Genomic DNA, 72,089 nt, shown 5'->3' with positions numbered 1-72,089 from the left:
TTGCATAAAAGGAAACGAGGTGTTCAGTCTTGATAACATCGTCAAAGGTCCAGATCACAGGGAAAGGTTCATGCGTCAAGATCGCATTGCAAGATCAACGTAACAGTTTTGAGTCAAAACAATGTGATGGAAGTGTTCGAGGTAAGGCAAAAATAATGGGATTAGATCTAGAGAACAATCCATTTAAGAACAAGGTTGCAGAGTAAGTTTAAATGTTCGACACTGCAACTTGAACAGTTTGGGGTCAGACTTAGTGGAATGATTATTGGTCAGCCTAGGGCGAAGTGTTACGATTTTGGGAATAATATACACTAGGTAAAGACAATGGTTTTCAACCTGGGGGGCGTAGGCAGTTTCCAAGGGGGGCGCGAGAATTAGAGCAAGAACAGAGTGGCATGAACAAGTGTGTGTGTGTGTGTGTGTGTGTGTGAGTGCGTGTGTGTGTGTGTGTGTGTGTGTGTGTGTGTGTGTGTGTGTGTGTGTGTGTGTGTGTGTGTGTGTGTGTGTGTGTGTGTGTGTGTGTGTGTGTGTGTGTGTGTGTGTGTGTGTGTCACGATGAACCAGTGGTTTACGGGTATACTCAGCATTTACATTCTGCCTCTGTTCTGTACTTCAAAGCACATTTTTCTTTGTCCTCATGTTATACTGTCTTTCGCCTGGTCACCTTCCTCTCTCTTTCTCTCTCTCTCTCTCTCTCTCTCTCTCTCTCTCTCTCATTTGGTCATTTCGAGAGAAAGTGAGCCATGAAGTCATATACTGTAAGGTGATCTGCACCAGCCAAAATATGAACGTCCCTCAACTTCCGTACCTCAACTCCCGTAAAGGAGGATTGTGGTTTCCAGGAGAAGGGATAATTCAGCTTGTGTTCACCTGGGTTAACGTGCACCTCATCTGGAGGTAAACAATAACAACAGTTATTTGCGAATTAGTTTTTAGAGACACATGTCCACGGGTAGAGAGGCACGTGGACATGTGGACCAAGGTTAAGGTGGGCTGACCCGAAAAAGGCTGAGAACTGCCTGGTAAAGATTACAGGGCAAGATTAACCCCAAGGATACGCAATTCGATTGGCCGAATCTTACTGAAACCTGTACAGTACATGGAGCCAATTTTTCAACTCTTGCAGAAGTAAAACGTTTTATGCCCAAGTAATATTACATTTTAAACAAGTTGTATACATATTTGAATAAATGCAATGGTTGTTGTATGACATTTTGTAAGACGTGTTTGTATAACAGACATACACATATAATTGTGCAATGGTAATACTACTAGGTTATTACATTACATATTGAGTTATCCCTTTAGTAATGTCTAATATTTCACCTAACTTGTATGATGATTCTGATAATACAGAATTGTGGTAAAATTGTATGATTTTACATAATATTGTAGTAACATTGCGGTAATACATAATTGTAACATTGTGAATTGTTACATAATTGTATTGTAATTGTTACATTGTAGTAACATTGTAGTAATACATAATTGTAACATTTTATGAATTGTTACATAATATTGTGGTAATGCATAATTGTGTTGACCTTATAATTGTAGTTACATTTTGTTAATGCAACTGTTACATAATTGTGTTGGCTTTATAATTGTAGTTAAAGTTACATAAAAGTTACATCTTGTTAATGCAACTGTTACATAATTGTTACATATTGTTTGTAGTTACATAATTGTAGCAAGTGTACATTAATGCAATCACATATTGTTTGTAGTTACATAATTGAAGCAAGTGTAACATAATGCAATCGTTTGTCGTTACATAATTGTTACATATTGTTTGTAGTTACATATTTGTAGCAAGTGTAACATAATGCAATCGTTTGTCGTAACATAACTGTTACATATCCCACCGCTGCCACCATATCTCACAATAACTTTTTAAGTTCTTGTAGTGAAGTTTTGTAGATCAGTTATACATATATTAGACTTGTGGACGAGCGGTTTTTATACTTGAGTAGTTTTGTAAGTAGATAATCTTCGTTCCCTTTTGCCATGCAATGACAGGAGAGGTAAAGATGATTATGGGGCTATTTTTATTTGTCTTGGAAATATTAACAAAGTCTCTCACACACGAGTGAAGTATAGAGTCCCGCGAGCTAACCTCCCTGTCTCGCTGTCTCTCTGTCTCTCTCTCTCTCTCTCTCTCTCTCTTCCTTCCACCCTCTCGCCCATGTTGCTAGGCTCCTTCTCCTTACTACCTGTCGGTTCTATAGCTTGTCTCCTTCTGAGCTCTGCTTCCTAAATTCTGGTGTAGCAGGGATCGTGTCACGTGTGTTACACTGTTGTTGGAATGTTTTAGAAACCTGTGTGTGACTATGTGTGTATGTGTGTGTATGGTCACTAGGCGCTGTCGTGTGCCTGTAAAGCATTCATTGAGTTAGAGTGTGTAAGCACGTTTAGCATTGCTCGATTCTCGCAGACACAATAACTCTGACTAGCTGCTTCTATCTGTCTGTCTATCTATCTAGCTATCTATTATGATTTGTAATTATAATATGGAGTCCTAACACGATTCCGGGCAGAATTGTATTAAAGATGTGATTCATGGGTGGGTTGGCTCCGGTACCTTTTATGGGCCCTTTCCATGTTGTTGAAGTAACTGCTGAGATGGGCGTTGCTGGAACCGAATGGAAAGGTGAACGGTGGAGTCACCAGCGTATGAGTGGATAGGGTTAGATGTACAACTTAGAAGGTCACTAATGAATAAAAGGAAGAGAGTGGTGATAGGACAGAGCCCTGAGGAACACCACTGTTAATAGATCTAGGAGAAGAATTATGGCCGTCTACAACAGCGTCTATAGAACGACCAGAAAGGAAGCTAGAGATGAAGGCACAGATAGAAGGATAGAAACCGTAAGAGGGCAGTTTGGAAATTAGAGATTTATGCCAGACTCGATCGAAAGCATTTGAGATGTCAAGTGGAATGGCAAATCTTTCGCCAAAGTCCCGAAAGGAGGATGACCAGATGTCTATAATGTAGGTAGGAAGATCGCCAGTGGAGCGTCCCTGATGGAACCCATACTGACGATCAGAAAGAAGGTTTTGATAGGAAAGATGATTTTAATTTTTCTATTAAGAATTGCCTCAGAAACTTTTGAGATACAGGATTTTAAAGCAATTGGATGATTGTTAGAGGGTTGGGAATGGTCACCCTTTTTTGGGACTGGCTGAATTAGAGAAATTTCCAGCAAGAAGGAAAGGTACAAGTTGACAGACAAAGGCAAAAGAGTTTGCCCAGGCAGGGTGTACTGTAAGCACAGAAGCACAGTTCTTGAGAACAACAGGAGGGAATCCATCAGGCCCATATGCCTTGTTAGTATATTTATATATACCGGTATATATATATATATATATATATATATATATGGATGGGTGTGCTGTGGAATGCCTGAAGGGTGGTGGAGTGACTATTGTTGACTGGTTAGTAAGATTATTGAATGTGTGCTTTGAGAAAGGTATGGTGCCAATTGACTGGGCAAGTGCTTGTGTGGTCCCGTTGTATAAAGGCAAGGGTGATAAGTATGAATGTACTAGCTTTAGGGGTATAAGTCTGTTGAGTGTTGTAGGTAAAGTGTATGGTAGAGTGTTAATTATGAGAGTTAGAGAGGGTACAGAGGGAGTGATTAGTGATGAGCAGTGTGGCTTTAGGAGAGGGAGGGGATGCGTTGATCAGGTGTTTGCTGTGAGACAAGTGTGTGAAAAGTATTTAGCGAAAGGCAAGGATGTGTTTTGGGCATTTATGGATTTAGAGAAAGCGTATGATAGAATTGATAGGGAGGCTTTGTGGACTGTTTTAAGATTGTATGGACTTGATGGTAGGTTACTAAAAGGGGTGAAAAGTTTTTATGTAAATAGTAGAGCGTGTGTAAGAGTGGGAAATGCTGTGAGTGATTGGTTTCCCGTGAGAGTGGGGCTGCGACAGGGATGTGTGATGTCGCCTTGGTTGTTTAATATTTACATGGATGGTGTTGTAAGGGAGGTGAATGCAAGAGTTTTAGGTGGTCTGAGTCTGGTAAATGTTGATGGAGGAGAGTGGAATCTGAAGCAGCTGCTGTTTGCAGATGATACTGCACTGGTGACTGATTCAGAGGAGAAATTGAGACAGTTGGTAGAGGAGTTTGGAAGGGTGTGTGAAAGGAGGAAATTGAAAGTAAATGAGAATAAGAGTAAAGTGATGAAGTGTACGAGGTTGATAGATGGCAGGGGGATGAATATAGTTTTGAATGGTGAGTTGCTTGAGGAGGTAGATTGTTTTAAATATCTAGGGTCACATGTTGCTGTGGATGGAAGAATAGATGCAGAAGTGAAGTTTAGAATAAATGAAGTAGGAAAGGTGCTGGGAGGAATGAAAAAAGTGTTTAAATGTCGTTCGCTTAGAATGGATGTAAAGAGAAGGCTGTATGAGGGTGTTGTGGTACCGACTGCGTTATATGGGGCTGAAACATGGAATATGGGTGTAGCAGAGAGGAAAAGTTTGAATGTAATGGAGATGAGATGTCTGAGGAGTATGTGTAGAGTGACGCGTATGGATCGAGTGCGAAATGATGAAGTGCGAAGGAGAACTGGAGTTGTTCGGGAGATGGCTGGTAGAGTTGAGCAGAGGGTGTTGCAATGGTTTGGGCATATGGAGAGAATGGATAATGAGCGATTGGTGAAAAAGATAACTAGATCTGATGTGAGAGGTGTAAGACTGAGAGGAAGACCACGAATAGGATGGATGGACAGTGTGAAGAGAGCGCTGGATGCGAGAGGGATGTCTGTTGAGCAAGGAAGAGTGGCTGTGCGTGACAGAAATAAATGGAGAGAAATTGTGAATGAATAAGTGATGATGCAGCCCTGAGGGGATATTCTCCCGCATTTGGTCTGATCAGCTAGTCAGGTCAGGTGCGGGTAAGGGGATGGGTCTGTTATGATGTGGCAGGGGTAAACCAGTTCTGCTGTCGGGCCCTGCTGTGGATGTCACTGCTTGCATTGCGCAGTTGACCCTTGTGCGGTGTGATGAGGTGAAGATCTGTCCGTTCTCCCCTTTGGGGCTAAGATGCGAATGAATGTGTTTGAATGGATGAGTAAATGGAGAGTGAGTCGTCCTGTCTCGGCTACCTCCCTTTCCTTGGGGGAAGCAGCCTAGGTATATATATATATATATATATATATATATATATATATATATATATATATATATATATATATATACAGTATAGATACATAGGTGGGCAGTACCGAGGTACAAACGTACCGAGCTACATTACCGAGTTACCGGTAGCAGTAGTGACACTACAGTGAACTCTCACATTTGGCGAGTAATAGGTGCGAAAAAAAACTCGCCAAACTGGAATTCGCCAAATCTGAACTGAATAACTAATGGGAAAAAATAGATTGGTTCTGAGCATGCATGACTGGACTGATTTTCTACCTACATTACAACATTATTGGGTGTAAATCATGTGATATTCACACATAACATGATTCAATTTAATTTATTTTCGCCAAGAAACAATACAAAACAGAAAAACTCACATAAGAAAAGAAAATAATGGGCCTGATGTACAAGTGGTGTATGGTGCGTGGATGTCTTTGTCGGTGGTCTGCCAAGGTCACCCATTCCACATTTCTGTGTTTCATCAGCCATTATGTGTTCTCAAGTCCTCAGCACAGGTAGGAATCACAATAAAACACAGACAAAATGCTGCACACGTGATGGTGGTTGGCTAAGAAGTGTACTGCACGTGATGGTGGCTGACAGAGAAATGTAAACAGAGATGTCTTGGAACCAGGGTTGTCAGAGTCTTGTGACCAAAACCATCGGAAACAGGCCTCAAAAGTAGCGAATTTCGGTATAAAGTAGCCCAACATAATTATGTACAGTATATATATATATATATATATATATATACAGAGAGCGAGAGAGAGAGAGAGAGAGAGAGAGAGAGAGAGAGAGAGAGAGAGAGAGAGAGAGAGAGAGAGAGAGAGAGCAAATTTCAAAATTTAGTAGCACAGGGCTTCCAAAAGTAGCCCAATTCGCTACTTCTAGCACAATCTGGCTACTTCAAGAGGTTTGAGAAGATAAGACTTGAATTTCACAATGCAAACTAAATTTTGTTGAAATTAATCCAGATTAATAAAATACTGTTCAAATTAATTGGCATAAAATTTATTTTTATTATATTTTTATTATAAACAACTCGCCAAATGTGAGATTTCTGTCGCCAAATTCGAGTGTGAGAGGAATGTGAGAGGAGTGAATGATGAAGTGAAAGAGCGAGAGATTGTTCAGGTGCTTGAGGATGCAAAAGTGGATATACTGTATGTGGATTGACTGAAACTAAATGGGAAGGTGGAAGGGTGAGAGAATGGGAATATGGTTTAGGTATATGTGCGGGAGTCAATGAGAATAAGAGGGCAAGAGAGGGAGTATGTCTGATGATAAGCAAGAAGTGGAAGGAGAATATAAGAGAGTATGGAACAGTGGGTGCAAGGATTATATGGGTGAGGATGAAAGTAGGTATACAAGCATGGGCGATTGTATGTGTGTATGTCCCGACAGAGGATCGAGTGGCAAGAGTGAAAGATGAGTTTTGAGCGAGTGTAGAAGCGTGTATGGACAAGTTTGAGAGGAGCGAGAGAGTGCTGTTGATTGGAGACATGAATGGCAAAGTTGGGAATGTACGAGTGGATGGAGTGGTTGATCAGTGGGGTGTGCCAGCTGACGTAGATGGGAATGGAAGTGCTTTGGTGGACATCTGTGCTTGTAAGGGGTTGGCAATAGCCAACACCTACTTTCGGCATAAGATGATCCACCGGTATACATGGAGAGTAATGTGGAGGATGGATGGTGAACTTGTTGAACGAAAGGCAATGATAGACTACGTGTGTGTGGATGAGCGAATGAGAAGACAAGTGTTGGATCCAAGAGTGTGGAGAGGGTGGGGGAATGGAGTCTCGGACCATCACTTAGTGATGGCCAAGGTAGAGCTGCAAAGAAAGTGGTTGAGGAGACGAAGGGGAAGACAGGAGGAAGCAGCTCCTGTGAGAAGAGTGGAGAAATTGCAAGATAGTGAGAAAATGACAGAGTATAAGAGCATAGTGGAAGAAAGACTGGGAAGGTATGAGCTAGAGCAGATGGAAGGGGTGGAAGACGTATGTAAGATATTCACGGAAGAGATAGGCACAGCGTGTGAGGCGGTTTGTGGAGTGAGGAGGAGATGCAAGGGTGTGCAAGGGACAGCATGGTGGAATGATGAGGTGAAACGAGCTGTGGAACAAAAGAAGAAGGCATATAGTGAATGGTTAGCGAGTAGAGGTAGGGGAGAAGATGAGAGAGAGAAGAGAGAGGTATATGTGAGCAGGAGAAGGGAGGTTAAGAGACTGGTGAAGGAGAGTAAAAAGAAAGTGGATGAGGAGTTTGGGAGGAATATGAGTGTGAAATGGAGGGAGAGTAAGAAACTGTTTTGGAAGGAGGTAAAGAAAGTAAGGCAGTGTGAAAGGGGAAATAGTAGGGGAGTGAAAGATAGGAATAATAGATTGTTGGTGGAGAAGAGAGAGAAACTGAGGAGATGGAAGGAGCACTTTGAGGATCTGTTGAATGTGGAGAATGAGAGCAGTGCGAGTATAAGTGGTTGGGGAATGGCTGGGAGAAGAAGAGATGAGAGGAGGGAGGAAGAGATCAGTAGGGCGGAAGTAGTGGAAGCGATGAAGAATATTAAGTTGGGAAAGGCCCCAGGAATTGATGGAGTGTGTGGTGAAATGCTTAGGTATGGGGGTGAGATTGTTGTGGAGTGGATATGGAAGTTGTGTAGATTGGCTTGGGAAGAGGGAAGGGTTCCAGAGGACTGGAAATCAGGTATAATTGTTCCTTTATACAAAGGAAAAGGAGAGAGAGAAGTATGTGGTAACCATAGGGGTATTTGCCTACTTAGTGTGACTGGTAAAATATATGGTAGAATACTCATTGATAGGGTTAGGCATATGACAGAGGAGCTAGTTGGAGAAGAACAAGGGGGATATAGGAAGGGAAAAGGGTGTGTAGATCAGATATTTGTTCTAAGATGTTTAGTGAAGAAGTATCTAGAGAAGGGAAGGAAAGTGTATGCTGCCTTCATGGACTTGGAGAAAGCTTATGACAGAATAGATAGGCAAGGTATGTGGAAGGTATTAAGAATATATGGAGTGGAGGGAAAATTGTTGAGTGCCGTGAAGAGTATGCACGAGGGAGCTAGGGTTACGGTGCGAGTGGATGGTGAGCTGAGTGAGTTCTTTGATCTCAATGTGGGACTGAAACAGGGTTGTGTGATGTCTCCATGGCTGTTTAATATATACATGGATGGGGTTGTAAAGGAGGTGCAGGGTAGGGCAGTGGATGTGGGGGTGGCTCTAATGAATGAGGGTGAGATTTGGAAGCTTCCGGTGTTGCTGTTTGCTGATGATACAGTACTGTTGAGTGAAGATGAATGGGAGCTGCAAGGTTTGGTGAATGAATTTGGGACAGTGTGTAGGAGGAGGAATCTGAAAGTTAATGTAAACAAAAGTAAAGTTATGGTGTTTGAGAGGAATGAAGTCACAGAGTGTGCAGTGAGGTTGGATGGTGAGGATATGGAGAATGTGAGTGCATTCAAGTACTTGGGTAGTGTGATGAGTAAGGATGGAACTTTGGGGGATGAAGTGCGTGAAATGGTACAGCAGGGAAGGAAGGTTGTTGGTACACTGAAAGCAGTGATGAGAAATACGGAGGTGAGTATGGAAGTTAAGAAGTCACTGCATGATAGTATTGTGATCTCTACCCTGAGGTGTGGAAGCGAGGCATGGACCTGGCAAGAGGGGAACAAGTCAAGAATGAGAGCAATGGAAATAAATTACTTGAGAGGAGCATGTGGAGTGACGTGGAGGGACAGGTTGACGAATGAAGAAGTGAAGGAACTCTGTGGGGTGGATGTGGATGTGGTTGAGAATTTTAGGAGAAATACACTGAGGTGGTTTGGACATGTGAAGAGAATGGAGAATGAAAGACTGACTAAGAGGGTGTATGTAGGTGAGGTGGAAGGAGGGAGAGGGAGAGGTAGACCGAGGATGAGGTGGAGGGATGGAGTTGAGAGGTATATGAGGGAGGGGGGGGTGAGTTGGGGGGAGGGTAGTCAAATGGTGGGTGACAGAGCGACTTGGAGGCGTTTTGTCTGTGGCCACCCTTTGCGGGATTAGGGCGTCGGGCTATAGACAGATAGATAGATAGTGTACAATCCCATCCCATCACCAAAAGTGAATTCGCCAAATAAAAATTCATCAAATGTGAGAGGTCACTGTACTTTTTTTCGTCATGTACCGAAACTGGTACCGACGGTACATTTTTAAGCATATTTTGTCGGTACTCGGTATCGGTACATTCTACCTATATTCACACATCGCGTGATTAAAAAAAAAAAAAAGGAGAAGCCCTACATGGAAATGCTGTTGCCGACCCTGGCCATGTGCCTCAAGAAATTAAAAGAGGTGAAGGAAAGCGCCGATCTGACGGTGTACTAACCTCTAATGAGAGCAGTGACTGGGGGTGTGTAAGGCAGGTTCGGCCATCGTTTCGAGGACATTGACTGCCTGCTTGCTGCTGCATTTCATCCCCTATTCAGGCTATCGTGGTTGGCCGCGGCGTGGTTACCTGAGTCTGCCTCCTACGACATAGAGAAAATGAGGAGGAAAGTGGAGAAAATGGTGTCACTATTGGAGAGCAAGCTAGAGGACGCGGAGAGCAGCACCACTGATGATGTCAAGGAAGAGTTTCTCGCACCCCTCTGTGTAAAAGGGAGGAAGATAAGGGACACTGGGATAAAGCTAGTAAAGGAATATTTGGAGAAACCCCAGAAACATAAAATCAACAAGGACTGCTTTCCTTGCAAGGTTTTCAGAGATTTATTTGTAACTTATAATATGCCAATACCATCCAGTGCTGCTGTGGAACGTCTGTTTCCATTGGGGAAGGACGTGCTCAAACCAAAACGGGCGGGACTCAGTGACTATCATTTTGAAGTGCTAATTTTCCTCAAGGCAACACTGGAAAAGAAAACTGAAGTGCACTGTGTAAATTATTAATCAGATTATTGTGCATGTAATGACACGATGTAGTCATAAAATTGTGTTTATTTTGATAAACACTAAACTAGATGTATAAGAATGCGAATTGCAGTGTCCGGTAAAAGTTTAGCGATCTATGTATTGAAAGTAAAGGACTGAACGGTCGCAAATCCATATGCTTTAGTCATCCCATAGTTAATGTGACTGTGAGAGTACCGAATCGGTACTCGGTACTTCTTTTTTTTTTTCGTATTTCGTACCTGGACCGGTAGTGACACTACAAATTTAGTCAAGTATCGGTACCGGTACCGACGGTACTTTTTGTGTACCGGGTGCATATATATATATATATATATATATATATATATATATATATATATATATATATATATATATATATATATATATATATATATATATATATATATATATATATATATATATATCCATCCATCCATCCATCATCCTCTCCTGCGTTAACCCATGAGGAGCGTAGGAGCCCGGGGCTAGGCAGTTGGTCCTGACATTTAAGATGAGAGTGACCAACCTCACTCATCCCTGAGTGGCATTATGTGAGCAATAAACCCCAACCACCCCTTGGATATAAACATATATACTATATATATATATATATATATATATATATATATATATATATATATATATATATATATATGGGGGAGGCGGTGGCTGAATTGGCAGAGGCTGCCTGCAGTCCTGATGCACCCAGGTTCGAATCCCCGCAGGGGCAGGGAACAGTTTAAGGATTTGAATTTCCTAAAATGCAGACTTTCCTGATATACCAGATGACCTGCCGACATTTCGTAAAAATATCCCGGCTAATTCTAGTACACCAGTCCTGTATGAGACAGCCCTAACATGTATTCAATATGGACGGTGGGTGTTAGCGCCGAAGTAGTGACATGTGGAGGTGTGGGAGGACTATTGGGCCTTGGGATAGGCTACTGCCCCCGAGATATAGGCCCTGAAGCCTTTGCCCAGATTTGGACACACAATATATATATATATATATATATATATATATATATATATATATATATATATATATATATATATATATATATATATATATATATACACACACACACACAAGTCCTCATGGGCCCTTCAGGCCTTCTCTCACTTGCTCCTGCGGAGGGCTTTCGCGCTGCACGCTCACTTTCTCATGTTTCACACTCGTTTCCTCGTGCTTCTCACTCATTTCCTGACACTTCGCCCGCGCGTTGCGGCCATTTCAGGTAATCCGAATCACATTTAAATAAAGCCATCAAAAACTTTACGGTGAACGTAACCCTAATTTCATTCACACACGCCAGGAGCGGCATTTTTGGGTCAAACTTTGATCGCTCATTAAATATTGTGATGGGACCAAGTTTTTTCATATCAGTGAATTTGCGAATTTTGTGCCAATTTTGGTGCGATTTGAATGTGTAGTTTCGGCTTCCCAAAATACACACACGCACACACACACACACACACACACACACACACACACACACACACACGTCTACTGCTATAGTACGAGTATATTATATCTATCTGTCTATCTATTATCTATCTATCTATCTATATATCTATATCTATATCTATCTATCTAGCTGTCTATCTATCTATCTATCTATCTATCTATCTATATATATATATATACCTAGGCTGCTTCCCCCAAGGAAATGAAGGTAGCCGAGAGAGGACGACACACTCCCCATTTACTCATCCATTAAAACACACTCATTCGCATCTTAGCCCCAAAGGGGTGAACGGACAGATCCTCACCGCACCACACCGCACAAGGGTCAACTGAGCAATGCAATCAGTGACATCCGCAGCAGGGCCCGACAGCAGAACTGGTTTACCCCTGCCACATCATAACAGACCCATCCCCTTACCCGCACCTGACCTGACTAGCTGATCAGACCAAATGCGGGAGAATATCCCCTCAGGGCTGCGTCATCACTTATTCATTCACAATTTCTCTCCATTTATTTCTGTCATGCACAGCCAGTCTACCTTGCTCAACAGACATCCCTCTCGCATCCAGCGCTCTCTTTACACTGTCCATCCATCCTATTCGTGGTCTTCCTCTCAGCCTTACACCTCTCACATCAGATCTAGTTATCTTTTTCACCAATCGCTCATTATCCATTCTCTCCATGTGCCCAAACCATCGCAACACCCTCTGCTCAATTCTACCAGCCATCTCCCGAACAACTCCAGTTCTCCTTCGCACTTCATCATTTCGCACCCGATCCATACGCGTCACTCCACACATACTCCTCAGACACCTCATCTCCATTACATTCAAACTTTTCCTCTCTGCTACACCCATATTCCATGTTTCAGCCCCATATAACGCAGTCGGTACCACAACACCCTCATACAGCCTTTTCTTTACATCCATTCTAAGGAAACGACATCTAAACACTTTTTTCATGCCTCCCAGCACCTTTCCTACTTCATTTATTCTAAACTTCACTTCTGCATCTATTCTTCCATCCACAGCAACATGTGACCCTAGATATTTAAAACACTCTACCTCCTCAAGCAACTCGCCATTCAAAACTATATTCATCCCCCTACCATCTATCAACCTCTTACATTTCATCACTTTGCTCTTATTCTCATTTACTTTCAATTTCCTCCTTTCACACACCCTTCCAAACTCCTCTACCAACTGTCTCAATCTCTTCTCTGAATCAGTCACCAGTGCAGTATCATCTGCAAACAGCAGCTGCTTCAGATTCCACTCTCCACCATCGACATTCACCAGACTCAGACCTCCACCTAAAACTCTTGCATTCACCTCCCTTACAACACGAGGTGCTACCCAAAAGTTGCAGTAATTTGAATATTGTAGGAAAATAAGTTACCTTACCTCCTAGTTCTCACTGTCGCCTTCAAAGTAGTCCCCTTGGGCATGTATACAATGGTCCCAGCGCTTTTTCCATGAGTCCATGCATCCATGGAAGGCTTTAGGCGTGATGGTCTTGAGCACCTCATGTGATTCTGTCTGGATCTGAATTAAGTCAAATCAACGCCCTTTCAGTTGTAATTTCAGCTTGGGAAACAGGAAAAAGTCGCAGGCGGAAGGTCAGGCGAATAGGGTGGCTGGGGAATGACTACCGTGCTAGTGGAAGCCAGGATCTGCCGGACAACAATTGATGTGTGGGCGAGGGCGTTATCACGATGCAGGCCCCAGTCCTTGTTCTTCCACTGTTGTGGACGTTTGTGGCGGATGTTCTCTTTCAGACGCTGCAAAACTTCACAGTAAAACTTTCCGCTGACAGATTGACCGGGTGTGACGAATTCCTTGTGAACAATTCCTTGGATATTGAAGAAAACGATCAACATCAACTTGACATTGCTGCAAACTTGACGCGCTTGTTTTGGCCTCGGTGAATTGGGAGACTTCCATTGCAATGACTGCTGCTTTGTCTCCGTGTCATAACCATAAACCCACGATTCATCACCAGTTATGACCTTGGAGATGAAGGTGGTGTCATCTCTGACCTTATTCTTGAGCTCACAGCAAACTGCAATGCGATGTGCCTTCAGCTCGACACTAAGCAGTCTTGGCACAAATTTTGCAGGGATGCATCTCATGCCCAACACGTCCGACAAAATGTGTTGCACATTCCTGTATGACAGTCCAACGATAACGCAAACATCATGGATAGTTCATCTACATTCTACAAGGATAGCCTGATGAACACTTCTGATGTGTTCTGGTGTTGTTGCCGTTGATGGTCGTCCATAACAGCCATCGTCTTCAAAGGACGTTCGTCCTTCCTTGAACTGCTTGCACCAGAAAAATGTTCTGCTTTGGGACATGGCATTGTCACCAAAGGCTTGCTGAAGCAATCGGTGAGTTTCTGCAGCCGTCTTGTTGATCTTGAAGCAGAACTTGATGCAGGTTCTTTGTTCCGTGAGGTCCACCATTGCTAAACTGCCAAACCACCAGCACACCACTTTACAATAGTAAGTGTAGCTCAACAACACATCTGCTCACAGACATGGCTGGGGCCACACTGATGCACAAGGGGTGCTGCTGACTCCTCCTGGCGGTAAAAGGCAAATCTGCAAACGGTTGGCTCCCTCTGCTCAAATAACTGGAACTTTTGGGTAGCACCTCGTATATATATATATATATATATATATATATATATATATACATAGATGGATTGATAGATAGATATAGATAGATAGATATAGTTAGATAGATTAAAATAGATAGATATATAGATAGACAGGTATAGATATAGACATAGTTATAGACATAGACTTATATTTATATACGAGTATATATATATATATATATATATATATATATATATATATATATATATATATATATATATATATATATATATACATATTTATTTATTTATGTGAGGAAGAAGGAACCAAAGGCAACGAGCCCGCAAAACTGTTCCTTCCAAGAGAAACACAAAATACAAGAGAGAGCCAAATTCAAGATCCATTCATTTCGAGATGCCTGGACACACTGCATTTGAAAGACTGGAGATCATAGGAAGCAGGAAATACAGACAGAGGGAGAAAGTTCCTGAGCTGACCTGTTGCATAAATGAAGGACCGGGAGTAATCGTTAATTCTTGCATTAGAGAGTTGGACAGAAAAGGGGCGAGAGTTTGCTGCTAGACGGGTGCTACGCGCCCGTCGTAGAGGTGGAGGAATGCATGCAGACAGTTCAGAGGAACAGTGACCATTGATGTAGCGATAGAAAAGAGATAAAGATGCAACAGTGCGGCGAAGAGACAGAGGTTCAAAGGGGTCAGTAAGAGGAGGAGAGTTAATGAGACGAAAAGCCTTTGACTCCACCCTATTGAGAAGAGCTGTATGTGGGGAGCGTCCCCACACATGAGAGTTGTACTCCACGCAGGGGCGGATAAAACCCCCGTATAGAGTCAACATTTGTGCAGGGGTGAAGATGGAATGGAGTCGGCTTAGCACACCCAATCTCTTGGAAGCAGATTTTTACAAGAGATGCAATATGATCTTTCCAAGATAAGTCCCGAGTAAATGAAATCCCAAGCATGTTCAACGATGATGGGGGATTAAGCTGAGGATTATTAAACAGTAGTGGGAATACCTGTGAAAAATTTTGTCGGGTTGATAGGTGCAAAAACTGAGTTTTTGATGCATTAAAAACAACCAGATTATTTTTAACCAGTCAGAGATACGAGCCAAGTCAGACATTAGGTGTGCCATTGCCTCATCCCTTGTTTGTTGAAGTAACTGCTGAGATCGACGTTGTGGGAACCGAATGGAAAGGTGAAGGGTGGAGTCATCAGCGTATGAGTGGATAGGGTTAGATGTACAGCTTAGAAGGTCATTGATGAATAAAAGGAAGAGAGTTGTGATAGGACAGAGCCCTGAGGAACACCACTGTTAATAGATCTAGGAGAAGAAAGATGGCCGTCAACAACAGCGGCTATAGAACGACCAGAAAGGAAGCTAGAGATGAAGGCACAGATAGAAGAATAGAAACCGTAAGAGGGCAGTTTGGAAATTAAAGATTTATGCTAGACTCGATCGAAAGTCTTTGATATGTCAAGTGCAATGGCAAAGCTTTCGCCAAAGTCCCGAAAGGAGGATGACCAGGAGTCTGAAAGGTATGTGAGAAGATCGCCAGTGGAGCGTCCGTGACGGAACCCATACTGACGATCAGAAAGAAGGTTGTGATGGGAAAGATGCTTTAAAATTTTTCTGTTAAGAATAGACTCGAAAACTTTTGAGATACAGGATGTTAAAGCAATTGGACGGTAGTTAGAGGGTTGGGAATGGTCACCATTCTTTGGGACTGGCTGAATGGGAGCAAACTTCCAGCAAGAAGGAAAGGTGCAAGTTGATAGACAAAGACGAAAGAGTTTGCCTAGGCAGGGTGTAAGCACAGAAGCACAGTTCTTGAGAAGAACAGGAGGGACTCCATCAGACCCATATGCCTTATTAGTATTGAGGCCTTTGATGGCATAAAATACATCAGCTGAAGAAATTTTAATGTTAGCCATGAGGAAGTCAGAGGAGGGAAGTGATATCATCATCATCATCATCATCATCTTCATCAGCCATTATATGTCCACTGCTGAACAAAGGCCTCCTCCAACCTTCTCCACGAATTCCTTGACTGAGCCAATCTTTGCCACGTTTTCCCTGCAAATTTCTCTATCTCATCCCTTCACCTCCTGTCTGGCCTTTTTCTGCTACGCTTACCATCTCTTGGTGTCCAGTCAGTCAACCTCTTGCTTCATCGATTATCCCTTATTCTTGCTACATGGACTGCCCACCTCCATTTCTGTTCTTTTATAACTTCTATAATATCTTTGACTTTAGTCTGCTCTCTAACCCAAGTTGATCTTTTCCTGTCTCTTAAAGATAATCCCAACTTTGACCTTTCTATTGCTCTCTGAGAACGAATTAGTTTATTTTCCATCGATTTTGTCAGTTTCCAAGTCTCACAACCATACGTCATAGCTGGAATTATACATTCGTTATACACTTTTCGTTTCATACAAACTGGCAAGCTACTTTTCATAGTGTCCCTATGTTTGCCGAATGCTTTCCATCCAATTGTAATGCGTCTTTTTATTTCGCTATGATTATCTTTCGTTAATTTGAGTATTTGTTTGAGGATTAAACATTACTTTAGTTTTACTCCGGTTCATCTTTAGCCCTACTTTGAGACTTTTTCTGTTCAGGTCATTTAACATTTCTTGCTATGTCTCTGCTGTTTCTGAGATTAGGACAATGTCATCTGCAAATCTTAAATGGTAAAATTTTTCTCCATGTATGCTCACTCCATTGCTTTCCCAGTCTAGCTTTCTGAAAATACTTTCTAGGCATGCTGTAAATTATTTTGGTGAAATTTTATCTCCCTGACGCACACCCTTCTCAGTCTTAATTTTCTCTGAGTCCTTATGTAATTTAACTGTCAGTGCCCTCTTTATATATGTTTTTGAGCAGTTCTACAATGTTCTCATAGACTCCTTGTTCTCGCAATGAATTTACAATTGCTATGTGCTCCGCTGAGTCGAAAGCCTTTTCGTAATCAACAAACCTAAGCACAGTGGTTTATTATATTCTGTAGTTTTCTCAATCAGCTGATTCATTGTGTGTAGATGATCAGGAGTCGAGTACCCGCTTCGGAATCCTGCCTGTTCACAAGGTTGGTTTTCCTCCAGATTTGTAGGTATTCTGTTTGTAAGGACTTTAGTGAAGAGTTTGTAAATGACTGATAGCAAGCTAATGGGTCGATAGTTACTAAGGTCTTTTGAGTCACTTTTTTTGTAAAGTAAAATAATTATTGCATTACACCATGCAATGTGTGGAGTAGACTGTAGCACCAGTCGAGCAGGGCAGTACTCCCGAGGTGGATGGAAAGCTGATGACAGGGAGTGCTGGAGCTCCCGTTTCATCAGCCCTCAGGACTAGTTCCTGACCATCCCCCTTTGCTGAACTTTTTCAGTGTCTCAGTTACACAGAGAGTAGGCCAGCATGCTCTCCAGTACAAATTTCTCTAACTATCTTCACCAAACTACATGCACAGTACACACTACACCTCCTATTCAAAATTCACAATAATGGCGTCGATTAATCAAGCCTCGGAGTCCCCAGGGGGGGGGACCATAAATGCCCCCACCATCTGCCCCTCTCCCGGTGACGACTCGAGGTGCCTGGAACCACTGTCTGACTCTCTTCTTCTTCATTTCTGCAACATTCGCGGCCTTTCATCTAACTTTCGCTCTGTTGAGCACCACCTCTCCTCCTCTAAACCTCACCTTCTTTTTCTGACGGAGACTCAGCTGTCTGAGGCAACCGACAGCAAACCCTTTTCTGTATCCTCCTACTTTCTCTATACTCATTTCAAAGCCAAAGGTGGCTGTTGTGTATACATACGCAACGACTTATCTTGCTCTCGTTTTCCTGAACTTGATTCTTCTGAATTCTCCACACTCTGGCTTCGGCTTTCCTGTCATTCTCTGACTAAATATATCTGTGCTGTTTACTTATCCCCTAATTCTACTGACTATCAAAAATTCTTCGACTATCTTACTTCTACGATGGAACACATTCTGTCCATTTCTCCTTTCTCTGAAATCTCCATTCTTGGAGATTTCAATGTTCATCACCACCTTTGGCTCTCCTCTCCTTTCACGGATCCACCTGGTGAACAAGCCTACATCTTTTCTATCCTTAATGGCCTAGAGCAGCTTGTACAGCACCCTACCCGTATCCCTGACCGCCTTGGAGAGAGCTCCAACATACTTGACCTCTTCCTTACAACTAATCCTTCTGCTTACTCTGTTAATCTTTTCTCTCCGTTGGGCTCCTCCAATCACAACCTTATTACGTTAACCTGTCCTATCACTCCGATATGGCCTGTGGACCCTCCAGGGAAACGTCGTCTGTGGCATTTTGGAGCCGCGAACTGGGAGGCCCTCAGGCAGTACTTCTTTGATTTTCCCTGGAATGATTATTGCTTCTGTGGCCGGGAGCCATCTGAGTGTGCCTTGCGCATTACAGAGGTTATTCTCTCGGGCATGGAAGCATACATTCCTTTCTCATATCCTTTGACTAACGCAAGAAAGCCTTGGTTTAATCACGCTTGTTCTAATGCTGTCCGCAACAAGGAGAGGGCCTACAAAAGGTACCGGAGCCAACCCACCCCTGAATCACATCATCTTTACGTTTCTGCCCGGAATCGTGCTAAGTCTGTTCTTCGCTCTACTAAAAATAATTTCATCCATACTAAATGCTCTCAACTCTCCAACTCGACTTCTTCCCGCTCCTTCTGGCACCTTGCCAAAAATCTTTCTAACAACTTTACCTCATCATCCTTCCCTCCTCTTTTCTACTCTGATGGTTCTGTAGCTATTTCTTCTACTGATAAAGCAGATCTCTTCGCACAGACTTTCTCCTCCAATTCCACCTTAGACGATTCCGGTGCTGTTCCTCCATCGCTTCTCCCCTCTGACTTCCTCATGGCTGACATTAAAATTTCTTCAGTTGATGTATTTTCTGCCATCACTGGCCTCAGTACTAACAAGGCATATGGGCCTGATGGGGTCCCTCCTGTTGTTCTCAAGAACTGTGCTTCTGTGCTTACACCCTGCCTAGGCAAACTCTTTCGCCTTTGTCTGTCAACTTGTACCTTTCCTTCTTGCTGGAAGTTTGCTCTCATTCAGCCAGTCCCAAAGAAGGGTGACCACTCCCAACCCTCCAACTATCGTCCAATTGCTTTAACGTCCTGTATTTCAAAAGTTTTCGAGTCAATTCTTAATAGAAAAATTTTAAGGCATCTTTCCTATCACAACCCTCTTTCCGATCGTCAGTATGGGTTCCGTCAGGGACGCTCCACTGGCGATCTTCTCACCTACCTTTCAGACAACTGGTCATCCTCCTTTCGGGACTTCGGCGAAAGCTTTGCCATTGCACTTGACATCTCAAAGGCTTTCGATCGAGTCTGGCATAAATCTTTAATTTCCAAACTGCCCTCCTACGGTTTCTATCCTTCTATCTGTGCCTTCATCGCTAGCTTCCTTTCTGGTCGTTCTATAGCCACTGTTGTAGACGGCCATCGTTCTTCTCCTAGATCTATCAACAGTGGTGTTCCTCAGGGCTCTGTCCTGTCACCAATTCTCTTCCTTTTATTCATCAATGATCTTCTAAGCTGTACATCTAACCCTATCCAGTCATACGCTGATGACTCCACCCTTCACCTTTCCATTCGGTTCCCGCAACGCCCATCTCAACAGTTACTTCAAGAAACAAGGGATGAGGCTATGGCACACCTAATGTCTGACTTGGCTCGTATCTCTGACTGGGGTAAAAATAATATGGTTGTCTTTAATGCATCTAAGACTCAGTTCTTACACCTATCAACCTGACAAAATCTTCCACAGGTATACCCATTAATGTTTAATAATATTCAGCTTAATCCTGCATCATCCTTGAACATGCTTGGGGTTTCATTTACTCGGGACTTATCTTGGAAAGATCATATTACATCTCTTGTAAAATCTGCTTCCAAAAGATTGGGTGTGCTAAGCCGACTCCGCTCTTTCTTTACCCCTGCACAATTGTTGTCTCTATACAGGGGTTTTATCCGCCCCTGTGTGGAGTACAACTCTCATGTGTGGGGAGGCTCCCACACACAGCTCTTCTCAATAGGGTGGAGTCAAAGGCTTTTCGTCTCATTAACTCTCCTCCTCTTACTGACTCCCTTCAACCTCTGTCTCTTCGCCGCACTGTTGCATCTTTATCTCTTTTCTATCGCTACTTTAATGGTCACTGCTCCTCTGAACTGTCTGCTTGCATTCCTCCACCTCTACGACGTGCGCGTAGCACCCGTCTGGCAGCAAACTCTCATCCCTTTTCTGTCCAACTCTCTAATGCAAGAGTTAACCGTTACTCCCAGTCTTTCATTTATGCAACAGGTCAGCTCTGGAACTGTCTCCCTCTATCTGTATTTCCTGCTGCCTATGATCTCCAGTCTTTCAAACGCAGTGTGTCCAGGCATCTCAAAATGATCGGATCTTGAATTTGGCTCTCTATTGTATTTTGTTTTTCTCTTGGAGGGAACTGTTACTGCGGGCTCATGGCCTTTGATTCCTTCTTCCTCGCATAAAAAAAAAAAAAAAAAAATGTTTTGGGAATTTTCTTCCCTTATATACATTGAGTAAATAAGTGAGCAAGCCTAGTTTGTACTTCTACTCCTGCATTCAACAGTAAATCTGCTACTATTCCATCTTCTCCTGGAGCCTTCCCTCTTTTCATATTTTTGAGAGAATTATTTACTTCATCTGGTGTTACCTCAGATATTTCACTTGTGTCAACTGAAAAGTTAGCCCTTGGTACTACTGTCTTTGATGCATACAGTTCTTTGTAAAATTCATCAACTCTCCTCAACATCTTATCTCTGCATTTAATGATTTCACCGTTTTTGTCTTTTAGTGATGTAATTTGTTGCTTTCCAAGTGCCATTTTACTTCGGACCTGTTTCAGATTATTTTCTTTCTTGATGGTTTCTTTGATTTGATCCATGTTTCTCTTTCTTTTTTCTTCTCTTTGTCTTTTGTTGATAAGCTTATTTATTTCCGCTCGTTCTAATTCATCTTTCTTTGTTTTACTTTCATTTTTTTTTTCATAAGCTCAAGTGTCTTTTCTGAATACTTATTGGCTTTGGTTGTACAGTATTAGGTTTTCCTACTACCTCCGCTGATTCTTTTAGCACTTTTGTTAGTCTGTCATTCAGCTCATCAATGTCACATTCAGCATTACTGAGAGCCTGAAATCTGTTCCTTATTTCCAACTGAAAGGCTGCTTTGTTTTCACTTACTTATATATATATATATATATATATATATATATATATATATATATATATATATATATATATATATATATATATATATATATGCTCGTATATAAATGTGTGTGTGTGTGTGTGTGTGTGTATGGGAAGACCTTGCAGATATACGAGATATCGTCTTAGACGGCGCGGACAATGGGATCCCCTTTAGATCCATAGGGCTCCACCGAATGTACTGTACAAGATGGAACAAAATTACATCTCACCAGAAACTATGTGGCAGGAAAGTGAGATTATTTGCCACAGTGCTCCCAAAGAACACGAATTTTACTGTTAATGATTTGACGAACAGTGCTTTTGGATTATCATCTACTAAAGGTTCAACTGCACTACCTCTTGTGTATACGGGTTGTGTACCACCGAATGTCAGAAGGCACTCTCACGGCAACTCAGAGACCGGGACATTAAACAAACTAAAATCCATGGAGATCTACTCGTACAATGTAAGATGCCTTGCAGAAGATTACAAACTTGATAACTGAATGATAGAATTAGGAAACATTAGTTGGGATGTTGTAGGTTTTGGTAAGATCAAAAGAAAAAAAGAAAACTTAGTTCAGCTCCACCACCCATTTTAATAGAGAGAATGACAAAATGCAAGAGTGGTGTGGGATTTTTAATTAACAAGCATCTTGCTGAGAACATTGTTAAATTCAGCAGTATACATGATAGAGCTGCAGGAATTGCAAACTATGCACAAGATACACCCTGAATGTAAATACAAGTATATTCAGCGAATTCTCAAATCTCATATGAAGATATAGAAACATTCTATAACAACATCTCCGAGATAATGGAAGAAGAAAAGACCAGATATATTTTACTAATGGGAGACTTCAGTGCAAAAGTTGGCAAATCGAAAAATAGAGAAACATATATGGAAAAATTCGGAATGGGAGAAATGAGTGCCACAGGTGAAATGATGGTAAATTTTGCTAAAATATAAACATGAGAATAATGAACACATTCTTTCACATAGGAACAGGGTGAAAAAGTACCTGAAGAAGTCCAAGTAGAGAAACAAAGAATGAAATCGGCTTCATTACTGCAGATAAAAATAACACGATCATAAATGTCAAAGTTATCAACAAATAAATACTCGTATAGGATGATACCATAGACTGGTGGGGCGCACAGCCAGATTCAGTTTCAGCAGTGAAAGAAAGATGACTAAAAATAAAACGACATGTCCAATAAAAGTAATAAAAAACAAAGCAGACGTTCTGTTACAAATAACAAACCGATTTCAGGCCTTGAGTTATGGTAAGTGTGACATTGATGAGGTGAATGATAGACTAACAGAAGTTCTAAGAGAATCGGCGGAGGTAGCAGGGAAAGCTAATACAACTAAAGCCAACAGATATTCAAAAAAGACCCTCGAGCTCATTAAAAGTAGATAGGAGATGAAAATAAAAAAAGAAAAAAGATGAAACTGAAATAGCGGAATTATATAAATTTGCCGACAAGAGACAGAGGGAAGAAAAATGAAAGAGAAACATAGATCAGATCAAAGAAACCATCAACAAAGAAAAACGTCTGAAACAGGTCCGAAGTAAAATGGTATTAAGATAGCAACAAGTTATATCACTGAAAGACAAAAATGGTGATGTCAATAAATACAGTGATATGATAGTGATGAGAGTTGGAGAATTTTACAAAGAACTGTATGCATCAAAAACGTCAGTACCAACAGCTAGCTTTTCATTTGACACAAGTGAAATATCTGAGGTAACACCAGACTAAGTAAAAATTACTCTTATGAGTATGAAAAGAGGGAAGACCCAAGGAGAAGATGGAATAATAGCAGATTTACTGGCCGATGGAGGAGTAAAAGTGCAAAACAGTTTCGCCCACTTACTCACTGGATAAAAAAGAAAGGAAATTCCCAGAATATGGTACAATGCAAAAGTTATTTTTCTTTACAAAAAAGGCGAATCAAAAGATCATTAGCCCTTTCAAATTTATTTACAAACTCTTCATTAAAGTCCTTAAACAGAATACAACTTCAGAAGAAAACCAACTTCATCAGCAGGCAGGATTCTGAAACGGCTATGCGACTACTGACCTTCTACTCACAGCGAATCATCTAATTGAGAAAATAACAGAATATAATAAACCACTCTGCTTAGGCTTTGTTGATTACGAGATAGCCTTCCACTCAGTGGATCACATAGCAATTATAAAATGATTGAGGGGAAAAGGAATAAATAAGGACATTGAAGAAATGCTCGAAAGCATAAGTGAAGTGAGAATGTCTACAGTTAAATTACATGAAGACTCATTGAAAATTAAGACTGAGAATGGCATGCGTCAGGGAGAAACAATTTCACACAAATTACTATTTTACGACATGCCTAGAAAGTATTTTCAGGAAGCAAGGTTGGGTAAACAAAAGTGTTAACACGGATGGATTTAACCTAAACCATTTAAGATTTACAGATGACACTGTCTTAATCTTCGAAACAACAGAGACCTTGCAAAAGATGTTAAATGACCTAAACAGAGAAAGTCTCAAAGTAAGGCTAACGATGAATCCAATTACACGAATGAATGTCATTTCCCCCTAATCTTTAAATGTTAGCTATACTTCTACTAAATAACCTTCGTCTGGGTCTTCCACCGTTTACCCTCTGTGTGCCACTTAACGCTGAACAGTTCCTGTTCTCTCAAACTATACTGGCACTTTCCATTACTTGAATCCTTGGTAACGTCACATAATTGTCTAACGTTTCATTTCGTTTTCCTTTTGATACACTCATATCAGTAATAATTCATCAATCGATCACACACACACACACACACACACACACACACACACACACACACACACACACACACACACACACACACACACACACAATGTCACTGCCTAGTACCTTAACGTCTTTTCATGAAGATTCCTTTTCAGTCTATTTTTGTAATACTGTCTACATATAAATAAAACTGAATTATTGTCGTTGCTTGATTTTTAATCGTTTGTCATTTGTTCTCACTTACAAAGTTATTTATTTATCCCCAGAAGATGAAGATTTGGTTACATATGAGAAGATTGAACAAGACAGATCGGTACCGAATCGTGTGGCTGTGGCTGGAAGGACTACCGGTTCACTACATAGCACAACAGATTGGTGTCAGTCTCTCCACCGTGTACCGCTGGGTGAGCCGCTGGCAGAAGTCGTTTAGGGAGGGACACCCATGCCCTGCCACATCTTACTGGGCCAACTCACTCGCTGCCCAAAGGATTGCTAAGCTACACACCAGGTCACCAATTACACGGTCCATCTTCGATTTGTATCCGCTAAACTGCACCCCTTACAATATCAGTCCTTATCATCCTGGGTTTACTTAAATCGTAGAGGTTTGAGTTTATTAGAGGAGTGAGGTTGCTACAGAGCCATGTGGTGTTGGCGGGAAGTATTGTCGACTTGGTGCCTAAACAAACAAGCAGGAGTCTAAACCGTCCGCTGCTAGACTGGGCACTGACAAGACTTCTCGGAGATATTTTCACACCCTGCGAAGTCTTTCTGAGCAATACGCTCATTGCACAGAGAACTGCCCAGTTGGACTGCAGGTCACCATTTACCCCTCTCATGTACATCGACTTAACCGGACTTCGTACTCCTTCAATGGTTATGTAACTGGGACCGCTAGCCATGCCTGAATACAATAAATAATACCCTAGCCATTATATTTTGGCTGCTAAGCCCCAATCCCACTACGTGACTGGACGAACGTGATTGGTTGTGTTTGGGTTGAGAGTACTCATGTGGTTAGAAATTACGATGAAAGTCACTTTTCAGTATACACCATTTTTTTTTTCTAATGTTTCGATCAGTAAGGTGATAAATGTGGCACTTTCATCTCGCTTTTGGACATTTTTGCAGATGACAACGGAGCGGCTAATAAGCGAAAATTTATACAGCAAGAAGAAAAACAAGAAATAAAGTTGTTGCTGTGATACAGACGACAAAAATTTGAACCTATGAGAATGGAAAGGCTTACTTGCCAAGATGCACTGTTCCTTGAATAGTGCTGATTTACGTGATCTAAACTGAACCCATATACGATGTTCGGTGGTAACCATATAACCAATTTACGGGGTGAAATGCAGTTTGCTATGATGCTCCTGTTAACTGGGAGGAGATGCAAATGCGCCTTCCTGTTGTGCGGCGCTGTCAGCCGCAAGGGAACACTGGTTTAGTGCACGGGAAAACATTAGGGGAGGCTGCTTGCCTGCAGTTGATAGGTCTGCTCTGCCAGACGGACTAGGGTTGATCAACAACAACAAAACATGATCTCAACCAAACATGGGTGAGAAACTAGATGAAATTTTGTACTAGAATAATTCATGAAAACATCATGGATGTTTTAATAACAGCGCCATGAAAGGTTATTCTTAAGATGAATTTTTAAAAATCAGAAACTTGCAAACGAAACATAAGGATAAGCATCGTGATGAAAAGGGTTAAAGAACGTAGTTGCAGCATTAAAATTTACGATTTTTTTTAAATGCAAGAAAGAAGGAACCAAAGGCCAGAAACCTGCAAACCGTTCCTTCCAAGAAAAAAGAAAAACAATACAAAAGAGAGCCAAATTCAAGATCCGTTCATTACGAGATGCCTGGAAACAATGCGTTTGAAAAACTGGAGATCATGGGAAGTAGGAAATACAGACAGAAGGAGACAGTTCCAGAGGTGACCTGTGGCAGAAATGAAGGACTGAGAGTAACGGTTAACTCTTGCATTAGAGAGATGGACAGAAAAGGGATGAGAATTTGTTGCCAGACGGGTGCTACACACCGGTCGTAGAGGTGGAGGAATGCATGCAGACAGTTCAGAGGAGCAGTGACCAATGAAGTAGCGACAGAAAAGATACAAAGATGCAACAGTCTGACGAAGAGACAGAGGTTGAAGGGAGTCAGTAAGAGGAGGAGAATGGATGAGACGAAAAGCCTTTGACTCTACCCTATTGAAAAGAGCTGTATGTGGGGAGCCACCCCACACATTAAAGTTGTACTCTTAACAGGGGCGAATAAAACCAGTGTATAAGGTCAATAACTTTGCAGAGGTAATGAAGGTACGGAGTCGGCTTAGCACACCTAATCTCTTGGAAGCAGATTTTACAAGAGATGCAGTATGATTTTTCCAAGATAAGTCCCGAGTGAATGAAACCCCAAGCATGTTCAAGGATGATGCAGGATTGAGCTGGATATAACTAAACCTTAGAGGGTACTCCTGTGGCAGACTGTGTCGGGTTGATAGGTTTGATAGGTTTTTGATGAATAAAAACCAACAAGATCATTTTTACCCCAGTCAGAGATACGAGCCAAGTCAGACATTAGGTGTGCCATAGCCTCATCCCTTATTTGTTGAAGTTACTGCTGAGATGGATGTTGCAGAAACCGAATGGAAAGGTGAAGGGTGGAATCATCAGCGTACAAGTGGATAGGGTTAGATGTACAGCTTAGAAGGTCATTGATGAATAAAAGGAAGAGAGATGGTGACAGGACAGAACCTTGAAGAACATCACTGTTGATAGATCTAGAAGAACAATGACCGTCTACAACAGCAGCTACAGAACGACCAGAAAGGAAGCTATTGATGAAGGCATAGATAGAAGGATAGTACCCGTAGGAGGGCAGTTTGGAAATTAAAGACTTATGCCAGACTCGATCAAAAGCCTTTGAGATGTCAAGTGCAATGGCAAAGTTTTCGCCAAAGTCCCGAAAGGAGAATGACCAGGAGTCTGAAAGGTAAGTGAGAAGATCGCCAGTGGAGCGTCGCTGACGGAACCCATACTGATGATTAGAAAGAAGGTTGTGATAAGAAAGATGCTTTAAAATATTTCTTTTAAGAATTGACTCGAAAACTCTTGAAACACAGGATGTTAAAGCACTGGACGATAGTTAGAGGGTTGGGAACGGTCACCCTTCTTTGGGACTGGCTGAATGAGAGCAAATTTCTAGCAAGAAGGAAAAGTACAAGTTGACAGACAAAGGCAAAAGAGTTTACCAAGGCAGGGTGTAAGCACTGAAGCACAGTTCTTGAGAACAACAGGAGGGACACCATCAGGCTCATATGCCTTGTTAGTATTCAGGCCAGTGATGCCAGAAAATACATTAGCTGAAGAAATTTTAATGTCAGCCATGAGGCAGTCTGAGGGGGGAAGTGATGGAGGAACAGCACCAGAATCGTCTAAGGTAGAATTGGAGGAGAAAGTCTCAGCGAAGAGATCTACTTTATCAGTAGAAGAAATAGCTACAGAGCCATCAGAATAGAAAAGAGGAGGGAAGGGTCATGAGGTAAAGTTGTTAGAAAGGTTTTTGGGAAGGTGCCAGAAGGAGCGGGAAGAATTCGAGTTGTAGAGTTGACAGCATTTAGTACAGATGAAATTATTTTTAGCAGTGCGAAGAACAGACTTAGCACGATTCCGGGCAGAAACATAAACAAGGTGTGATTCACGGGTGGGTTGGCTCTGGTACCTTTTATGGGCCCTCTCCTTGTTGCGGACAGCATTAGAACAAGTGTGATTAAACCAAGGCTTTCTTGCATTAGTCAAAGGATATGAGAAAGGAATGTATGCTTCCATGCCCGAGAGAATAACCTCTGGAATGAACAAGGCACACTCAGATGGCTCCCAGCCATGGAAGCAATAATCATTCCATGGAAAATCAAAGAAGCACAGTCTGAAGTTTCCCAATCTGCAGCTCCAAAGTGCCACAGACGACGTTTCTTTGGAGTGTCCAAAGGCCGTACCGGAGCGATAGGACAGGTTAAGGCAATAAATTTGTGATCGGAGGAGCCCAACGGAGAGGAAAGATTAAGTGTGTAAGCAGAAGGATTAATGGTAAGGAAGAGATCAAGTATGTTGGAGCTCTCTCCAAAGTGGTCAGGGATATGGGTAGGGTGCTATACAAGCTGCTCTAGGTCATTAAGGATAGAAAAGATAAAGACTTGTTCAACAGGTGGATCAGTGAAAGGAGAGGAGAGCCAAAGGTGGTGGTGAACATTGAAATCTCCTAGAATGGAGATTTCAGAGAAAGGTGAAATTGATTGAATGTGTTCCATCGCAGAAGTAAGATAGTCGAAGAATTTTTGACAGTCAGTAGAATTAGGAGATTAAGTAAGCAGCACAAATATATTTAGTCAGAGAATGACAAGAGAGCCGAAGTCAGTAGAGAATTCAGAAGAATCAAGTTCAGGAACACAAGAGCAAGATACATCGTTGCATCCGTATACACAATATCCACGTTTGGCTTTAATTTAGTATAGAGAAAGTAGGAGGAAACAGAAAAGCGTTTGCTGTCAGTTGCCTCAGACAGCTGAGTCTCTGTTAAGAAGAGCAGATGAGGTTTAGTGGAGGAGAGGTGGTGTTCGACAGAGAGAAAGTTGGAGGAGAGGCCGTGAATGTTGCAGAAATGAAGAAGTGAGTCAGACAGTGGTTCCAGGCATCTCTCTGAGTGTCACCGGGAGAGGGGCTGATGGTGGGGGAATTTATGGTCACTCCCCCCTGGGACTTTGTACCAGACGGAAAAAAAAAAAAAATGTTACTGTGCCACATCAGTAATTATGAATACTCTCATACATGCACTGCCTGAGTTTTCCCTTTGTCGAATAACATTAGAAAGGGGTAAAGAGGACAAAATTTAAAAAAAAGAAGTTAACATAATATTACTAAAAGGGTTAACGTTTGGTGTTTTTTTGCCTGTTCATTATTATGCCGTCATATTTTACTTCATTTTGATACCTACAGACACTAATACTAGTATTCAGTTAAGAAAACTCTCTGGTATTGAGGGATTAATAAAGGAAATACTGGTACATATATTTCAGTGAGAAAAGTGTGCACTAAACTAAAGTCGTGTGGATATATTAAGAGCATTAAAGATTGCCAACCATCGCAGGAAAGTGGATGATGATCTCTATATAGCTACATTTTTTTTTAAATGCAAGAAAGAAGGAACCAAAGGCTGAGAGCCCACAAACCGTTCCTTCCAAGGAAACAAAATACAGTACAAAAGAGAGCCAAATTCAAGATCCGTTAATTTCGAGATGCCTGGATACACTGCGTTTGAAAGATTGGAGATCATAGGAAGTAGGAAATACAGACGGAGGGAGACACTTCCAGAGTTGACCTGTTGCATAAATGAAGGACTGCGAGTAATGGTTAACTATTGCATTAGAGCAGCGTTTCTCAACCTTTTTACCCTTATGGAACCCTTGATAAAATTTTCATATCTCAGGGAACCCTTACAATAAGGTATACCGTATATTATTATTAATATCTTTATTTCTCTTGTATAAACTTAAACTAAGGAGAACATATTATATTTTTTCTGATAACTGGTGTAAACAAAAATAATTTAACGTTTATCTCAAGTTTATTGACAATGCAAATATATTAATAAATAAAAATAAATAAATAACTGAAATCAAACTGCTTGTACAAGAGACCTCATACGGAGGTTTTCATTCACACACAAATAAACATATATAACCAATATCATGTATAACACATAGAAAGAGAACGAAGACATAATAACTGCTAGCACTACTACGATAACTTGATTAATAAAACTAAAAGAAATAAAACAGAAGAAATAACCTTGGGAAAGAGAGAGAGAGAGAGAGAGAGAGAGAGAGAGAGAGAGAGAGAGAGAGAGAGAGAGAGAGAGAGAGAGAGACAGACAGACAGACAGACAGACAGACTCAAGTTTCTCATCAACTAGCAAGAAAATCATAAACATACTTAAACTGTTAAAATGCATATAAAATCCCTAAATGATAGGTAACATTTACTAAATAACGTGGGTGAATGAGGGACTGTACCAGCACGCCAGGAAGTACATACGTGATTGATGAAGACCGTACGTTTGTCCTGTACTCGAGTGAGTTACTTGATGATACACGAATCCGTCACGCATTGCTCCTGTCTACTGACTACTAAAGGTGGTTTCACACTGGCGCCGTCAAGACGACGCTAAGTATATTCCCTATAATTATTATATTTTTAAATGACAAAACAGGTTAAGACTTTAAGATAATTCCCAAGAATTTTCCAAGAATATGCCGTACGTGTACAATAAAATTACGAACATGAAATTAAACACAAAAATGGCTCAAAAATGCACTTACATGTTATTAGCCTATTTATCACTATTTCTCTCGGAACCCCTAGCGACCTCTCGCGGAACCTTAGGGTTCTGGGGAACCCCGGTTGAGAAACACTGCATTAGAGAGTTGGATGGAAATTACTGTGATCATTTACACACTCCCGAACTTCTGCCTGTTACAGTCAGCGTCACCAATAGGTCGACACCTGTTTCGAGTAAGCAGTGGTGAGTGAGAAAGGACAGTCAAGGGAAATGTTGGACGATTCAGGCGGTGGAAACTAGGGAGGATGACGAGGTTTGGGGCCTGAAGAAAGCTAATAGACATGTTGTATAGGAAAAACGAAGGACTTGCCTACACCATAATAATGAATGCACCTAGGAACAATCAAGAGAAACGTACAGTATATGCCATAACATATTTTCACAGTATATTTTAGAAATTTAACACAGAACAGGTTAATGCACCACGAAATAAACTCTGCCTACTCACACACACACACACACACACACACACACACACACACACACACACACACACACACACACACACACACACACACACACACACACACACACACACACACACACACACACCTATGCACGCACTCGCATAAATACGCACAACATACACATGAAACAGTGCATTCTCACACAAATACACATTCACAAGCACATGCACAGACCGAATAAACACTCAGACGCCTGTGCACACATATAAGCTTAAGCTTATATGTGCACACACACACACACACACACACACACACACACACACACACACACACACACAAATGAGGAAGAAAGAGCTAAAGTAAAGGAGTTAGTAAAGGAAGCAAAGGCAAAAAACGAACAGAGAACGGAGGAAGAGAAGATAGTGTTTTAATGGAGAGTTATGGATCAGAAATTGAGGAAGTGGTAACGACTGAGAGCAGGAGGGAAGAGGGTATAAAAAACAACAACAAAAGTTTGAAAGTGGCATATACTAATGTTGATGGTTTATTATCGGCAAGATTAGAAATAAACGATTTCTTGAGTGTACATGAGCCTGATGTTATGTGCTTTGTAGAGACCAAGCTAAGAAAGGGTATCGATGTCCATATGGGAGATGGTAAATACAAACTGAGGAGAAGGGACAGAAAAGAAAAAAAAAAAACGGGAGGAGGAATGGTGATAGCAGTGAAGAACAACATAAATGTAGATACTATGGAAATGGGAGAGGAAAGGGCAGAAGTGATAAATATGAAATTAGAAACTGGAGAGAATGGCAAGGGAGATATGACGGTAGTGTACGTTCCCCCTAAGAAAAGAGCATGGAATGACGATGAATACCAGGAGATGTTGTCAGACATGGCTAGTTATCTACAGAAAGTGACTGAGAAAAGCAACAATATAATTTTAATGGGTGACTTTAACTATAAAGAGGTGAACTGGGAGGAATGGGACTCAGGAGGCAGTGAAGATCGTGGGGCACTATATTATTAAATATAACAATGAATAATGTGAAGACGCAGTGGGTCAAAGAAGAGACACGATTCCGATGTGAGGACACACCAGCAAGATTAGATTTACTGTTAACCAAAGAACCCGATGTAATTGAATCTTCGAAATATCTGTGTCCTATAGGAAAAATTGATTATGTGGTCATTGAGTTCCAGATGATAATAGAGAATGTGATGTCAAGAGACGTGCTTTATAAGTAGGGAAGATACAACTTTGGGAAAGCAAACTTTAGAGGATTCAGAAAATTTTTCGAAAATGTAGACTGGAGTAAATTCAGAGAAACAAGAGAGATACAGAGGAAGTTGGATATCTTTCTAGACCTCTATAATTCGGGAGTGGAAAAATATGTGCCAAGAGTAAGGGGGGAAGAAAACAGGAGTAGACTGTAGCACCAGTCGAGCAGGGCAGTACTCCCGAGGTGGATGGAAAGCTGATGACAGGGAGTGCTGGAGCTCCCGTTTCATCAGCCCTCAGGACTAGTTCCTGACCATCCCCCTTTGCTGAACTTTTTCAGTGTCTCAGTTACACAGAGAGTAGGCCAGCATGCTCTCCAGTACAAATTTCTCTAACAATCTACACCAAACTACATGCACAGTACACACTACACTTCCTATTCAAAATTTACCAAAATGGCGTCGTCTTATCAAGCCTCGGAGTCCCCAGGGGGGGGGGACCATAAATGCCCCCACCATCTGCCCGTCTCCCGGTGACGACTCAAGGTGCCTGGAACCACGGTCTGACTCTCTTCTTCTTCATTTCTGCAACATTCGTGGCCTTTCCTCTAACTTTCGCTCTGTTGAGCACCACCTCTCCTCCTCTAAACCTCACCTTCTTTTTCTAACGGAGACTCAGCTGTCTGAGGCAACTGACAGCAAACCCTTTTCTGTATCCTCCTACTTTCTCTATACTCATTTCAAAGCCAAAGGTGGCTGTTGTGTATATATACGCAACGACTTATCTTGCTCTCGTGTTCCTGAACTTGATTCTTCTGAATTCTCCACACTCTGGCTTCGGCTTTCCTGTCATTCTCTGACTAAATATATCTGTGCTGTTTACTTATCCCCTAATTCTACTGACTATCAAAAATTCTTCGACTATCTTACTTCTACGATGGAACACATTCTATCCATTTCCCCTTTCTCTGAAATCTCCATTCTTGGAGATTTCAATGTTCACCACCACCTTTGGCTCTCCTCTCCTTTCACGGATCCACCTGGTGAACAAGCCTACATCTTTTCTATCCTTAATGACCTAGAGCAGCTTGTACAGCACCCTACCCGTATCCCTGACCGCCTTGGAGAGAGCTCCAACATACTTGACCTCTTCCTCACAACTAATCCTTCTGCTTACTCTGTTAATCTTTTCTCTCCGTTGGGCTCCTCCGATCACAACCTTATTACCTTGACCTGTCCTATCACTCCGGTACGGCCTGTGGACCCTCCAGTGAAACGTCGTCTGTGGCATTTTGGAGCCGCGGACTGGGAGGCCCTCAGGCAGTACTTCTTTGATTTTCCCTGGAATGATTATTGCTTCCATGGCCGTGAGCCATCTGAGTGTGCTTTGCGCATTACGGAGGTTATTCTCTCGGGCATGGAAGCATACATTCCTTTCTCATATCCTTTGACTAATGCAAGAAAGCCTTGGTTTAATCACGCTTGTTCTAATGCTGTCCGCAACAAGGAGAGGGCCTACAAAAGGTACCGGAGCAAACCCACCCCTGAATCACACCATCTTTACGTTTCTGCCCGGAATCGTGCTAAGTCTGTTCTTCGCTCTACTAAAAATAATTTCATCCATACTAAATGCTCTCAACTCTCCGACTCGAATTCTTCCCGCTCCTTCTGGCATCTTGCCAAAAATCTTTCTAACAACTTTACCTCATCATCCTTCCCTCCTCTTTTCTACTCTGATGGTTCTGTAGCTATTTCTTCTACTGATAAAGCAGATCTCTTCGCACAGACTTTCTCCTCCAATTCTACCTTAGACGATTCCGGTGCTGTTCCTCCATCACTTCCCCCCTCTGACTTCCTCATGGCTGACATTAAAATTTCTTCATTGGATGTATTTTCTGCCATCACTGGCCTCAGTACTAACAAGGCATATGGGCCTGATGGGGTCCCTCCTGTTGTTCTCAAGAACTGTGCTTCTGTGCTTACACCCTGCCTAGGCAAACTCTTTCGCCTTTGTCTGTCAACTTGTACCTTTCCTTCTTGCTGGAAGTTTGCTCTCATTCAGCAAGTCCCAAAGAAGGGTGACCACTCCCAACCCTCCAACTATCGTCCAATTGCTTTAACGTCCTGTATTTCAAAAGTTTTCGAGTCAATTCTTAATAGAAAAATTTTAAGGCATCTTTCCTATCACAACCTTCTTCCGATCGTCAGTATGGGTTCCGTCAGGGACGCTCCACTGGCGATCTTCTCACCTACCTTTCAGACTCCTGGTCATCCTCCTTTCGGGACTTTGGCGAAAGCTTTGCCATTGCACTTGACATCTCAAAGGCTTTCGATCGAGTCTGGCATAAATCTTTAATTTCCAAACTGCCCTCCTACGGTTTCTATCCTTCTATCTGTGCCTTCATCTCTAGCTTCCTTTCTGGTCGTTCTATAGCCGCTGTTGTAGATGGCCATCGTTCTTCTCCTAGATCTATCAACAGTGGTGTTCCTCAGGGCTCTGTCCTATCACCAACTCTCTTCCTTTTATTCATCAATGATCTTCTAAGCTGTACATCTAACCCTATCCACTCATACGCTGACGACTCCACCCTTCACCTTTCCATTCGGTTCCCGCAACGCCCATCTCAACAGTTACTTCAACAAGCAAGGGATGAGGCTGTGGCACACCCAATGTCTGATTTGGCTCGTATCTCTGACTGGGGTAAAAATAATATGGTTGTCTTTAATGCATCTAAGACTCAGTTCTTACACCTATCAACCCGACAAAATCTTCCACAGGTATACCCACTAATGTTTAATAATATACAGCTTAATCCTGCATCATCCTTGAACATGCTTGGGGTTTCATTTACTCGGGACTTATCTTGGAAATATCATATTACATCTCTTGTAAAATCTGCTTCCAAGAGATTGGGTGTGCTAAGCCGACTCCGCACTTTCTTCACCCCTGCACAATTGTTGACTCTATACAGGGGTTTTATCCGCCCCTGTGTGGAGTACAACTCTCATGTGTGGGGAGGCTCCCCACATACAGCTCTTCTCAATAGGGTGCAGGCAAAGGCTTTTCGTCTCATTAACTCTCCTCCTCTTACTGACTCCCTTCAACCTCTGTCTCTTCGCCGCACTGTTGCATCTTTATCTCTTTTCTATCGCTACTTTAATGGTCACTGCTCCTCTGAACTCTCTGCTTGCATTCCTCCACCTCTACGACGGGCGCGTAGCACCCGTCTGGCAGCAAACTCTCATCCTTTTTCTGTCCAACTCTCTAATGCAAGAGTTAACCGTTATTCCCAGTCTTTCATTTATGCAACAGGTCAGCTCTGGAACTGTCTCCCTCTGTCTGTATTTCCTGCTGCCTATGATCTCCAGTCTTTCAAACGCAGTGTGTCCAGGCATCTCAAAATGATCGGATCTTGAATTTGGCTCTATATTGTATTTTGTTTTTCTCTTGGAGGGAACTGTTACTGCTGGCTCATGGCCTTTGGTTCCTTCTTCCTCGCATAAAAAAAAAAAAAAAAAAAAGGTGTATGATGGCAAAAAAAAGGGACACGGCATGGAACAACTGGAGAGAGAGGTAATAACAGAACAAAGGAAGAATATAAAAGAAATAGAAATGAATATACAGGAATACGTAGAGAGGAAGAAAGGAACTTTGAAAAAGGCATTAGAGACAAATGTAAGGATGAACCCAAACTGTTTTATAGATTTGTCAATGGTAAATTGAAACAAAAGGAAGGAATCACCAAACTGAAAGTAGAAGGAGAGATCTATAAAGATGCGGCAAGGCAAGCTGAAATAATGAACAAATGTTTCCAATTGGTTTTCACTAATGAAAAGGAGTTTGTAGAAGGGGAGGGAGTGACTAGAAATATAGTTATAAAAGATATAAAAGTGGAAGTACAGGAAGTGTATAAATTACTTGAAACTCAAGATGAAAGGAAAGCCACAGGACCAGATGGATTCTCTAACTGGGTACTGAAGGAATGCAGAGAACAACTGACGGATATGATTCACAGTTTAATTGTGTGTTCTCTGGAAGAGGGGAAAGCGCCTCAAGAATGGAAGAGGGGAAATGTGATACCAATTTATAAGGGAGGAAGCAGGGAAGAACCCGTGAATTATAGACCAACGTCCCTAACCAGCATGGTCGAAAATTGTGCGAGAGAATCCTGAAAGATAGATGGATAAAATATTTGGAAGAGATGAATAATTTGTCTGAAAGTCAGTTTGGATTCAGAAGTGGTAGGTCATGCGTTTCCAACTGGTTGAGCTTTTACTCAAAAGCGATTGACGTGCTGTAGGAGAGAGACGGTTGGGTGGATTGTGTGTATTTAGATTTGGAGAAGGCCTTCTACAAGGTACCCCATCAGAAACTAATGTGGAAACTAGAGCATATAGGAGGACTGAAGGGAAACCTCCTGGAATGGATGAGAGACTTTTTGAGAGGCAGACAAATGAGGAATAGTTGGTGAGTGGGGTGTGCCTGCTGAGATAGATGAGAATGGCAGTGCGTTAGTGGAGATTTGTGCTGGGAGGGGGTTGGTGATAGCCAATACCCTCTTCAGGCATAAAATGATCCACAGGTATACATGGCGAGTGATGAGAAGGGTGGGTGGTGAACTGAATGAAAGGAAGGCAATGATTGATTATGTGTGTGTGATGAAAGGATGCGAAGATGTGTAATGGATGCAAGAGTTTATAGAGGTTGGGGGAGTGGACTTTCTGACCACTACTTGGTGGTGGCCAAAATTAGAATTCAAGTAAGATGGAGGAATAGAAGAAGGGAAAGACGAGAGGAAGGAGTAGTTGCAAGGAGAGTGGAAAGGTTACAAGAGGATGAGAAAAAGGCAGAGTATACGAGTGAAGTGGAGGAACGATTGGGCAAATATGAACTGGAGCAGATGGGAGACGTGGAAGGTGTGTGTAGGATATTTACAGAAGAAATATGTGCAGCATGTGATGTGGTGTGTGGAAGGAAGAGAAGACGGAGGGGGGTGCAAAGAACAGCGTGGTGGACTGAAGAAGTGAAACAGGCTGTGGCACAAAAGAAGAAAACATACAATGAATGGATGAGAAATAGGGGCGTGGAAGAAGTTGAGAGGTGGAAGAGAGAGTTATATGTAGAAAGAAAGAGAGAGGTGAAAAGATTAATAAGAGAGAGTAAGAAGAGAGTGGATGAGGAATTTGGAAGGAATTTGAGTGTAAAGTGGAGGGACTGTAAGAAAATGTTCTGGAAAGAGGTGAAAAGAGTAAGACAGGGTGGAAGTGAAGTTAGCAGGGGAGTGAAAGATAAAAATGGTAGATTACTAGTGGAGAAGGGAGAAAAAGTGAGCAGATGGAGAGGACACTTTAAGGAATTGTTGAACATAGAGGATGGAAGGAACGCGAGTATAAGTGGCTAGGGAATGGCTGGGAGAAGGAGGGAGGTGAGAAGACAGGAATAAATCAGTAGGATAGAAGTTGTGGAAGCAATGAAGAAAATTAAATCGGTGAAAGCCCCAGGAATAGATGGAGTGTGTGGTGAAATGCTGAAGCATGGGGGAGAGATAGTAGTAGAATGGATGTGGAAGATGTGCAGATTGGCCTGGGATGCAGGTAGAGTCCAGGAGGATTGGAAGTCAGGTATAATTATTCCCTTGTACAAAGGAAAAGGGGAAAAAGAAGTGTGTGGTAATCATAGGGGCATTTGTCTTCTTAGTATAATAGGAAAAGTGTATGGTAGGATACTTATTGACAGAGTTAGAGAAAGAACAGAGAAATTAGTTGGAGAAGAACAGGGAGGCTTTAGGAAGGGAAGATGTTGTGTAGATCAGATATTCATTCTTAGATCTTTAGTGGAAAAGTTTCTAGAGAAAGGAAAGAAGTTGTATGCGGCTTTCAGGGATTTGGAGAAAGCATATGACAGGGTGGATAGACAAGGATTGTGGAAAGTGTTAAGAATATATGGAGTAGATGGGAAGTTGTTGAATGCTGTGAAGAGTATGTACGATGGTGCGAAGGCTGCAGTGTGTGTGGATGGTGAACTAAGTGAATTTTTCTCTTTGAAAGTTGGGTTGAAACAGGGATGTGTCATGGCTCCATGGTTGTTCAATCTGTACATGGATGGGGTAATAAAAGAGGTACAAGGTAGGGTAGTGGATGTTGGAGTTGCCCTGGTGAGAGAGGAGTGTTTGGAAACTCCCTGTATTGTTGTTTGCAGATGATACTGTGTTGTTGAGTGAAGACGAAAGGGAGCTGCAAGGCTTGGTGGATGAGTTTGGGAGAGTATGTAAGAAACGGAATCTAAAGGTGAATGTAGGGAAGAGTAAAGTGATGGTCTTTGAGAGAGGTGAAGTCAGTGTATGTACAGCGAGGTTGGATGGTAAGGAATTGGAAAATGTGAGTACGTTTAAGTACTTGGGTAGTGTGATGAGTAAGGATGGAGGTTTGGAGGGTGAAGTGCTTGAAAGGGTACAGCAGGGGAGAAAGGTTGCTGGTTCTTTGAAAGCAGTGATAAGAAACAGGGAAGTGAGCATGGAAGTGAAAAAGTTACTACATGACACTATTGTGATATCAACTCTAACGTACGGAAGTGAAGCTTGGACGTTGTTGGAAGGACACAAGTCAAGAGTGAGAGCAGTGGAAATGAGTTATTTAAGAGGACCTTGTGGAGTCACATGGAGAGACAGGCTGAAGAATGAGGATATAAAGGAGCGTTGTGGTGTGGATGTGTATGTGATAGGAAGCGTTATGAGGAACACACTGAGGTGGTTTGGCCATGTGGAGAGGATGGAGGGTGAAAGACTGACGAAGAGAGTGTATGTGAGTGAGGTGGAGGGGGGAAGAGGGAGGGGGAGGCCGAGGATGAGATGGAGGGATGGGGTGGAGAGGTATATGAGAGAGGGGGGTGTGAGTTGGGAGCAGGGCAGTGAAATGGCCGGGGACATGGCGACTTGGAGGCGATTTGTTTGTGGCCACCCCAAACGGGATTGAGGCGTCTGGCAATAGATAGATAGAATAAAGGACAGGATGTCTGGATGGAGGGAAGTAACAAGTGGAGTCCCACAGGGCTCGGTGTCTGCGCAAGTAACGTTCCTGATTTACGTAACTGATATGGTAGATGGTGTGAACAGTTATGCAAGTCTGTTTGCTGATAATGGACAGATCCTGAGGAAGGTAGAGGTTGGGGAGGACTGTAAAATGCTGCAGGAGGATCTGGATAAGATACATGAGTGGAGCCGGATGCAGGAAATGAAATTCAATGCAAAGAAGTGTAAAATATTGGAAATGGGTAAAAGTACCAAGATGCCATCACTGAATTATTTGATAGGTAATGAACCAATCACAAAAGCAAGAGAAGAGAAAGATTTGGGAGTGCTTGTCCAGGATAGTTTGTCACCTGAAAAACATATTAACAAGACAGAGAAACGTATAAACTCTTAACTAACATAAGAGTAGCATTTCATTATATGGATGAGATGATGAAAACATTGATAGTGGCCATGATCCGCCCCAGGTTAGAATATGAAGCAGTAGTGTGGTCCCCACACAAAAAGAAAGATACAAACAAGATTGAGAGAATACAAAGAACAGCAACCAAGATGGTCCCCATTTTGGCAGATCTGTCGTACAGAGAGAGGCAGGAAAAGTTGGATTTGCCTTCCTTAGAGGAAAGGAGAGAGAGGTGCGACATGATTGCAGTGTTCAGGACCATGATGGGAGTAGATAAAGTTGACAGAGAAGATCTGTTTGTATGGGATAAGAGAGTAACAAGAGGACACGGAATGAAACTGAAGAAGCCAAGCTGCTTGAAGGATATCAAGAAATATAGTTTTACTTATAGATGTATAGACCTGTGGAATAGCCTGGACAAAGAGATCGTCCAGTCTAAAAACTTAAACGAGTTTAAAGCAAATTTTGACTTATTGAGAAACAGAGACGGGACCCCACGAGCGTAGCTCATTTCCCGTATATCACAATTAGGTAAATACAATTAGATAAATACACACACACACACACACACACACACGCTGGCTCCGTGGTAACGCTCTCGCTTGCCATCTGGTAGACAGGGGTTTGCGCCTTCCTCAGGTTGCGAGAAGTTTCACTGACGAAGCGGGTGGTTTACTGTCTCCCTTGTGCAAGGGGATGGATGTGTGCGTGTGTGAAGGTTATAGCCTTGCTCTTGGATCGGACTATATGAGCTCTCAGCTCTCTTCCGGGAGGGTTAAAAATTTGACAATCACGACAATCACGTGATCCTCCTGACTGACTGGTGAATTACACACACACACACACACACACACACACACACACACACACACACACACACACACATTTCTTAGCACATGGACTCAGGTCAAAGAAAGACGGTGTTTCTATAGATCCCTTGTCAACAGGTGATGGGAAGTAAATGCGGCGCCCATCTGGGAACCAAACCTCCACGCTCTTTCCCTCGCCTCCCTGCCGCGAGGGAACATAAATTCACTGTCCAGGATGACCCTGCAGGGTTGGTGCTTGCCAGCTAATGATGGACCTGTCTGGCGAGACAGACCAAGGTTACTCAACCAAAGCAACTCAGGTGATAGATGGAGGCGATCATCATCCGTTCATTTATTGTAGTGCTGCCTACTTGTTTTGGTGGCTCTTTACTGTGTGAAAGGTGTAGTGATTTCCTGTAGCCAAAGATACCATTTAAAAGGTTCAGTGGTAACCATATAACCAAATAACGGAGTGATGTGGAGCCTACAATGGAGCCATTGTTAACTGGGTGGAGACACAAATGCAGTGTCCATCCAGTAACCAAACATCCACACTCTTTCCAGCGCCTCGCCATTGCAATGCGCTGTCCACCGCAAGGGTACATGGGTTTGCTGCACATTCAAGCCCTGCAGGGGCAAGTGCTTGCCTGCAGTTGGTAGATCTACTCGACCAGATCTATTTCTGCCACTTAACCTTATCCCATTACTAAAACTGAAACATTAGCTGTTGTGAACATGATTTATGTATATTATTTATCCGCCGATTCTTGCATAATAGTAAATGATTATAGATAGAAATAATTTTCCCAGTATGATGCATAATTAATACCGTGATCAAAAACTTCAGCCACGACTTAAGCACGATAATCTTTCCTAACGCAGACTGTCTTCACTCTGCTTTGATGTTTATTATCGATGTGAATGCCAAATGATTATGCTGGTGTGACAATTTGAACAGCCAGAGACAAGACTGAAGCAGCAGAACTTGGTAAGACCATCAACAAGAAAAAGTCCGAAGGTATCCGAAAGTTTAACATGACCAAAATCGAAGAGACATTAAGAATATGTGGAAGTATGAAATCAACCTAGAGAATTCTTGGCAAAGGAAAAAGTCAGATGTTCTGCCTAAGAAACTCAAATGGTGATGTTACTAATGACACAGATGAAATAATCATGGTAGCCGAAGAATTTTACACTAAACTACAGTATACAGTAGTGAGGACAGACCCGAAGACGTCAATCAGGAACAGGTAAACAATGGTGTACCAGTACCTGCAGTTACTGTAGATGTTAGGACAGCTCTTAGAGACACAAAGAGAGGCGAAGCAAGTGGTAATGACAATCTCACTATAGACCAGATCAAAGATGCTGGCGACTTTGCCCTTGATAAACTAGCCAAACTATACACAAAATGTCTGGGAAATCAACAAGTTCCTAAAGCTTGGAAAAATGCCAATATTATTCTCATTCACAAAAAAGATGTCAAAGACCCAAAATATTATTGACCAATTAGCTTGCTTTCATTTGTTTACAAACTTTTTACGAAAATTATCACCAACCGGATAGGTAGAACACTAGATTCAAGTCAACCGAGAGAAGAAGCAGGATTCCCGAGTGGGTACTCTACAATAGTGCATATACAAGTTGTTAACCAGGTAATTGAGAAAATGGTTGAGTAAAAAAAAAAATGTGTATGACATTCATAGATTATGAAAAGGCATTTGCCTCAGCTGAAATTTCTGCTGTAATGAGGGCTATTAGAAAACAAGGAATTGAAGAGAATTATGTGCAGGTCTTAGAAGATATATATAAAGATGGCACAGGAACAATAAAGCTCCACAAAGAAAGTGAGAAAATACCAGTAAAGAAGGGGGTAAGACATGCGACACAATATCACCAAAACTCTTCACAGCGTGTTTGGATGACATTTTTAGGAACCTTGAATAGGACAATAAGGGAATAAATGTTAATGGAGAACACCTAAGCAATCTCAGATACGCAGATGACATAGTTCTTTTCAGCGACTCAGGGGAAGAGTTACAACTAATGATTGAAGAGCTAAACGGAGAAAGCCTTAAAGTGGGACTGAAAATAAATAGAAAGAAAACCAAGGTTATGTTTAATCAGTTTATGTAAGCACAAGAGATAAAGATAGAAGACGAAGAGATCGAAGCAGTTGAAGAATACATATACCTCGGCCAAATCATAAGGACAAACCCAGATCACTTAAGAGAATTTAACGAATAATTGGTATAGGATGGAGTGCGTTCGGAAAACAAAACTCTGTTATGAAAATCAAGAGGCCCCTCTTACTAAAAAGGAAACTGTACAACTAGTGTGTCCTCCCTGTACTAACTCATGGTTCAGAAACTAGGAGTATAACAAAATGTCTGGAACGAAAATTAAGAAGTGCACAAAGAGGAATGGAAAGGATAATGCTGGGCATAACCTGGAGAGACAAGAAAAGAGCATCTTGGATAAGAGAACAAACAAAAGTAGAAGATATTTTCAGCATTATAAAAAAGAGGAAATGGACCTGAGTGGGTCATGTATACAGAAGAAATGACAACAGATGGACAAAAGCAGCAACAGAATGGGAAACAAGAGATGGAGCTAGAGGAAGGGGTAGACCGATAACCAGATGGAGAGACGAAATCCGAAAGGTTGCTGGTCTGGGTTGGAACTGACTAACATCTGACCGGGCAGAGTGGAAACGTTTGGGAGAGGCCGTTGTCCTGCAGTGGACTAACTCAGGCTGCCCATGATGATGATGATGATGGGCTTTTATCTAATTTCAACTTAATCAGTGCCCTGAAAAGTGAAACCTTACATTGCATCTTTCCAAACGAATGGCTGTATACAAATCCGGTGTCGCTGGTTGCTATCGCAGCCTGGTGGGGTGCCAGTAACGGCTGTCACGTTCCTGTGGTGAAAGTGTGATTTTCATACTTATGTGTCTATCTTTATTTGTTTTCTAAACAAATAAATGAAGAGAATTATGATTAAATTGTAGTTTGTTTTCTATGTATATATAATTCGTGTTAAACCTTTGCTGAATCAATAACTTTGTGTAGAAAACTCATTCTCCTTCGTGCTGCATTTTAGCATTGTGAACCACCCATGCACCAAGAGTTATCTTTCTAATGTGTTTCTTTGGCCAGGACAAACTCTTAGTGAAAATATTGTAAATCATGTTAAACTTTACAAGTTCTTTCCGTCTGCTTACTCAGTCATTATTCTGTGTAGGATTGGTAACTTACGAACTGGTAACACTTGACTGACCTAGGTGCTGGCCGTCTACAGGCTACCTCCATACGCCGACACTGTACAGTATAATGACAGGTACTGTTTGAAGCTGTGCCGCCTGATAACACCTAAACCCAAACATTCTGAAACTCCAACCTCACGTCACCTCGTCACGCAACCACCACATTCCAGTTACCAGCACACTATTCGTAATTTACTGTTTTTATTTCTCCGAAACGAAGCAAATATCACCACAGTGTCGAAAACAGCGCAACAGAAACTTTTCATTTCCATATGCATCGAAAATAACAAATGTGATTCTGTGTGTGTGTGTGTGTGTGTGTGTGTGTGTGTGTGTGTGTGTGTGTGTGTGTGTGTGTGTGTGTGTGTGTGTGTGTGTGTGTGCGTGTGTGCGCGCGCGCGCGCGCGTGGGGGAGCGCGCCCCTTCACTAGTCTGAGTGGGAGACGGGAGGAGGAGAGGGCAGTTGGAGATGTGTGTGTGTGTGTGTGTGTGTGTGTGCACGATTGATGGGTGGGAGAGAGGAGGGGGACAGTCGGTAAATATGTATGTGTGTGTGTATGTGTGTGTGTGTACACGCACAACCAGTGAGGGAGAGATGGTCGTCGCGATATATACACGGTACAATAGCGGGAAAGTGGGAAAGTGTAAATGAGTGGGCAGAATAAAGGGATAAGGATGCTGAGAGGAATACAGGGAACGGAAAGGAAACAGGCGAGTAATCAGCTACATCGTGTTAATTCATACGCCTTATGATTACGTGCAATATCAAAGTTTAATGTCACACAATATGTTAGTAATCTACAAGAGAAATGGTTAAAGTAAACACAACATAATCTTTGCACACACACACACACACACACACACACACACACACACACACACACACACACACACACACACACACACTGGTAAACTGGAGATGCTGTATAATTTCTTTAAACGTTTTCATCACAAAAGCGGGAGTATGTACGAATAAGCCATCTATCTATTATTCAGTTTTCGTGCCATATTGGAAGCATAGAGATATAGGGCTCAGTTATTCGGTCCAGACATTTAAGCCGAAGATGACCTGCCACACTCGTCCATGAGTGACATTATATGACCAATAGAATACGACAGACCCAAGAACGTATACCCTTGCTGGTCTCACCTGGTTGCAGTGCCTTAACCCTCTAGACCACCCGTCGTCATTTCATGATATGCTTTTCTTCCACCGTGGTAAATGGTTTTGGAGGTTATAGTAAACCATTTGGTTTGCCACTCAGTGCAGAGTCACCTGCATCGAGGGAGTGAATGATGGGCACCCCGACCTACTACATTAAAAGAATAATGGTACTTTAGAAACTGCTACGGAAAAGATTCTAGTGGGTCAAGAAACACATTCATTTTATTCCTAATACAAATGGAAGTTTTAGTCCAAAGTGCCAGCCGTATAAACTTATGTTGCCCGATTCTGGCTTAAATAAAAATAGCAATATAATATGCTAACAGTGTGTGTGTGTGTGTGTGTGTGTGTGTGTGTGTGTGTGTGTGTGTGTGTGTGTGTGTGTGTGTGTGTGTGTGTGTGTGTGTTCTTACCTAATTGTATCTTTACAGGAATGAGTCAAGCTCGTACTGTCCTGTGTCTTAAACCATATTTATCATACATATCCTTAAATTTGTGAATTGTTTTTGGCACACACTATTTCATTCGGTAGTGCATTCCACTGATCAGTTGCTCTATTTGGGAAACTAAATTTCCTTACGTCTTTATCACCTCTCTTTTTATGCAGTTTTTTGCAGTGTCCTCTAGCTGATGCTTCCCCATACGTTAAGTAATCATTTATGTCTATTTTCTCCTTCCCTGATATGCATTTATATAGCATAATCATGTCACCTCTTTTCCTTCTCTCCTGTACTGTTGGTAGATTCAGTTTATTTAGTCTTTCTTCGCAGCTTAGATCTCTTAAGCTTGGTACCCATCTTGTAGCGGCCCTTTCAACTTTTTCAATCTTGTCTATGTGTTTTTTGAGATAAGGACTCCAGACTACTGATGCATACTCCAGGGTTGGTCTGATGAATGTTGTTAGTATCTTTCTTAGCATATCTTCATTTATGTATGTGAATGCTATTCTCATATTGGCAAGCAGTGTATACATGTTCCGCACCTTCTCACTGATGTGGTCAGCCGGAGATAGTCTGTTATTGACAATCACACCTAGGTCCTTCTCTCTTTCTGATAGTGTGTAGGGTTTTATTTCCTAATGTATAATCCCAATCAGGTCTTTTTCCACTTTTACCAAACTTGATTACATGACACTTGTCCACATTGAATTCCATTTGCCATGTATTACTCCATTCATGAAGTTTATTTAATTCTTCTTGTGGCTCTTTACAAGAGTCTGTGTTAGTAATTCTCCTTTGTATTTTTGCATCATCTGCAAACATGTCTAGAGAGCTTTGATTTCCAGTGTTACTGTCTATACACTAAAAACATGATTGGTGCCAGCACTGAGACCTGTGGTATTCCACTAGTCACTTCTTTCCATGATGAATAATTTCCCCTTAGTACTGTACTCATTTTTATTTTCATGAGAAAATCTTACATCCAACAATACAGATCGCCTCTAATTCCTCCTTGATGGTACAGTTTCCATAAAAGTGGTGTGGTACTGTGTCAAATGCTCTCTTGAAATCTAAATAGATACTGTCCACCCATCCTTCTCTTTCCTGTAATGTGTCTGTTACTCTGTCATAGTAGCTCAACAGATTAGTAACACATGATTTTCCTTTTCTGAAACCAAACTGTCTTTCTGTTATCATACTGTGTTCTTCTAGGTGATTTACCCAAGCTTTTCTTATAAGTTTTTCTAATACCTTGCTTACAACACTGGTTAGTGATACTGGTCGGTAGTTAAGTGGATTTTGTCTATTCCCTTTCTTGAATAAGGGAACAATGTTTGCTTTCTTCCAAATATCAGGTAGTTTACCTTGACTCAAGGATTTCTTGAAAATTAAAAATAATGGTTTACTTAACTCCTTTGCACATTCACGTAGCACCCAACATGAAATTTCATCAGGACCATTTGCTTTTCCTTTGTCTAATTTACTTAGCTCCTCCTCTATTTCTTTTTCTGATGTTTGTATATCTGGTAGTATGTGTGGGCATGCATGTTCCACATAATCCCTCTCAAAATTTTTTTCCTCTGTTAGAACTGATCGGAAATTCTTGTTTAGTGCTTCACAAATATCCTTCTCTTGTGTATAGGTGATTCCATCGTCCGTAATGGATTGTATTTTATCTTTTACTTTGGGTTTGCTTCTGATGTAGCTGTAAAACAGCTTTGGTTGATCACTACTTTTATTTATGATATCCTCCTCAAACTGTTTTTGGGCTTCCCTCCTTATTCTTGTATAATCGTTTCTTGCCTGTTTGTAATTATTATATGCCCTCTCATTATTGTGTCTTCTGTATCTATTCCACAACAAATCTCTTTTTCTTTAGATTTTTTACATTCTGTATTGAACCATTTCTGTATTTTCTTTTCTGCTTCTTTGTGCTGTGGGATGTACTTCTGGACTCCTATTTCTTAAAGTTCACAGAATTTTTCATATATAGCATTTAAATCTTGTCCTCTAAGCTCCTTTTCCCAAGCAATTTCTAAGAAGTACTTCTTTAGGTCATGATACTTTCCCTTTTTATAGTTTAGGCTCTTTTTGTAACTTTCATTGCTGTTATCTATGTCATATGCAATCCTGAAATTGCAATTTAGTACTGCATGGTCGCTTTTGCCGAATGGAGGGTGATATATTAAATTGTCAATATCGTTTTCTTGCCTAGTAAATATGAGATCTAGCATTGAGGGCACATCGAGTCCTCTTTTTCTGGTGGTTTCCCTTACATGTTGCCTTAGGAAAAACTCTTGCACAAGATCCAGGAGCTTTTGGTCCCAACAGCTTTCTTGGCTTATTATATCTAGAGTATTCCAATTTATATTTGTATTAAAATCTCCAGTTAGTATAATTCTTTTCGATTTCTCTTCCATTTGCATGTAGTAATGCTTTTAAACTCTGAATTGTACTCTCCGCCAGGTCCTCATATTCCTCTCTTTCCCATGTGTTTGATCTGGGTGGCATGTACATATTGGCTACAATTACTTTACCTTCAGATGTATTTATCTCTACTGCAATCAGTTCTACTTGTGAGGGTATATCTATTTCTATTTCTTTGACTTTTAGATTTTTCTTAGTTAATATTATAATTCCTGCTTCTTTTTTTAAGTTCCTATCTCCTCTCCATATATTATATTCCTCTAAGTTTAGGATGCTATTTGATATCCTTGGTGTTAGTTTTGTTTCAATTAGGCATATTATATGTGGTTCATTTTCTCTGACATAATAATTCATCTCTAATAATTTAGATATCATTCCATCCACATTTGAGTACATCAACTTAATCATCTTGTTTATATACTTGTCATGATTTGGTTCTACTACCTTCCTCCTTTTTATTCCCTCCTGTTTATGTACCACTTTCGTACCTACAATCCTATTACTTTGTTAAAAAATAAAATGTGTTCTTCTCCTCCTCTGATCTTCCCTCATTTTTTGTTTTTGCTTTCTCCCTCTTTTCTTTCATTTATGTGTTAGGCATCTTTTTATCCATACATTTTTGAACTCCTCTTTTTCCATAAGATTCTTTGCATTTTTTAGTATCTCCACGGTGTTTACACTCTGGAAGGTTACCATTAGGAGTCTTGACTTGCTTTTCTCGTATTTCCCTAACCTTTTGTGTTCTTCTGTCTTTACTACAGATTTCCTCTAATACTTCTTTCAATATGCCCATTACATTTGCCATCTCCTTTTTGTCTCTTGAGATCTTGTTTTTTACTTCTTCCTCTTCTATACCAGTGATTACTATAGATTTGTTGATATCTACTGAATCTCTGACTAACTTTGGATTGTTTTTTATTATTCTTTTCACTTTCTTTTTAATGCTTTTTTTCTTTCACCCTTGTTTCCAAGTCTTTCTTTACTTTCACCATTTCAGCATAAGTGATTTTCACATCATTTTTGTGGCTTTGCACAGCTTCATTCACCTGTGTTATCTTCTCAATATCACTGCTGTGGTCTATCAGACTGCTTACTTGCCTAATTCTCTCTATATCATTTTTGAACTCTTCCAGAATACTCTCGTGGTTGACTACTGTACTTGCCATTTCACTAATTTTCCTCCTAACTGTACCCACTTCAACTGTTAGCTCATCTATGGCTGTCTTTCTTGTTGACTTCCTTTCCTAATTTTTTAATTTCTCCCTTTTGCAAGTGCATCTGTTTCCTAATTTCATCAATCTCATTTTGAAAAGCCGTCTCTAACCTGTGTACCCGTTCCACTAGTTTATTGTGAGTCTCCATTTCAACCAGTTCTTGGTAAAAATCATCATCCTGCTTTCTACCTTTATCCCTTTTCTTTTCCAAATTTGCTTTACTAAAGTATGTGGTCATTTTGCAGTACTAAAAGCGCATATAGTGCTTACATTCCCTGGGGCAGATTGTAGACTAAACAACGATCAGTTGATTGTGTGCATTCTTGCGCTGCTTTGTTTCCTTTTTTCTTTGACTAAGTCTTACTTAAAACTTCTTCTTTTTTTATATTAGAACACCATTTAGTCTAGCCTTGTACAGAGTATGACTTATATAAAGATACTTATTTAGGTAATGCCGCTGGCCAAGTTGGCCAGGTATAGAGCAGTGGCGACGTGCGTCTGCTTTCTCTCGGTGCCTCGGTGTGTGTGTGTGTGTAAGAATAGTTTATAGTGTGCTGGATTTATCTACTCTGTTGATAAATGGTAAAATAAATATTAACAATTTTATACTGTATACATTTTGTCTTAAGTCTTCCTGGGTGTATGAAGTATTTTGGTGTAGGTAAGCCCTTAATCTGTCGTATTCATCTAAGCTATTCACTCTCTTCAAGCACCAGACTCCGTCATCTTCCCTATCTTCCAAGTTCTGCATCGTCTCGAAATTCTCCTGTCTTTTCTCCCTCTCCACAGCCAGATCTAAACATGAGTCGACTAACTCAGGATTCCCACCTAGGGAGAAATGGGACTAACAAGGCTGACTGTAACATGTGGAAGTGCAGGAAGGTGTACAATACATAAAAGAACGTAAAGTCCTCCCAAATTTGTGTTTTTTATGGTCTGAAGTTTGACATCAGGAATCCCTATAAAAGGCCTCAATAAAAATAAATTTAAAAGGTGTCTGGGATTATTGACTCAAGGAATAACTTTAAATGGACGATAAAAATATAACCTTATTAAAATCTGTAATAATTAAATGTATGTGATACCTTTATTAGTCTAAGGGCATATATTTTTTTTACTTATCGTAGTATCAAGATCATTTTAATAATTCAGATATCTGAACAGGATTGGTTACATACAACCTTCATCAATCCATTCACTACCACGTCGTTTTGTTGGGCAAAATATCGTTTGGCAGCAGAAAGAATAAATTTTAATGACTGACCATATTTATGAGGTGGTTGATGTTGATTTGAATAACCAAGACTGATGCCTCATTACGTTAACTCCTCAATGGCCGCCAGTCGAATGATACTCTACCATGCCAATGCCCGGGGCGTTGATTTAGCATGATCTGTCAAAAACTGCGAACATTTGTGGGAACTGGACGAATGTCTGGGAGATGTTGACACTGACCCCCTCTACCTAGTCAGTAGAGAGTTGGCATGAGTTCCTAAGGGACTCTGATTCGAATCCCTGCTGGGACAAGGAAAAGTCTAGGGATCTGAATTTCATAAAGCAGGCTTCTGATCTACCAGACGACCCACCGACATGTAAAAACACCCTGCTAATACCAATACACTGGTCCTGTATGAGATAGCCATAGCATGTATTCAATATGGACGGTGGGTGTTAGCGTCAAAATGGTGACATGTGGAGGTGTATGGTCATAGGAAGAAAACTGGGCCATGGTAACAGGCTGCCAAGCCTATGTCCAGAGTCGGACATAAAAAATAAACACTCAGGCAGTCAATACAACTCGTGAATAAGCCATGAGTGGATGTCCGTCTTTTGCTGCCCTCAAGGCCAACACCCCCTCGCACCGCCGACCTCTGCACTCAAGCCATGGATAGAAAGAGTGGTGAAGACCAAATTCAATCTGGTGAAGACTGAGCAAGTAGCACTGATGACCCGTCAGACGAGGAAACAGACGAGTGGGACATGATGCCAACTAAAAAAGGACAAAGATGATGATGACTCTGAGGACAAGGACGATGCTTTAACTCCTTCTTGCTGCAAGATTGCTGCACCACCAGCCAATGAAGAAGGTGGCAATGCAATTACTTCCTGCTATAAAGGCTAAGGAGAAGGCGAGCACATTGCAGGAACACCAGCAGCAGGAGCATGGAACGAGTTCTTCCTCCCTTGCTCTACCATCACCACCACTTCCCTCCATCTCATGTAACCTCTTTCCATCCCGTGCTATTTCCCCAACTGAGCTTGTACCAGGGCCATAATCCTCAGCACCACAAAAATAGAATGCCTCTCGGCCTCCACGGCAGACTAAAAAATATGTTGTAAAACGTGCCTGTCTGTGCAGGATCGAGGCACTCAGCGGCCTCAGGTAACGGCATCATCCCGATCATCCTACTTCTTAGCACCGACTACTGACTTCTTACCAAGGATTTTTATGTTCCATGAAAGTGACTCTGGTGTACATGACACAATAGGAATGATAGGCAACAGTTCAGTACTGAGCTACTTTCTTTTGTTCTTCAACCATAACTTTGGTGACACACATTGTGATGTAAACGAACAAGATTTTTCCACCAGACTACTGCTGACGAAGACCAACAAGGGACCTGTAGGACACGGTTTTGGACTGACTTCACAGCATCTTCGTTGTATGTGTGCTGGGCACTGACGACGTTAATGTCTTTGATGAAGAAACATGCAATTTTCCAGTGCTGGATGACTAAAGTTGTTCTTACACGTCTCAGTGTGTTTGGCAAGCACATGTCTTTGAACATGTACCAGAACATCCTTTGTTTGCTTCATTTCTCAGAGAACACTACCACGGATCCTACAGACACTGTGCAAAAGGTCAGACCCATTTTGGAGAACCTCACCGGCAATATAAAATGTTATTTTGGGGCTTCCAGAAAGATTGTTACTGTTGAGTTGCTAGTATTATTCCGTGGCCATATTTCTTTCAGGCAGTACATCCCATCGAAGTGTCATCGTTTTGGCATAAGGATATTTGTAATGTAGTGTGTGACTGTAAGACAGGTGCTGTCCTGGATATGATCATATACACCGGGGCAATAACTGATATTCCTCATAACGATCTTCTTGGCATTTCTGGTACAGTAGTGAAGAAAATGATGGAATATTATGTGGGTAGAGGTCACATACTCTACACAGATAATATGTTACACCTCTCCAGACCTGGTAGTGAAGAAAATGATGGAATATTATGTGGGTAGAGGTCACATACTCTACACAGATAATATGTTACACCTCTCCAGACCTGGTACTGCACCTGCTTGCCAGGGACATTTGGTGCTTTGGCACAGTGCAGTCAAACCAACATGGCATGCCAATGATCAGTAATGAACATGAGACAGGCACTGTGGAGATCCAATGAAGTACCGATCTGCCCTGTGTTGGCAAGACAAGCATGATGTGCATATGCTATCAACTATGCACACAGGAGCACTTACTGACGCACGCAAAAAAGATCGTGTGACAAGCGACCACATTCGAAAACCAAATGCAGTCACAGAATACAATCGTAACATGTGCTTAGTAGATAAGAGAGACATGCATGTTAACAGTGTGGGATGCATTCGTCGTTCTGTCAACTAGAATAAAACAATCTTTTTCCACTCGGTAGATGTGTGTGTTCTAAATGCACATCACATTTACTGCTAGAAACCCAGACAATCTCCATGAGGAAGTTGGTACATGACTGTGTGTACATAATCTTGCAGAGATACAGTCCTCTGTCGTCATAGCCAGGGGGGCGTACAAGAACAATCTGTTACCCTCTGGACCGACTTGGTTGCCATGGAGGACCCTCTAGACAGACTTGGTTGCCAAGGATTGGGCTGCTGAACATTTTCTGGAAAAACTGCTGCCACCCAGTGAAAGCCATGGACCAAGAGCTGACAGGAGTGTCCAGCTACGTTGCCACGTTTGTGCAACAACAGAGAGGCAGCAGTGAGAGTGAGAACTCACCGCCTGACAATGTCATAGTCGTAAGGTGGCTCTCTGTTCTCCCTACTTCCCAGAACACCATACCATTGTAAAGTACCAAGTGTCATGAAATGCTTGTAAATACTGACTAACTAGTGTGCAAAGAACCTTTTGTAAACCTAAGTATATGTTAGTGATAATGTTGTCAGTATAAATAAGGTAGAGCGGCAGTGGAAGACTGACTAAGATAATAAGTGTTAATGTATGTAAGAATAAGAAAGTAAGTAAAAAAATAAAATAAAATATGTTTCCCAGGCAGTAACTACTTATCAAAGATTTCTTCTGACTTGGGAAGGGAGAGGAGAGAGATAAGCATCCATCACACCACTGTCCAATTAACAATGCACAACCTACAACCCTCCCAGCACAAAGGTATTTTTTTTTTCCTTTACCCACTTTATTTGTCATTCGTTCATTTATAATATTGTTTTCATCTTTTATTTTGGGTATCTACAGGAAAAATATTCGGTTCCTTGCTTATTGTACTCACAACTATGACTTACAACCTCACCATCCCTTCCTGCTCCTTCCCCAGTCTGACATACCAGTCTCTGGCCTTCCTGCTTTTTTTTTTTCCCACAAAGGTTGTCCTTAAACGCACACAACTGCACCCATTATCTGAAAACAGACTAAAATTGGCCTCTTTCTCCTCTCTTTCAACACACTATACCACCCAGAGTACAAAAACAACTCCATACAGGAAAAAACATTATAAACACCTAAAAGCGGGGTAAATTCATAATTATATTTGTATTTATAAGTACAGATATTATGTACTGAAGTTGTTCATTTTATATATTTCTTCTTTTGCACAAGCATTTCAGCAACATATCTCGGGTCATATCAAATTATGGCAGTGACGGTTCAGCCCATGCATACACGGGGGCACCCTTATCTGGTAATAGATTAGCATTTTTCGCCACTCTTTTGTCACACACTACACCACCCAGGCTATAAAACTAACACTATGTGTGTATTAACATTAAAAACATAAAAAGGAGAAAAAATCACAGTAATTATTTTATTTTTTACAAAAGTACTCATATTATCAACTGATTTAGTTCGTGTTGCATATCTCTAGTCATTCCAAACAATTTCAGCAATATTTAATTTTTGTTTTTGGCAAAAATAACGATATTAGTGTGGTGTATTATCCTGCATTTGCTTAGTTTTCACCGGTGAGTCCAAAGTCAATATATGAACTTCTCTGGTATTCAATACGAATCAAAGGATGTGTTTCTGAAGCTAAAAATTAAATTTCCAGGTGAGTTCATCGTTGTCTTCAAAGTGGTAAAGAGAAAAAAAAACAATTTTCAAAACTAGATAAAATGGTCCAGGGGACCGGCCAGAGGGGCTCGTAAATTTCTGAAAGCCAGCCACTGGGGTGTAAACATTGCATTTCCAATTATTTTCCCGTTCTCTCCCGTTTTTACATGATACTTATGATAAGGACTATATACTGAGGCCACTTTCACAGGCACTGACAATTAGTGAAGCTTCGGTTCTCTGTTTCCACTTCCACAGTTACCTATATCTATGGTTCTAGCGAGCATATATGTATACCAGTCATTAACAAGAGTAATATTACAACAAACCATGATATACCCAGTGAGCTTCGTATCTCCCCTGTGAACCTTTCCATGCTGAGAATTCCTATTTGTTAAGATGCAAAGATGTTAACTGTGGAATCGGCATCATGGTATATAGGACACAAAAGACAAATAAGAGTACCTTGTACAGTCCACTGGAAGGACAACTCTTCATTATCTCTTACCCCCTATGCACCGGGCGTCAGCCAGAACCGACACTAAAGGGGTGGATGCTTACTGCCCGAGGTCAGTAGGAACTGCAAAATGCAATCCCGCCACAGTTTGAATTGGCCATATTTGCTCTTGTTACCAAAGAGTAGGGAGAGAGTCTCGCCACCCAATGCAAGTGTGCATCAATCTTCTTAGTGACTTAGGCAGGTGTAGAGTGATGTCCTTAGAATCTGCCTTGTCCGACTCCTTTCCCACCTCACCGGGACCCCTTTGCCTTATCAAACCCTGCCAAGCTTCGGCCCAAGGATACTAGGAAAGGGCTCGGTGATAGTGCCATAGGGCGTGTCTTGGCACTCTCACTGCGTCTAGTTTATCTAGTAGTGGAAAAACTTCCTAAGAAAATATCAGAATTTATCACACAGAGCAACGTGTCATGTGTGCCAACCTCTGCACACTCAGAGATGTCTGATCATGCCCTCACACTTCTTGCCTTCAGGAGGTGGGAACGGCCTATGATAGTGACACCTTCCCATCAGAAGAAGAGGTGGACGAGCCCGAAGCTGTGGAAACCAAAGAAGACGGAGATGAGTGTGGAATTTACGTAGTACATAAATGCTGCTGCCATGCCTCACAGCCCTGCTTGCGACAAGTGTGTTGCCTTACCGACCTCCAATGACCTTCAGCACCTCTGGGGCCCTTTCTCCACAACCTGCCCTTCAAATGTGGGAAAACGTTAATCTTTGGGTTCATGTGGTCAATGTGGCCGGGCAGCATCACCCTGTGAGTCATATGAATCATCACCCCTGCACTCCCCCACCTTCACCTCCACCTCTCCCTCCCCTCCCCCCTTTGCCTATGGCCGTGAGTGTGGCTGTGGTGTGAAAAGGCATGCAAGTGGTGGAAGCATGCCCAAGCAGCCCAAGCATCAGCAGGGTTGATTTTGTGTGGGAAGAGGGGGAAGGTTTCGAGCCAGTGTTCCTTGCCATTAATGTGACAGGGGCGGGTGTACAGAGGGGTCACCTGGAGGCAGGTGTTTCAACAATCCTGTCCTTCTTCCAGGCGATATTTGCCACGGCAACAATGGAGTACTTGGTTGAAAAAATTAACTTTCATTAGGCTGTTTCTGTCCGCTGATTAACTATCGTAGTAAGTGAGAGTTCCAAGATGAAGGAGTGGACACCAGCAGAGGTGGAGGAAATGTATGGGTGGACCACTTTGACTGTGCTAATGGCCCACGTGAAAACGCATATGTTACATGACTGTTGGGGAGATGACGAACTAGTGTACACACCTGTCTTTGGAAAATTCATGGCCTGTGATTGGTACCCACCCATACTCAGGTTCCTTTACTTCGACAAAAAATATGGCCTAGTTCCCCATGACAGCTTGTGGAAAATAAAGCCCATTGTAAACATGCTCAAGCAGTCATTTGTTAAGCTTTTCCAATAATTTCACAAAGTTGTAATCAACGAGTTGCTTGTTCTGCTCCGGGGACATCTAGCATATATACATTACATGCCTTCCAAATGTCACTGTTTTGGACTAAAGTTCTTCATTTTATGTGACTGCAAAACTGGATACGTGCTAGATGTAATAGGTTATTCAGCTATACATGTGGATATACTAAGTAACGATTCCCATACTTTCTCTGCAGCAGTGGTGATAGTGCTTTTGGACAGATACTTCAGCAGAAATCACACACTACATACGGACAATTATTATACCGCTGCAGCATTGACAAAGTATTTACTTGAACACGGGACTGGGACTTGTGGAACTGTACATGCCAATAGAAGAAATTTTCCATCATTCCCAGAACAGACTGAGAAAGGTGCCCTGCTAACTTAGAAACGTGGTAATTTGTTGGACATTCACTGGCATGACAGAAGGAATGTCAACATGCCTACCACAGTTCACAAGAGGGTTATGCAGGACACAAACAAGACAGAAAACAGGAACAAGCAACCTGTGTTCAAGCCACATCAACAGGTAGCTTGCTGGTAAGTCCGACATGTTAATCAGTGAGACTGATTGCCTCCGAAAGTCCTACAGGTGGTACAAGGCTTCCTACACCTTCTTCATATCGCTATCTTGAACAGTTATATACTTTTCAATGAGGTTGTGGGTAAGGGTCTCTCTCTACATGAGTTTGAGAGAGAACTGGCATGCAAACTCCTTGAAAAGTATGGCAACGTTCAGAGCACTGCTGCAAGGAGAACTATGTATCTGGTGGTGGCGACATACAGGTTGGCTAGTGCCCAACACTTGTCACACCACCGTCCTGTTTACCTGAGATGGACACCCACTGGGCATCTTGCCACATCAGCACCACAAAAAAACGTTTGGTGAAAACATGAAAGGAAAAGTACTATCAATGACCTGAGTGCAAGGTTGAACTTTGTCCAGAGTACTTTTTCGAATATGACCGTGGGCTAATATTACCATGAGCGTAACTTCTGTGCACTGGTGTGTGGGAGAGAGTAGATAGTAGGTACTGATGTGCAAGTGATGTGTTTGTATTTTATAAATGATTATGAAAGTTCAAAGGTAATAAGTGAAGTTCAGTTTGTAAATATCGTGGGTCACCCTAGCAATAATGAAAGAAAACCTGTGTTGCACTGCAAGAAATATACTGTTTTGGGTTGAACTTCTGTATTTTTCTTGGCCCTGAAATTGTTATGCACACATTGTAATATAAACTGTAAATGTGATATCAAGTACAGATAGAATAAGTGCTGTAGAACATAAGAAATAAAGTAAGTGTTATCCCCTTGCCAAAAAAAAGTGTCGTACAACATAAACAGTAGTGCAAGTGATTACCTCCTGGTCTGTCATAAGTTATAAGATTTACATTATACTAGTGCATGGTACCTGCGAAAGACCTACTGTAGTCAATGCATCACCTCTAAAAATTTACTAATTATTGAAAAGAAAATTATTTCTCAAAGTGAATTTATTGTATCAATGTGAGTTTTCCCACACACCAACTGGTCAAAGTGTTACTCTGTTGCAGCCGGAAAACCAAAGATGAGCCACATGTATAGGGTGATGATTCAAGCCTGTAGCTGTGAGTATGGAAAACAGAGGAAATGTGTGAAAAAAGCCCATTGGCCAGGAGGCCAACCAACGTTACACACACCACTCTCCTCGGCTAGTCAGTGCTACCAATTCCGTTCGGTCCTCTTGACTCCACAGCCAAAGTTCGGGCCAAGCACACACCCACTGAGACGATCCACTTCAAGTAACGAAATTTACTCATCTTCTTCACGTCCATATTCATCGATGCGACCACCTACAGACCTGTAGATGGTTTCATTCGCAAGGAGAAGCGTTAGTGAGTAATATGGTCTTTAATTTGTTTGCCTAACTGCTATCCTTTCGTAGATATGAAAGTTTGAAAAAGGGCTATTTTGGGAAATATGCCTGTAAGGAGAAAGAGGCCGAGCCAAAATAAGCCCTGTTTCAAACGGTTAAACCTCTTCAACTCGATAATTTCTGTTTATTCTTCCTGCCATTAGTCTTTTTCATTCAGCTTAGTAAAGATTTGCATGAAACTTTATTACGATGCTGGTTTTTCTCACTCTTACTACCACCAAACAACATTAGTTCCCCTAGAACGGAGATCCACATGAATTTTTCACTACAATGGTGAGCTAAATGATTGAGTCTTGCTGCCACTAGATAACTATATTAAGCTTAGAAAGGAACTCTAGTTAATATACATCACTATGATGACTGATACCTCCCAAAAACAATTTAAGTTCTCTTGTGAAGAAACTGTATCATATGCATTTTGCCTGTATAGTGTTTAACTTCAGCTTTCACCTAAAACAGTGTTCATGAAGAGATGGTACTGAATGTTCCAGTTGTGGTCAATCCATTTAGCATGAGGGCATAACCCTTATATTATTCATGTTATTACTAAACGATTCTACAGAAAATGGGATGGCAACCTCGTAGTGAAGAGGTTAATATAGGTTATCTGTAACCACTTCAAGTCAAGAGGTCTTGCATATCCACTTCGATGTGCAAATAAAGAGGCGTGTGTGTTTCTTCCTCATTTATGGAATCCGTATAACTACTCTGAATAAGAAGACGAGAAAAAATATTATTATGACATGGTGAACTAAGCTAACAAGGGAAAGCGGGTACAAAGAAAGCAAAGGTCACTAACGAAGGCATGCTTGATACATTTATTTTACCTAGTGTTTTACTTACCAAGGCTGCCTTCTGAGAAAAAATATGTTCTGATAGATGTGTCAGGGAAAACGTACCAGTTATCAAAGTCATGTGGCCATCTCTAGAATTATTAGATGGTTACTGTACTTCACAATATTATCACTCCAGTATATTGCATTGAAAGAAATAATCTGAAAATCTTTGGAAATGCATTCTTTTTCTTCATTCAATGGGTTATTTATTTTTGCCAGTAATAACACAAGATCAGATTTATTTAACATTTCTTTATGTAACCCCCATTAAATCCGGCAGCCTGCTTCTAATTCTGTTTTTAGTATGTGGAAACAATTGCATTTTCCTTAGGAGAAACTTTCCGAGCTGAACAGAACAGACTTAGCCTTTGCTCACATCCTCTACTAGAGAACTTGGTGATGTAAAGGGACACCTTTATGTCATGGCACCATTATAGCCGGACAGCTGCCCTGTCCAATTATATAAACGTCCTTCCGTTCATCCCTATCCCCGAAAGGGGGATGGTTGACTGACGGCAACTTTGCCCTGCATTCCATCTGGTTGATGCCTCAGATAAACCTTGATTACCACTAATACCGCTACTAGTAAGCTGAACATACTTACCTGTTGGTTTTGTGATTTAAAAAAAAAAAATGTGTGCTTAAAGAGTTAAATATCTGTTACATGTCAGATACAGAGTTTTGTAATTGATTTATGAAAAGTGAACGTAAAGCTAGGAGCAAACGCCATGAGGCGGTTGGCCACATTGTCCTCTGAGCCTGTGGCATGTTATTCAGTCACTACCTTGGGATACAATACCACAGCATTATCCAGGTTACCAAACATGCCTCTCCTAGGTGTTACAGTAGGCACTTTTTTTACCTTCCAACCCAAAAGAGGCGAATGAAAACCCGAGTCGAGTGGCACCAGCTGCCCACACCAGGACTCAACCCTGGCACTACCAAGCAGGTAGATTAGTAGCTGGCAACACAACCACTTGGACATTGTATGATTATTTTTCCTATCCGATAATATAAGTCAGTATAGTGCTAATTCTTGTGGTGGGGGGGATCGCATTATGGCAAACTAACTACTTGACACACACACACACACACACACACACACACACACACACACACACACACACACACACACACACACACACACACACACACACAGGAAATTTATCCACTCCACTGGGACAGAAGAAAACAGAACCCCCATGAACCACAATGACCCCACTGATATTTTTTTTCTTAATGCAATCCTACAATTTTATTTCTCCCGGAAAGTATAACCAAGAGCAAAAGTTCTATGTCAGTCCCACGCCAGCATTGTCCTACCTTCCGTATCTGTCATTCCTTCGTGAACGTCAGACAATAATTTTCCTTCATACTTTGTGTTTTCTGAAAATGCTGTCACAGGAAAAAAAAAAAAAAAAAAAAATCGTATAACACCTTCTCTTGCCACAACCGGCACTTTAGTATCGGTAAACTTCGCTCATAGTTGTACTTTCCAACACAGGTTGGCTCCTATACAAGGGTGTTATCAATTTTATTTGTGCTGTATCTGGTAAGTTTTTCAGGTGAAGGTCGCATTTCGAGAGTGGGCAATTAAATGAGATTCACTAACATACATCATCTGTATGTTCAGTAATGACCTGTTGATGACCTGATACAATGATGAAGCCGTCATTACACAGTGGCAGTTCACTCATCACCCAAATCCTAACACAGCTAATGATGCAATTGCTTAATGAGAAAATATTCTATTATTATAGCCTAGTTCTTACAGAATACATGCATCCCTGGTCATTCTATGTGTGCTAAGACAGGATATAATAAAAAAAAAAATAATAAACGTCAACAGCTTCACTATTTAATCCTGTCTGGGTAACTGAAAATAAACAGGCGAGAATAAACATGTGTGTCAGTTGCAGACACATTTTCTGCAGTATGAGTTTTGTTGTTGTCTCCTAGTTCAGATAAATAATAACCCATTGACACCTATGACACAATTTTTTATTATCTTTCTCCTAAAGTCGGTGATATTCAAGTTAGAAAGGACTTAGAGTTGGGAAGGTAGTTATGAAGGCTGAGGTCAAGCTCTCGAGCTCGAAAAGTTTTCCCTAGTCATAGGCTTAGATCCTTGGTGGGATGGGGGATAAGGCCCTCTTACAACTGGGCTTGGGGAGGGTGGGGAGGGGGGCTGAGAGAACATTCCACGTAACTATCCCTCCTGCAATTAAAGTAATCCTGATAAAAAAGGCAAAGTTTGGCCTACGCTTACCCTCATAATACTTAGTCTCTAATGGAAAGTGCTGTTATTGAAAATCGAGAATACGGATGCTGCAAAAATATTATAATATTCCAAAATGTATGTTGATCCACCCTTTAAAATGAGCACCAGCTTGATGATGTAATGGTGTCGGTATTTGGCTACTTATAAAGAGTTCTGGCACTTCTTCGTTCTCGTACTGCCAAATTTGACTATTTGTGTACTGTAGTAAAGTTCTATAGCAGCTCACTTCCTTTGAAAATAATACTCTTTTCTTTCTGCATCCAAACACTTCTAGTCTCAAAAGTCATCATCTCCATTAATTAGTGCAAACTTAGGCCAGTGCCCCTATGCAGTATAAAATCAACTGGCAGTAAGGCCGCTTTCACTCGAGGCCACCGGTGGCCGCAATTAGTTTCCACCCATAGTTTTCAATGGAGCCTTTCATATGAGGCCACTGCGGTTGCCCGGCTGGCAACCAGCTCCTGGTGGTGGCTCGCTCACACAACTAGTTTCCGCCACTGGCGGTTGCTCCCACTCGCTGTAAAGCATTTTTTCAAATTGGAGCTTTCATACAGCTACACTAGTTGCCGGCCCCTTCACACTGGGCCACCAGTGGTGGCCACTGATGGCGGCCACCGGTGGCCTCGTGTGAAAGCAGCCTAATATGACCAATATTAAGAAAACTAACGCGCTGTAGGGATAAGGTAAAAAAAAAAGTGACAATTAATCCTTAATTACCTTTCCAAGTGGTACGTGGGGACGCCCATCATCCACCTTCTTAGTGTAGTGGTACTCTGTTTTTTTTAGGGTAGGTTAACCTTGAGTGGCAAGCCAAATTATTTCCTGTAAACCAGGAAAGCTTTTACAACACTGGGTGATAATCTTACAACCAACCAACACGTGTTCCCTACGTGGCAACAAGTGGGTTGGTGGAGGGTAAGTGCCCCTCCCCGGAAAACAACTAACTAAGAATACAAACAAGAAGCCTTGGACCAGGACTGACCAAAAGATGACGACTAAGGACCGAACAAAGGACATGATAAGGATTGCAACGTGGAATGCAAGAGGTGCAAATGACGAGGTGAAAGAGAGAGAGATTGTCCAAGTGCTTGGGGGTGCGAAAGTGGATGTTTATGGTTTAGCTGCAACTAAATGAAGAGGTGAGAGTGTGAGAGAATAAGAGTATGTACTGAGTATAATCCGCAGGAGTAGGTGAGAATGAGAGAGCAAAAGAAGGAGTATGTATCGTGTTACATAGCCTATGATTTCATCATCCTTTGTGTAATTTTAACGCACAGTTGCTGCATGTTTGATCACGAGCGTGTTCTGCCTCAGTCCCCCCCTTCTACCGTTATAGTAGAGTAAGTCGTTCTCTCTGTTATACTTTGCGGGATTTTCAGCTCTTTGTCCCCATGGCTTCATTTGCGCGTCCTTCTTACAAGTTGTATCAGGCTCTGCTGGCCCCTATATAATGAGCTCAAACTCTGCATCATGGCCACTTAGATCTGCTCCTCATTTTGTTCACATCTCTGTCCTCCCCTGTACAGATATTATTATTATTGTGAGTGCTCAAGAAATCTCCAAACATCTAGCAGCTGTGTGTAATTTGAGTATAACTGTTGTATTTTTTCTTGTGCTGTGTAGCATAGGGTTAGTTCTTAGGCCTAGTGAGGTCTTTGTGATTAATGTTGGGTTTTATGTCAGTCATTTTTGATAATAGTTTGTATCTGTAATAATTTATCTGGCATTCACTGAGTATTATCTGGTATCTCATTTTATCAGGGCTGACTTAGATAAAATTACTCTTGCTAATTTCGTGTTAATAAAGGCTATTGCAGTTAACCATATATTTAACCTGTTTATTTGCCATTACATTATCCTTATGAGTCCTGAATGTTTTGTTGTTAATTTAAGCATTAAACTTTAACTTGTAATTTTACCTAACTCTTTTGTTTTGAACCTGGAACTTTACGGGACAGTAGTGACTCTTCGTATTCTCACTTAAAGTGTACATTATCTTTCTCTGTTCCGTAACATAAATTTGGCGACCTCATATCAGGATATTCAGGATATTATCATAAGGATATTGCTTGATATTTTGTGACTGTTTCTTATTAATTATGTCTACTATTACTACACTTGATGAAGCCAAGGACTTTTTGTCAAATGTGCAAACAGTGTGTGATATAGAAAACAGAACAAAGAATGAACTTAAGCTTGTTGCACAACAATTGGGAATTGTTGTTCGCTCTCATCATTCTAAAGATCAGATTGTTGACATGATTAATGAAAGCTTGTTTAATGTAACTCCTCCAAATGAGCAAACGCAGATTGAATTAGCTAAGTTACAGCTAGCCCTGCAGGAGGCTCGTGTTAATGAGGCAAATGCTCGTATTCAAGAGGCAGAGGTACAGGCTCAGGCACAAATTGAACTTGCCAGGATTCTGGCAGACCATGAGTATCGCCTGAAACAAGGTGGAACTGGATCATCTTGCTCTGATGATTTTGATGTGGCTAAAAATGTTAAACTTGTCCCTCCTTTTAATGAATCTGATTTAACAAAGTATTTTCAGTTGTTTGAGAGGGTAGCTACAGGTTTTAATTGGCCTAAGGAGTATTGGCCAGTACTCCTTCAAACTGTTCTCACCGGTAAAGCTCAAGTAACTTACGCATCTTTGCCTCAGGATCAATCTGATAATTATGATGTAGTTAAGAGCTTGATTCTTAAGGCCTATGAGCTTGTTCCTGAAGCTTATAGAGTAAAATTTAGGACAACTTACAAGCAAGATAAGCAATCCCATGTTGAGTATGCAAAAATCAAAGAAGATCTGTTAGAGCAGTGGTTAAATTCTAAGAATGTGGATTCTGATTTTGGTAAATTTAAGCAGATGATTTTGCTGGAGGACTTCAAAAGGTGTATTTATAAAGATGTAAGCCTATATCTTGATGAGAAAAGAATAGATAATTTGTCTGATGCTGCAGTTTTAGCTGATGAGTATGTTCTCACTCACAAGAGATATTCTAGAGAAAAAGGGAAAGCTGAGAGTAAGTACGTTGCCTCTACTCAGAGTACAGGTAACAGGAAAGAGAATAAGGATGATGTTTCTCAGGAAGTAAATACCAGCTTCACCTCTAGATTTCAGAAAAGTAAATGTACTTATTGTAGTAAGCTTGGTCATACTACGGAGAGATGTTTCAGGAGACAGCGTGATGTGAACAAAAGGAGTCTTTAAATATTCAGTCAATTGGTCTAGTGTCCACTCTTGAGAGTTCCCAGAATTCTTTAACTGAGTTAACTGAACCTGCTTTGAGGGGTAACTTAAATTCTCATGATGGAGCTCCTCTTTTGAGCAGTAACGTGGGTGACACTCTCAAGAGTTCATGTGCTAATTTCCTGTCTGATGGTTTTGTCAGTCCTCTGGACAGTAATGACAGGAAGTCAGTTCAAATATATCGTGATACAGGTGCTTGCCAATCCCTTATGCTGACCAGTGTTCTAGGCTCTAATGTTAATTCCTCTGATGAAACTGTAATCTTACAAGGTGTAGGGAATAATTACTTCTCTGTCCCTCTGTGCAGAGTGAATTTAGAGTCTGGTTTTGTTAATGGTTCCGTTATGGTCGGGTTGGTTGAGACACTCCCAATGTCAGGTGTAACTTTCTTACTTGGAAATGATATTGGTGGAAGTCAAGTGTGTCCAGCTCCTCAGTTGTCTAGTGAGGCAGTGGCTGCATCCCAGGATTGTGATGTCCCTGATGCGTTCCCTGCATGTGCTGTCACTAGGGCTAAGTCTAAAGTTACTGGTGATTTAGAGGATAATGATGATGATGATGTTATCCTAGCTGACACTTTTCTTGCTAATTTGGACCACTCACCAGATGAGGCAGTACCCCGTAGTGTTGATAATTTGTCTCGTCAAGAGTTGGTTGAGTTGCAGGTTGCTGACCCTGAGTTGAAAGGTCTAGCTAACTCTGCTTACAGTGAAGAAGAGTCAGCCGGTGCTTCTACTTGTTATTATGTAAAGTCAGGAGTACTTATGAGGAAGTGGAGACCCCCAATAGCATCAGCCGACTGTGAATGGGAGGTTGTACATCAAGTTGTCATCCCTCGTGTTTGTAGGCAGGATATCATTCGAGTGGCTCATGATTCCAGTTTGGCAGGACACCTTGGAGTGAGGAAGACTGTGGCACGCATTTTGAAACACTTCTACTGGCCAGGTATCTTCAGGGATGTTTCCTGGTATTGTAAGTCTTGTCACACCTGTCAAGTTGTGGGGAAGTGTAATCAGACCGAAAAGGTTGCACCTCTAGTTCCCATTCCTCCTTTTGAGGCGCCTTTCACCCGTGTGTTGGTGGATATTGTGGGCCCTCTTCCTAAGACTTCTTCAGGATTTTCTTATGTGTTGACCATGATTGATATGGCTACTCGTTATCCTGAAGCCATTCCACTTAGAAACATCTCAGCAAAGAACGTGGTTAAGGAAATGCTAGGGTTCTTCACAAAGTTTGGTCTGCCTAAGGAGGTACAGTCAGACCGGGGAAGTAATTTCATGTCGAATGTTTTCAAGCAGTCTCTGAAAGAGTTGGGCATCACCCAGATCACGTCTTCAGCTTACCATCCCCAGACCCAAGGAGCGTTGGAGAGATATCATCAAACACTCAAATCGATGCTCAAGAAATACTGTTTGGAACATCAGAAAGACTGGGATAAAGGTCTTCCATTCGTTGTGTTTGCTGCAAGAGAATCTCCAAATGAATCACTGGGCTTCTCACCTTTTGAACTACTGTTTGGCCATGAAGTAAGAGGACCCCTTAAGTTACTCAAGGAATGCTGGCTGTCGAAGGAAGATGACGTCAACCTACTGGAGTATGTGATGAAGTTCAAAGAACGGCTGTCCACTGCTTTACAGCTGGCGAGAGAGAATTTAGGAGCTGCTCAGGAGAAGATGAAGACTTGGTATGATAAGAAGTCCAGGTTACGCCACTTTCAGCCAGGAGATCAGGTTTTGATTCTGCTACCAGTTCATGGGCAACCTTTTCAAGCCAAGTTTAGTGGTCCTTATTTCGTGGAGAAGAAACTCAGTGATGTCAACTATGTCATCGCCACACCAGATCGTAGAAAGAGCAAGCAACTATGTCACATCAACATGCTAAAGTTATATCACAGGCGGGACGAAAATAATCCAGTCTGCACTGTAGCTGTTCCACCCGAGTCTGCAAGTGAAGCTCTCCCATGCAGTATGAGCCTGAGTGATAGTTTGGGGAAGAATCCTGATATCATGAATGATCTCCAGACTAAGCTTTCTCATCTACCTCCCAAGGAAAGGCAGGAGTTTTCGGCATTACTGCAGGAGTACCCGCAAGTGTTCCGTGCTACTCCAGGAAGAACCGCTGTGTTGATGCATGATGTCGATGTTGGAGACGCAAAGCCAATTAAATTGCCTCCTTTGCATCGACTACAGACGTGTTATCAGATAACCAAAACAGACACTTACCCTCTCCCTCGTGTGGAAGATTGCATAGACAAGATCGGAAAGGCTAGGTACATAAGTAAGTTTGATTTGTTAAAGGGATACTGGCAAGTACCTATGACTGAACGTGCTAGGGAGATCTCATTTTTGTAACATTAGGAAAGACCTTTGCATGGTCTGTAATGCCATATACAGATTGTTTTAGAGTAATAAGAAATTTCCTTTGTAAATTTCTTTTTTCTTTGTGGGGAGGTGTTACATAGCCTATGATTTCATCATCCTTTGTGTAATTTTAACGCACAGTTGCTGCATGTTTGATCACGAGCGTGTTCTGCCTCAGTCCCCCCCTTCTACCGTTATAGTAGAGTAAGTCGTTCTCTCTGTTATACTTTGCTGGATTTTCAGCTCTTTGTCCCCATGGCTTCATTTGCGCGTCCTTCTTACAAGTTGTATCAGGCTCTGCTGGCCCCTATATAATGAGCTCAATCTCTGCATCATGGCCACTTAGATCTGCTCCTCATTTTGTTCACATCTCTGTCCTCCCCTGTACAGATATTATTATTATTGTGAGTGCTCAAGAAATCTCCAAACATCTAGCAGCTGTGTGTAATTTGAGTATAACTGTTGTATTTTTTCTTGTGCTGTGTAGCATAGGGTTAGTTCTTAGGCCTAGTGAGGTCTTTGTGATTAATGTTGGGTTTTATGTCAGTCATTTTTTATAATAGTTTGTATCTGTAATAATTTATCTGGCATTCACTGAGTATTATCTGGTATCTCATTTTATCAGGGCTGACTTAGATAAATTTACTCTTGCTAATTTCGTGTTAATAGAGGCTATTGCAGTTAACCATATATTTAACCTGTTTATTTGCCATTACATTATCCTTATGAGTCCTGAATGTTTTGTTGTTAATTTAAGCATTAAACTTTAACTTGTAATTTTACCTAACTCTTTTGTTTTGAACCTGGAACTTTACGGGACAGTAGTGACTCTTCGTATTCTCACTTAAAGTGTACATTATCTTTCTCTGTTCCGTAACAATTGTTATGAGTAACAGATGGAAGGAGAATATAAGAGAGTATGGATCAGTTGGCTCAAGGATTGTGTGGGTAAGATTGAAAGATGGACTATAAATGTGGGCGATTGTGAGCATGTATGCGCCAACACAAGATCATGCAAGCAGAGTGATAGAAGAGTTCAGGACAAATGTGGAGCATGCATGAAAAAGTTTGAAGGGAATGAGAGGGTGCTTTTGATAGAAGATATGAATGGTAAAGTAGGGAATGTGAAGATGGATGGAGTAGTTCGTGAGTGGAGTGTGTCTGCTGAGACAGATGAGAATGGCAGTGCTTTTGTGAACATTTGTGCCGGGAGAGGGATGGAGATAACCAATACCATCTTCAGGCACAAAATGATCCATAGGTATATGTGGCGAGTGATGAGAAGGGTGGGTGGTGAACTGAATGTACAGAAGACAGTTACTGACTATGTGTTTGTGGATGAAAGGATGCGACGGTGTGCAATGGATTCAAGAGCATATAAAAACTGAGGGAGTAGACTTTCTGGCCACCACTTGGTGGTGGTGAGAATCAAGGTCCAGGGGAAATGGAGAAATAGAAGAAGGGAAGGATAGGAGGAAGTAGTGTATGCAAGGAGAGTGGAAAGGTTACAAGAGGATGAGAAAAAGGCAGAGTATAAGAGAGAAATGGAGAAGCGATTGGGTAAATATGGACTGGAGCAGATGGGGGACATGGAAGATGTGTACGAGATATTCACAGAAGAAATCTGTGCAGCATGTGAGGTGGTGTGTGGGTTGAAGAGAAGACGAAAGTGGGTGCAAGGAACAGCATGGTGGAATGAAGAGGTGAGACAGGCTGTGGCACAAAAAAGGAAAGCATATAGTGAGTGAATGAGAAACAGGGACGTGGAAGAAATTGAGCGAAGAAAGAGAGTTATATGTAGAGAGAAAGAGAGAGGTGAAAAGATTAGTAAGAGAGTGTAAGAAGAGTGGACGAGGAATTTGGAAGGAATTTGAATGAGAAGTGAAGGGAATGTAAGAAAATGTTCTGGAAAGAGGTAAAGAGAGTTAGACTGGGTGGCAAAGAAATTAATCGGGGAGTGAAAGATAAAAATGGTAGATTACTAGTGGTGAGGGGAGAAAAAGTGAGCAGATGAAGAGAACATTTTAAGAAATTGTTGAACATCGAGAATGAAAATAATGCAAACATAAGTGGCTGGGGAATGGCCGGGAGACGGAGGGACGTGAGAAGCGAGGAAAAAATCAGTAGGATGAAGTTGTGGAAGCAATGAAGAAAGTCAAAATGAGGAAAGCCCCAGGAATTGATGGAGTGTGGTGAAATGTTGAAGCATGGGGGACAGATAGTAGTAGAATGGATGTGGAAGATGTGCAGATTGGCCTGGGAGGAAAGTAGAGTAACGGAGGATTGGAAGTCAGGTATAATCATTCCCTTGTACAAAGGAAAATGGGAAAAAGAAGTGTATGGTAATCATAGGGGCATTTGTCTTCTTTGTGTATTAGGAAATATATATGGTTGGATACTTATTGACAGAATTAGGGAAATAACTGAGGAATTACTTGGAGAAGAAGAGGGAGGTTTTAGGAAGGGAAGAGATTGTGTAGATCAGGTATTCATTCTTAGATCTTTAATGGAAAAGTTTTGTAGGGAAGTGAAAGAAGTTGTATGTGGCCTTCATGGATTTGGAAAAATCATACAGTACAATAGGGTGGACAGACAAGGACTGTGGAAAATATTAACCCGCCACATGCCAGTGCCATTTTAAAACTGTCCGACATAATTATGCGGCCAGTGCCAGTACCCTTTTAAAATGGTTTAAAATATGAAAAATCACTGTGACTGCATTTTTCAAGATTTGCAGGTAAAATTGGCAGGCATGTATGGTAACTGTTCCTCTACCATCACCCAGGCTGTCAAGGCCATACACTCACTCGCTTCCCCCCTCACGCTCACACTGCCTCACTCTGCCTGTGTGCCTCACCCAGTACTGGACATAGTGAAGGCATTTTGTAAATACTTTCACGTAAGTGTAAGTTGTAAATATGCTCTTGTAAGTGTAAGGACTATATATATATATATATATATATATATATATATATATATATATATCTAGATAGCTATCTATCTATCTATATATCTATCTATCTATCTATATATATATATATATATATATATATATATATATATATATATCTCTCTCTCTCTCTCTCTCTCTCTCTCTCTCTCTCTCTCTCTCTATATATATATATATATATATATATATATATATATATATATATATATATCTAGATAGCTATATATCTATCTATCTATATCTATATATATATATATATATATATATATATATATATATATATATATATATATATATATATATATATATATATATATATATATATATATATATTTTATGTGACCAACTCTGGGCATAGACTTCACAGCCTGCTTTCAAGGCCCAGTAGTCCTCCTACGTACCTACACATCTACATGTCACCACTTCGGTGCTAACACCCACCCGTCCATACTGAATACATGCTAGGGCTGTCTCATACAGGACTGGTGTATTGGTATTAGCGGGGGTATTTTTATGACATGTCGGCGGGTCTTCTGGTAAATGAGTAAAATCTGCTTTTACTGAATTCAAATCCTTAAACTGTTCCCTGCCCCCAGCGGGATTTGAACCCGGGTCCGTTAGGACTGTAGGCCAACTCTCTACCAACTGAGCGTTGTGGCGTGGATGTGAATGTGATAGGAAGCGTTAAGAGAAACACATTGAGATGGTTTGGCCATATGGAGAGGATGGAGAGTGAAGTCAAGTTGTAAATACCTTCTTCTAAGGGCCAGAACTTTACATAATGAAGTCAGGTTGTACCTGTCTTCGAGTAAGTGTAAGATAATGCATTCACGGTGAGAAAGACATGCAAATTGTGACAGATGCTGAAGTAATAAGTGCTATACCTTCCCAGCATAAATACCTGAGTATACCTTACATAGAAAACGGCTTTCTCTCACCTACGTGGTAGCATGAGAAAGTGGGTATCCCTGTATACGAGTATGCAGGACTCAATAAAATCCATTTCTGAGCTTTGGTGAGCATTTTAATGGTGAAATTCGTTGTCTTCACATTAAAATTTATTGTTTTAGCTAAAAACAGGTCGAAAAATAGCCGGCACGGAGGCGACCCATAGGACTAAAAATAGCTGGCTGTATCGGTACACGGCTAGCACTAAATATCGTGCCACCGCTAGCACCAATAAAATGTATCGTCGCACTGCTGGCCACCAATTAAATGTAGCCGTTATGGAGTAGCAGTTGACTACATATTAAGTGTTCTGCTGTTATAGTATAACTAGACCACCGTGTTGGATCGACGACACTGTCTGTAGTACACGTCAGCTACTCGCCGTCACTGCCCGACACTTCCCACCAAAGGTCCTCTGCCACGAGAAGGTGGAAGCTGGTCTGTTATTAAGTGGTAGCGTAAGGTGACAGAAATGAGCAGATTAAATCTCTCTTTATTGGGCACAGAATAATATAACTGCGACCCGAGAGATATGTAAGAGCAATACAACCTCCCTTTAAAACTGTAAAACGGCTTCTGACGCTGTACGCTCACCGAGCCGACTAGGGCGCGGTGCTGAGGTCAGCTAAAAAGTGAGGTGCCGAGCATCTACATATACTCTGGGCTTATGCAAAAAGTAGAGATAAATGACAACTCTACTAGCACATTATACACCTCTATTAAATGGTATTAAGTACATTCACATATACCAACATAATAAATGGTTCCCCAGGACTTTACACTTACGCACTATTCAGATATCTTTTCACTTCTCCTAACCTTCTTTTTATAATTGAAACAGGGTGGCACTTGTGGTCTGCCATCCACCTTCTTCTCCTTACCACAGCTAACAGCGAAATGATATTTTGTTGTTCATCATTCACACTTCATTACACACTGTTAATTATGACTAAACAGCTTTAAAAATTATTATGTAAAATGTGTGATACTGCAACTTCATATGGAAAAAGATGTTGACACCAGAACATCGCTCGGCCACACCATTGACGTCCTCGTCGACATTGTTGTCCTAACTACCGTGTAGCCTAACCAGAGTGTAGGGTAGCTAACTATTCAGGAACATCCACTTGCAATCCTCGAGTACGGACACGTGGTATCAGTGGGTTCCTTAATTGGCGCCTTAAATAGTAGCCTAAACCACAAACACAGGACAAGACCACAATAAGTAGAAGACCAATGCCAGGACCAAAATAGGAAGGGGAAAGGTATGAAGGAAGATAGGACAGTACATAAGGCT

This window comes from Coenobita brevimanus, chromosome 30 (assembly GCF_032717465.1).
Source record: "Coenobita brevimanus isolate Jiangsu-jjx chromosome 30, ASM3271746v2, whole genome shotgun sequence".
Classification (NCBI taxonomy): domain Eukaryota; kingdom Metazoa; phylum Arthropoda; class Malacostraca; order Decapoda; family Coenobitidae; genus Coenobita; species Coenobita brevimanus.
This window is presented reverse-complemented; position numbering follows the sequence as displayed.